Source organism: Cryptomeria japonica, chromosome 7 (assembly GCF_030272615.1).
Source record: "Cryptomeria japonica chromosome 7, Sugi_1.0, whole genome shotgun sequence".
In the NCBI taxonomy this organism is placed as follows: Eukaryota; Viridiplantae; Streptophyta; class Pinopsida; order Cupressales; family Cupressaceae; genus Cryptomeria; species Cryptomeria japonica.
The window spans coordinates 122,238,824-122,310,912 of NC_081411.1; the positions used below are offsets into that span (position 1 = coordinate 122,238,824).

At 33.4% G+C, this 72,089-nt stretch overlaps 2 protein-coding genes across 6 annotated transcripts; both read left to right on the plus strand.

Annotated features, from left to right (window-relative positions):
• The first annotated feature begins 11,168 nt into the window (after nt 1-11,168).
• On the plus strand, nt 11,169-11,655 carry LOC131856503 (toll/interleukin-1 receptor-like protein). Its single transcript, XM_059208313.1, has 2 exons — nt 11,169-11,446; nt 11,571-11,655. The coding sequence occupies exons 1-2, from the start codon at nt 11,169-11,171 to the stop codon at nt 11,653-11,655; spliced, it is 363 nt and encodes a 120-aa protein (XP_059064296.1).
• Nucleotides 11,656-30,401: 18,746 nt separating this feature from the next.
• LOC131056433 (disease resistance protein RPV1) lies at nt 30,402-46,638 on the plus strand. Of its 5 annotated transcripts, none has more exons than XM_057990795.2 (9): nt 30,402-31,003; nt 31,143-32,232; nt 32,331-32,633; nt 32,727-34,010; nt 34,104-34,566; nt 34,717-34,793; nt 35,247-35,458; nt 35,646-46,333; nt 46,438-46,638. In XM_057990795.2, the coding sequence occupies exons 1-5, from the start codon at nt 30,477-30,479 to the stop codon at nt 34,467-34,469; spliced, it is 3,570 nt and encodes a 1,189-aa protein (XP_057846778.1). In that variant the 5' UTR covers nt 30,402-30,476; the 3' UTR covers nt 34,470-34,566; nt 34,717-34,793; nt 35,247-35,458; nt 35,646-46,333; nt 46,438-46,638. The 5 variants fall into 5 exon arrangements, with proteins under 5 accessions (XP_057846778.1, XP_057846783.1, XP_057846771.1 ...); XM_057990800.2 differs by having other exon boundaries at nt 35,646-46,325; XM_057990788.2 differs by having other exon boundaries at nt 35,646-35,953; nt 45,990-46,638.
• The last annotated feature ends 25,451 nt before the right edge of the window (nt 46,639-72,089 follow it).

Here is a 72,089-nt window from a genome sequence, read left to right on the forward strand (position 1 = left end):
AAGGTACCACTAGAAGGAGATTGTAGTGCTTTGAAAGAGGCCACTTCATTGAAAATGAATCAGATAACTCACAAAATTTGAGGTTCTTGAAGTACGAAAGCTGCTTTGTTAAGAACCAAAAGTCAAAGAGTTGCTACTATAAGGATCGCCCGATTGTAAGACAAAATTTCTCAAAATAAAATATTTTACAAAAAGAAGGTAAATTCACTACAAAAAGAGGAATCTAAGGAAGAGTCACTGTTTGTTAAAATCGCAACATAAAGGAGATGAATCACAGATGGAGTAAAAGCGTAAGGTAAATGGCTGCTGTTTGAAAACAAATGGAGTCAAATTACAATTTTTGAGAAGTGTGTAAAAGTTTGCAGAAATCAAGAAATCATAGTTGTTTGTAAGTTTATCAGTCACTGTGAGAAGATGAGCTTTGGGATCCTCCAACATAGTACAAAAGGAGATCACAACTATTAAAAAGGTGCTTATTCAATTGTAAAGGAGAAGTAACATATCAAAGGAATCCAAAGTCAAGAAAGCGGCTAGATACAGAAGGCACAATGAATATTGGGATTAAGGTGTCTCAATCTTAGAGTTCAAACATGCTTATCAATTATTTATTTTGTTGCACCCACTTTGGAAGCACAAAAATCAAGGGACTAGTGTCATAGGTTTCTATGTTGACACTATGATAAATTTCTATTATGACTGTGACAGTTACTAGTTTGGTGGAAGAGTCATGGAGAGTAATTATTTGGAAATTGATATTTAAGGTGGAGTTTACGTTTAAAAAGTAGTGAGAGGTAGACATTGCATATAGAAAGGTGACCGTTATTGATGAGTTATGAATTATTTCATTGGAAGTTGCTATGTGTAGTGTGTCATAATTTTTAGCAAGTTGTTTATGACACCACATACCTCTTTGGTGTTGGAGTTGTTAGACAATTTACGTAACCGGAAGACAACTGAGAGGGGAGGGGGGGGGGGGTGGGTGAATCAATTGTCACAAATTACCATAAGCATTATCAATTTAAACTTTAATACCGAAACCCAAAACAATCATACTGGAATAGCAGTTAATCAATTAAGAATAAACAATAGTCACAGAATAAAAACCATCCACACAACACCAAGATTTGTATGTGGAAAACCCGATAAAGGAAAAAAACCATGGTGGGAAGCCTACCCATAGTCAGATAATACTTCTGCATTAAGTATGTAAATTACAATGAAGGGGCCTGCACTTGTAGGAAGGCCAACAACCTAGAGCACATTGTTCATCACAAAAGTAGCCTCACTAACTACATATAAATCCAGACTACAATTCAGAGAAGTGTTGAACTACAAAAGATAGCATCTCCTATGCCTGAGTATAGTTCCGGTTAAGCTCAATACCAGAGGACTAAATCCTCTTACATAAACCCAATTCGATCTCCAATGATCGACCAACTCCTCTACCTGAATGATATAACACTATTCGCACATTACATTCCTTGACCATGACCTCTTTCATTAACCATGATGATCTACAATGAGATCTTACATCTATTTATACAAACCCTTGACCATAAACAATTAGGTTGGCCACCAGACAATAAACCAATTACATAATTACAAACCATGTGGGCCTTAGACCAAACAAACAAATAATATCAACTCATAAGACATCCCAGAAATACATCAATGGGTCCTATCCACACGTTACATTAAAGTCGGTCCATAACCTAGATCAGCTGGGACCAAGTATAGGTCCACACGCTTCAACAATGATCTCGAACCACCAAGTCTCGAACATCATCACCAACAACATCTCAAAGCTCCATCAGAAGTTGCGCCAACACCAATTATGCAATTCATCAAGGATCTCCATCAAAAGCTCTGCAAGAGAAACCCTTGCCGGAACCAAAAACCAATCTTCTAAGCAAGCAGGATAGCATCCCATCTTCAGACCAAAACCAATTGACCAAATATGAGTATAAGTATCATGAACAAGCCAATTCCATCACTAGACTATACCGAAGCCTTCCGAATCATGCCAGATCCAAGTTAACCAGAAACCACGCATCCTACCGGGACCAAAAGGGTGCCGATAAAGCATCCAAATAGCTAGTGTTAATATCAATGACAAAACATCAATGCAACACATAATCAATTCCACCAAATGGCCAATAGGAGTTGGTTTTAGAAACCATGGGCGCTTTCCAATTGTTTTGAGCTCTATAAATATGTGTCTTCTTTGTGTATTTTGTATGATAGGTTGGATATCTTCTAAGAATATTTTATGTGCCAGACATTCTCTAGTATTCTCTACAACTATAAATGTACTCCTGAAGAGCATTGACTCTAATAATTGTATTGTAACTATTGGTGTTGCTGAAAATATAATTGATTCTATCTTTTATAGTGATTTTTTTCTCAAAAGGATTTTCCTCATATATTTGGTGTTATGGTTTTATTTTTTAAATCTGATTTTACGTGTTTATCTAATCTGCAATAGGTTAAAGTCTATAAGAAATTTTCTGCATCATCTCTCCTATAAGATTTAGCATTTGGAATCTTTTTTATAGACTTTGGCTTCCTGTCAATTAGTATCAAAGTCGGGTCAGATTTGTTATTGATGTTGGGTCGATGGTTTTTTTGTGCTGATCTAGTTTCAGTGGGAGTTTTGCAAAGGAAGGTTTTATAACTTTGTTGTACAACTTTGATATGGCAAGCACATATAGTAGAATAGGGATGGATAAATTTAGTGGTAGCCATTTTGAGTTGTGGAAGCTCAAAATGGAGAAATGTTTGTGGATAGAGATCTATGAGCTATTGTTTCTTTGATAAAAACCCAAAATACACTACAGGATGATTATCACTTGAGCAAGGATGATGAAGCTCCATAAGTTGATTAGACTCACCATAGGTCTATGATTGGTAGACTTTTATACTTGACTGCTTCTAGACTTGATATTATGAATGTGGTATGTATGGTTTCCAGATATCAAGCTCATCCTAAGAAATCTCATGATAAAGTTGTCAAAAGGATATCCACATGCTCGAAAGCAACTCTAAATTATGGCGTCTGATACAAAAAAGAAGTGATTTCTCTCTAAAAGCTTTAAGTGATGTTGATTGTGTTGGTTGTTCTGATGTCAAAAGAAGTGCTTGTGGAAGTGCATTTTTATTGGGAGCACGATTGGTCTCCTAGTTCAATAACAAGCAAGATTTAGTTTCCTTATCCATTGCAAAAGAAAAATACATTGTTGCAAGATCTTGCAACACTCAAGTGATGTGGATGAAGTAGACATTGAAAGATGTTAAGGTGATTTATGATGAACCTATCCATACCATGTGTGATAATACCAACACAATTAACATTTCAAAGAATTTGGTGATACATTCAAGGACAAAGAATGGTAGCAAAGAAGGAAGTCAAATTGGAGCATGTACTTGCTAAGGATCGTATTGTGGACATATTCACTAAGGCACTATCAATAGATACTTTTGAGTATCTTGAACAAAATTCAGGGGTTATTGATCCTCCTTCTTCCAACTAAGATGCATATATGGGTGCATCTATCTAGGGGTAAATATTAAGATATATCCCTTGTTCTAGATTGATGTTGGTTGTTACTCTTAGGGAGAGAAGATGATTAGTTAGTTGTTGTTGAAAAGGAATAATGTAAATAAGAGAAAGTATAGATGGATTTGAGTAAAAAATTAGTTGAAGGTATGTGCCCTTTGTCCTTGATGTCAAAGAGGGAGAGATATTGTGGAAGAGATACTTTTGAAAAGGGGATAGAATGAAAACATGGAAGGAGAGAACATTCCATTATGAATACATCTATAAGTGTTGCCATCAATGAAAAAGGGTAGATTGTTGGCAATATATGTTGTCATTGATGTAAACCTAATGTTTGACAATATATGTTGTCTTTGGTTTTTTTTGTCAGTGATGGAATGGAAATAAGTAGGATAGAGAGCTACTATAGTTGTTGAGAAAATAATTATGGAGTTGTATGCTTGTATTTGTCAGTGTATAAAAAGATTGTTGGCAACTGATTGTCAGTTGTTATCATTTTGGTTTCCATGACTAATATGAAGATATTGATGTAAAGAATAGATGAATATTGGTTGTAGATGATTTTTGTATTTCCACCTTCTTGGTGTGTGATGTCTACAAGTATACTATGTTGATATAGTTGATGATGTTGGCAACGTTGCAAATGGAAATGATAGCATGATGAGGTTTAAATAACTTGAGATATTAAGATGAGGATTAGATGCATGAAAAAAAAAAAAGATATTGTACTAAGTGAGAAGGTGATATTTTTGAGACATTTTGGTCCTTGGAACTTTGCTAAAGTAAGTTAGTACAAAATTATGTATTGTTGTGTGTCCATAAGAATTCTTTGGATTCCTTTGTATTTGTTGATATGGTCTTGCAGAATTGGATATGATTTTTATGCTCTATCAATATTGCACTCCTATTATTTCAGTTCCTTGGCATTGCATTTGATATGCTTTGTGATTGCAGTTTGATGACAATTTGGTTGTCAGTGAGAATTGGTTTATCAAATGCTCCACATTTCTCCATATTGACCTTTTCGGTGCTACAAATTCAAGGAAATATTTATAATGTTTTTACTATCTCTTAGTTCAATTTTTCAGAAGCTAGAGTTCTTTGCAAACACTAATAATATTTTTTTATGTTTGACTGGCACTCCAAAATAAAGTGTTTAGTTTCAGTTGTGCTGTGCTATAATGATCTTGAAATGGAAATATGAAATAAGGATTTGAGAATGTTTTTAGATGTTCAAGGAATGTTCTTATGTGATCACCATGGTGCTAAAAGGTCCAATTGATGGTGCATTATGATTGGAATTTGTGGTTCAAGGTAACTACTTTGGTTCGATTGAAAAAAGGTGGTCTTGTACTAGCAGTAAATCCTTGGATGCCTCCACTTGCTTTGAATATTGTGTTGCATTTATTTTGCATCCTACCTTGGCGTTTGGGGATTTTTTTAGGCTTTTTTCATCTAGAAGATATGTTTTGTGACGAATAGTGACTCATTTCTTGGTGTATCTACATGTGAATTGTTTCTAAATGCTTAGAAAGAAGTGATATGATTCTTTTAGGTCATCTCTATCTCTTAGATTGAACTGTATTCACCACATTTATGTTTTGGTGATTGACTTGATAGCACCTATGTTTGTCTTGTGGTCTAGCTAACCTCAATGATGTGCAATAAAGAAGATGATATATATAGAAGATATAATTGATATTGATGGTGTGAATGTGTGTGTGGATTAAGGTGTGTGCACTACACTTACATCATCATGTCATTTACATAGCTAGTGATGCAAAATTTTGACATAAGAAGTGAGTGGTGATTGTAGTGAAGTTGGTTGCTTGAGATAGAGATTCAACGATAGCTTGGTAATTGCAATGTTGCTAAAGGCCTATTCATTTTTTATTTATATCCTTATGTGCCCTTTCCTAGAGGTAATGAGTTTTCTCTGTAAGTTTTGTATCTTGTTGTGAGGCAGTGCGTCTTAGCCTACAAGTCCTTTGTATCTTGCCCTGGGATAGTGCACCTTAGCTTGCAAGTCCTTCAAGGAGTAGTGTGCTTCCTTGGTAGCGAGCCTAAAACAATATTGTAATCATTTCATATATTGTGCATCGACTCTCATTAGGATTTTGCCCTATTTGGGTTTTCCGTGTAAATCTGGTGTTTTGCTGTGCATGGTGATTTATTGTTTCATCTTTGATTACTACTAATAAGAATAAAATAAAATTGACTATGGATTATGAAATGAAGTTGAAGTATTTGGTCTGGACTAATTCAATCCCCCCCTCTCAATCCTAAAAAATGCTCAACAATAGTAGCACACTACAACACCCGAGGAGACCACTCTAGAAGTAGGGGCCAACCCAACTCTGAGAATAGAATATCCATGTACTCTACCAAAATTAGGGTCAAGAATAAGAAGAGAAAATGAAAATCCTTCCAAAAGAGCCTACTGCAAAATAGGATACTAGATCCCACACTCCCTCCATGCACAAAAAATGGTACAATCTCCTTCCATCAACAACGTTAGGGGGAAAAGAATGAAATAGGGCAACATGATCCCCAACACATCCTGTCCATAGATCAACAATTATGTTGACCACCAAGGAAGGCCTTAAAAGAAAAATCTTCACAACCCTTCCAAACACGATAGGAGTAAAAACACCCAAAGAACCACAAAGCAAGGTACATCTCACAAGCAGTTACCATCGGCACTACACCTCTAGAAAAAGCTAGACAAGAAACCCAAAAATGGGTTCCAATAAAGCCAACATGAAGAAGAAAGAAAACATAACAAACACCCAAGTTATGAGCAAGAGAAACAATGGAGGAGCCAAAATGCCACTATCTTCTCTCCTCATAGAGGCTCCTAGTCAAAGAAAAGCATCGACAACACTCTAGACTCCTTCAATAACTCCAACCAACATATGACCCCATCCAAACATGGGCTAAAAGACATGGTCTTCACTTTCATCATCAAATATCCATCTTTCTTTGCACATTTCTCTACAACTCCCTCTCCTTCCAAAAACCTATCTCCACACCCAGTTTCGCTCATCATATTAGCCTTACTTGATGTTAAAGTTGATTTGTCTAATGATGACTTGAATTATAGAAATAATTAAATAAATTTAGAATGCATTGACATATATGAAAACAATATTCTTACACATTTCCTTCCAATAATCATAAATCTTGTCTTGTTATTTTAAATTAAATTATATTTTCAAAATTTAAATACAAATACATCATTTAAAATTGCTAAGAATAGTTTAAAATACTAATAATACTAAAAAATATTTATTTTATTTTCAAATTATTTAAAAACCATTTTAGAAAGGTAAAAGTTTCCATTACAAATTTCAATAAAATATAAAACTAAAATATCGTTAAAGCCAAGATATACATAGTTTCCAACTCCAAAACAGAGCTACTTTACTATTTTAAGGACGATAAAAAATCATCTCATCTCAGTTTTTTTCTAATCTGTTTTCTTTTTATTTCTTAATTAATTGATTTCATGATTATATATATTTCCTGAATCGTGATTTACGCATAAGGGACAATTCGCGATCTACACAAACAGGACACTACAGGTTGGGAAAGATTTTAAAAATCTTATTAAAGTGGTGGTAACCGTGAATTCCGAGTAAGTTCTCTAGAACAAATCGCCAACAAACAAGTGTGTGCCTTTCTTCGAATTATATTCGAAGCATTCTTGTCTTTTCTTGGCTTATTCGAATGGTTTTAGCTGATTCTTGGTTATAAGGAGGATTTCAGATTGAATTGAAGTCATAATGTCTGTGTTGATTCATCTTTATCGGCTATGTATAAGTCATGGCGGGACACCCTCTTTTTGCTCTCTGTAATATCAGCAAAATAGGAGCAAGAATGCGAAATGCTTTGCTTCATATAGCTTTCATTTATTCTCGAAACTGGCACCCAAATTGTTCCAATCTACTATGTTGTTCAGGCCCATATGCATTATGATGTCCAATATGAATCGGGAGTCTATGTTGATTCATCTTGCAGTCATGACATGAAGAAAAGCTTCGGGAGTGGAGGAATGCCTATCATATATGAAAGAAAATTTTCTTTTATTTACAAATCATCTCTTATGAAAGATTAAGAGTCACAACCTACAATTCTATTTTAGATGTCTCTATGAAAAATTGAAATTGAGTCTCCACAATGAAAACCCAACATTTTAACTAATTAAACTCAACCCTTTGAACTTCACCTTAGCTTTTAACTTCTTTTCATCATTTTACTATTTCATATTCTCCTTTTAATTCTTCTCGTGTCTTTTCTTTCATTGTCTTTACTTAATTCTCTACTTTCTTCCCTATTATATATTTTGTGTTATAATTATTTTGTTAATAATCAATTTTAAGTAGTTTGAATTATATTATTGTTTGAATAATGAAATTATAAAATAATTTTTTAGTAAATAATTTTTATTTTTTTTCATAAATATAAATAGATCTTAAGTTAAATAATATTATAAATTAAAATTATTTTTAAATAAAAAACTAGATAAATTTTTATTTCATATTAGGTAAATATATTTAAGATATTTATATAAATAAATATTTATAATCATGTTTTTGAATCATCTTCTCACTTTGATTATTGTATACGATAATTGTAATTCATAGTCATTATTATTAAAACATTACTTTTCACTTTTAATTAATATAATTATTTTAATTATTTAATAATTTTATTTGATTATATAACTCTATCCATATTTTTTTTCCAACCTATCAATGCCAATCTTGTTACTAATCTATATTCATTTATTTTCTCTCATCATTTAAACCATAATATCAATTTTATTACTATAATTATTAAGAACTATTCTTTCCTACCTTTGTTCTTCTTTATCAACCTTCCCTATATATTGCTTTCTTAATTATATTATATTAAATATTAATATAATTTTTTATTGATTTATTCTTTATCAATTGAAATACCAATTATGATATTTTTTTTTGTGTCTACATAAATGTAACATAAAATCACTCACAAATAAATAATATCACTTCACTTTGATCCTAACCTGTAATCCTCGATCCCTCTTTTTAATGTTTTTTATCTTCTCATTCTTGGTTCATAGTTTTCTTCTTTTCTTTTTAAACAATTAGATTTATAATCTAGTTAAATTATTTCATATTTCAAAAGGAGTTTACAAGGTGTGATTTGAAAGAATATATTTAAAAAATAATTTAATTTAAGAAAAAGAATTTAACTTATTAGTAATGAATTGTGAAAAGGAAAACTTATAGATGATAAAAGAATGTAAATACTAATTTTAAATATAAGAATATAGTAATAAATTATTTACATTTAAGTTAAAATGTTGCTAATATTGTTCTTAAAGTCATGAAAATTAACTCAACATTAAAAATAATAGATTTGATGAATACATAATTTAGATGAACATATCAAAATGCATTTGTATATAAATAAACTAAAAATATGTAGAAAAGTATGCCAGTCTATGGAAGAAACAACTTCATTTTAGATGATAGTATGTCATTTATCAATATAATCACTATTATCTTTATTAACTTATTGAAATATCAATTATGCTATATTTTTTGTTTATCTATATGTATATATCTATAATAATTAAAATATTTTAAAAGTACAATTAAATAAATATAAATTTATATATGATTCTTATTTTAAAATATATATTTTAAATTTATATATAAATTAATTATAAGAATTAAATATTATGTGATCTCACCCTTTTTATTCTTTGTCCCTTCATTCACTTCCAACTTTTATTTTTAATATTTGATTATTTTTAAATTGATTTTGAATTTATATTCTATTCTAATTTTTGAAAAATTATCTTCTTATTGATGAAATACAAAGCATGTTCAAATTTCAATTTAAATTGGGTCCACATATAGCTTATTAAAAATAGATTATCAAAATATAATGTCTCTAGATAATCATGAAAACTTTGCAAAACATTAAAATTAATAGGTATCATGAGTACAACATTTATTTTTATATAAATAAATGAGATAAATTGGTAAGAAATTATGTATTTGAAAATGGTATGAGAGAAGGAGCCTTACTTCACATGAGATTACATCATCTGTAAATTTATGAATTTATTAAGACATACTATAGTATAGACACAAAAATATTTAAGAAATTGAATACACATTATAATAAATAACTAGTCTATGTTATTCTTGGTATTTTTATGTGTATTTTATAATTCTTGTCAACAAGATTTCTCAAAAATATATAAAAATTGATTGTCATTACCTTAAAATTACTTTAAATAAATATTTTAAGATATATTTTAATCATTTTAAATAAATAATTATTAATTATTTGATTTCTATAAATGTATTCTAATATAAAAAATTCATTCTTTATATTATACTATTTACAATAATACTTTATAGTAAAACTGTTTTTTATCTTAAGTGAAAATTTAATATAAAATTGTGCTTAATTAGTATAATGGAAGTTATATAGTGAATGACTACACACTTACGAATAGAATCACATGAGATGATTATTTAGAAAGAATATTTTTAGTGTATGTTAGTTATTGCATAATATTGGTGTCCAATTTGTTGGTAGAAGTTGAATAGAGTATTTAATAGGATGTATATTATAAGTTCTTTGATCATCAAAATTGTGGTTGTGAAATTTTATAAATATATCAAGTGTGTCATGGAAGATTAATAGTCTTTTTTTTTTTTTCATTTTTATTGTTATGGAAGATGATTTAACACATATCTTCAAACATTATTTTTTAATACGGATAAGTCACAAGATCTAATATCTTTGAGAATAGAAGAACCAATCTCATTGCAGAGTAAATTATAATTAAAACAAGGAAAATAAAAAAAACATTTATTATAGTCTCTATCTCTAAATGGGCCATCAAATATATATATACATATTTGTGATTGCTTATAAAAAATAAAAATGGTATTGTTAAAATAATACAACATTCTTCATACTTATCCAGAAAAAAAATCAGAATACTATGCACATTTTTAATAATATGATACTATGCTCGTCAAAGTAATTATACTATAACTTGTTAATATGCATTGTTATAAGGTAAGATTATACCATTGATGAATTTTCATGTTATTATAATACATATAATGTATGTATTTTGAATGTTTCCATTAACATTTCTATAAAAAAATTGGGTATCAATATAATAATAAATTCTTGTGATATTAAACATTCAACTACATTTAAAGAAACATACATATTTTAATTAATCTTATATATCTTTTAAAATAATCATCAAACATTGATATATATAATAACTGGTTTTTTCAATTGTGTTGTTTTTGATTGTTTGATTTAACTATAGGATTGTTGTCCTCCAAGTTGATTGTAATGCTGTTTTGATCCTCTTTTGTTTTTTTGCTGTTGCTGATTATCCTTTGGTAACCTCCTAGTTTTATTCTAAAGTTTAGACGCTGACAAAAACCAACCTTATATTAATAAAAAAACATTGATACATATAATTTATATTTGATATCACAATATTTTTAAATTTCTTATACCCATAAAATCAAAAGAGCTTGAATTAGGGAAGTTCTTGCCTACAGCACTAGAAGCCGCGATGAGCAGTGCTAAGCTTCATATAGCTATCTTCTCACCGAAATACGCACAATCGCCCTGGTGTTTGGAAGAGCTTTCTTTTATGCTCACAACTGGCACCCAAATTGTTCCTGTTTTCTACCATGTTCAACCTAGAGATGTTCGGTATGGTAAAGGAGCTTTCGCAGACGCATTTTCTAGGCATGAAAAGAAGGGAAGATACACCAGACAAAAGCTTCAGGAGTGGAAGAATGCGCTCAGCATTGATTCACTTGTTAAGGGCGAAACCATTGATATTGAGTGAGTATAAAATACAGTTCAGAATAATTGTCTCCTGCATGTTTTTTCTTTAATTTTGTGCTTATATGTCATTTTAAGCAACGCTTCTTTTGTTTTGTTTCGTTTGTGTTATTGTGTATATTAGTGACGAGGAGATGGTGCTGAAGAGTATTGTTAATTTTGTTTTGAAAGTAAAATCGCAGGAATCTTCTTCCATCACAGTTTCGTGACAGAGGTACATTTGGATAGTTAAATCGTAGCATATTTCTTTTGATTTTTTTTTGTTGCTACCATTTTTCTTAATATAGGGAAACATGGAAATAAAAAGGAGGATATATTATTAAAGCGTAGGAGTTAATCTTGAATGGTTAGATTTTGAATTTTTAAATTTTTTTTTTATAGAACTAAAATCTAATATGATATCTGACTGGAATTGCTACACGATAAATTACCTAGCAATGACAAATCTGCAATATCTATTGACTTAACCACAAATTATAGTTTGTAGAATATCGAACATGTGAATATATGAATTATTCGTTAATTCTATCACTCTTTATTGAACAATTGAATTTTCTCAAACCCAAAACATACCTTTAGATTGTACAAACTTTATCCTATATGAAGGCTTAGTAAATACATCAGCCATACCTAGCCTTTGTGTGGAAATACAACAATTATATCTCTTGCAATTAAATCTTTTTTAATACAAATTATATTGAATTTTAATATATTTTGGTCTAGTATATTAAGATTTTTAATAAATTTGATTGAACTTTGATCGTTACATATTTGATTGAATTTGTCCATCTTGGTTCCATCTCATATATTCAAGAAGACACTTTAGTCAACCAATTTTATAGGTAGTACTATATAATTATTTGTACTTAGCTTTAGTAGAGGACAAGGAAACAATGAGTAACTTCTTGTTGCTCCAAGACATAATCTTATATTTATATATAACTAGTGGTAGATTTTCTATCATATGAATCTCTAGCTCATTTGAAATCTAAATAAACCCTCAACTTAATATTCAAATAATTGATATATTTAACAAGATATTAGTGGTTTCCCATAAGTATTAGATGAATCTCTTTATTATTTGTTACTAAGAATTAAAAATTTTAACCAATAATTTGATAAGTATGTTAAATGGATATATAATATCAAGTCCTATTTTGGCTAAGTAGTTCAAACTACCCGATCAATTCTCTACAAATTTCTATTTTCTTCATTTTGTTTCATCATCAATGAAAAATATAACAAATATTCTAATGAAGCATATAGTAACTTGTAGTTATGCATATCGAACCTCTAGACTAGTTTCTTTCCATACATATTTGATTAACCAAATTCATACAATCTTTCTTCCATACTATAATTCTTAAATGATAAATTTGCTTCTATCTAAGATCCCTTGTTTTAAATTCCTATGCAAATCTCTTTCAATCTCACCAATCAGCCCTATACTAGTTTATGATATTATGAAATAACAAAAATACAACAACATCAAAGAAACTTTTCCACACTCATATATTTTTATGTAAAAATTTGGATAACTCTTAGCTTCATTAAATCATTATTGAAAAAATACTAGAGAATTTTATCCATAATTTACAAAACCTTTAAATTGAATAAGAATATTAGTATTTTGATTTTCTTCCCACTAGAGTTCTAAATTCTTTGAAATAATTAAGAAATATACTTATTCATTAAGGAGTAGAACTCTTTGAAATAATTAAGAAATATACTTATTCATTAAGGAGCTAACCAATGTGTATTCTATCATCAACAAATTTAAGAAAGTAATAATCTCCCCTAGAGTGATTTTATTTCCATAAGATTAAACACATTTATATGCATTAATTCAAGAATATTTATTTATCTTTTACTTTATTTTATATAGTAAATTACTTCTTATATTTCTTTCATAGTGTAAATCGTTGCAAAATATGATAATTCTTAAAAACTATAAGACCTTGCATCATTTCTTGTATGTGGAGAAATAGGATCACTAAAATTCAAGTGGTCATACCTCATAAATGATGTGTCTTCTATTTACACATGTAGTTGTTATAGCTTGATAGATTTCTACAATCAAATCCAATTTATATAAGTCCCTTGTTTTGGTTCTTTTAACTATCATTTAGTACTGATATTGCCATTGAAAACTTGTCTTTAAGAATTCAAATTCTATGTATTGATTTATAAATGCTAAAGAATCCATTAAATTCTTTTAAATTTTTAGAACATACATTACATTCGGTAGTAGTCTTACACATCTATTAGGTAACATAAAACTTATATCATTATAACCTTTTATATCATGAGACCTATCATTACTTTTGTCATGGAGAAAGTTAAACAAATATGTATTGCATGACATGACAATAGATGACCCTAACTATATTAACAAAGGATTTCATTATCTCTTTTAGTATAAAAGATAGCATATGATATATATAAATTAATATTATTGATGTCAACACATATACTATCCTCACCATTATTAAACATACCTTCATTTTTATTTTATTTGAATTCATCAATTTTTTTCAACATTTATATGCAAAGTGTCAAAATATACCATATTGATTAGAATTTCTATTTTATTGACATTGAGATTTGGTTGATGCCACATCATTATGCCCTTTGTTGTCATGTTTACCTAATTCGCATTTTTCCATTACTTTTCTTTGGATGGCATCTAGTCCTTGGTCACCAATGTTTAATAAAAAAATTGAATCATACTATCTACATGCTTCTTTTTTTTTTCCTTGTAGCAAAACTAGTAATGGAAACTTAATATTTATTCAAATTTCATACAATGTAACAATAAATAAATCACTACTACAATTTTTTTTACTAATATCATAAAGTTTATTCCTTAACTCTTTAAAAAATTTCACAAAAGGGGTAAAAATTTATTGACCACATAAGAAAAATACAAAATAAAAATTTCAAGTGACCCAACAATGAACAACAAACTATAAATCCATGCTATCTTCCACAAACTTTCTCAGACAAATGTGATAAATCTAAAGGAAAATATCATTAATTTGTAACATTCTAACCATATAGTTGTTCAGATGCCTATTTGGACAGATAATCTGCTACTCTATTCCACTTTAAGGGAGTGTGATCAAAGGCAACAAAGTCAAAAGACCTACTCAAGCTTAGAATCTACCTAATAGCCAAAGTCAAATTCCAGTTAGTAGCATCCAATTGCTTCTCATTTAACTTATTCATTATGAATTTGTTCATATGAAACCCTTTATAAATAGAAAAGAAAAATAGAACATCACTAGACTCGATCTCTATCAATACCACCAGGACCTTCATGGCTAGGTTTCCTCCTTGAAGAACCAATAGTATTTATTATCAAAACTCCTTGAGGAGGAGGAAGCCATTGGTCCAAACAATCAATATTCCATGAGTAGAGAAGGTCAATCTTCTAGAAATATCTACATCACTAGGATCCACCACACGAGAAAGATCACACTTACCCAAAAAAATCTCTTGAAGTTTGTGAACAATTTTTCACCACAATTGTTGGACAATGAACTTCTAATCCAAAAATATCCTACTATTACCTTCAAACCAAATATTCCATAAAATTAAATTAGGCTTGATAATCAAGGCTACTTGAAGAAAAGAGGTCTTAATAGAAGATTGGCATAGCCAACCCCAAAAGTTAGCCAATTACAAGACATGCAAACAAGCCTAATTCCAAAATCCCCACAAATGATGCCAAATTCCTAAGAGAAAGTAAATTGAAAGAAAAGATGAGGAACGCTTTATTCAATTTTAAGAGAGATTACAAAAATGGATGGTCCTTGGAAGCGACGCTCGGGTAAATTATCCCAAGTAAGACATTGATTTTAAACAACCAACCATAAGAAAAAATTGAAATTGGGCCAAGAATTTTATTTCACAAATGTTTACACCATGGAACCCATACTCTATCATACATTTGTCTAACAAGCTCCAAGTAATCAACAACCATTGAGTACTTATCAACCGATCATTACCCCATGATCATTCCCTGTAAAGGAATTATGCTCCCTACTAATGAAAATCTAAGCTAACTCTTTCCAATATCCCTCAATCCCTCCAAGTGGCCATTCTTGAGGATCCTTCCATCTGTAAACCTCCACATGTCCCAAATGATGAATATTCTTATAATCTACCACTTTGTGCCACCCAAATTCAGTAAATCTATCACAAAGGGACTCTAATTGTTGATACATTCAAAGCATTTCAGGGAGACCATTCCTGGAGTCCAACCAAAACAAAGTTGTTGAGCCCCTATGACAAATTGAAGAAAGACCCTATTTTTACGATTTGTGCCCTTGTCCTCAAAGCATTCCAAATTGAAGATTCTTTACCCTCTAGGAAACAACAGGGAACATCTAAAGTATCAACCACTTTAGATACTTATTAGTAATAATTATAGCTTAAAGTTATCCTATCTTGTGCACGGTTGCCAATATAATTTAATAGTTAGAACTTGCCTATACAAAGCCGCTAAATGAAGACCAAGCCCACCCTCTTTATTTGATTGACACATAGACTCCCACTTAACTAAACTCTATTTACAAGTTACCTCTCCAAAGAAATTGTCGAGAAAGAGAATCAAATTCCTTAATGAAATGTGCAAGGGCCACTTGAACAAAGCTACTATAAATAGGGAGAACTTGTAACACTAACTACAAAAGTGTCACCCTACTAGCAGTGGAGAGCTATCTATGAGTCCATTGATGTACTCTTAGACACAACTTATCCAACAATTCTTTCCAATACCCCTTAAGTTGGGTGGCCACTATAATAGGAACACCAAGATAAACTAAAGTGAGGGATCTAGCTTAAAATATCAAAATATTGGCAATCCTTATCTGAATAAGCTTAGGTGTATTAAAAAAGTAGATAGAAAATTTAAGCTCATTGACCTTTTTTTCCTGAAGAAGCCAAATAAAGATCCAAATTTCTTATGAAATTCTCAAGTTCATGAATTCAAATGACACCCATTAAAATAGTATCATCCACAAACTGTAAGTGGGATTGAGTTTGCAATCCATTATCCCAATTTCAACCTTTAATCAAACCTTGGAAAACTTGGGACTTAATGAATCTCCCTAAGTTCGCTGCCATAATAATAAACAAGCAAGGAGATAGAGGATCCCCTTTCCGGAGACCCCTAGAAGCCCCAAATAAGTGAGATGGCTCACTATTAATAATGATGGAGAAAGAAGTAGAAGTAACAAAGCTCATAGTTAGTTTCACCCAATCATTACTAAACTTAAAGGCTATAAGAATTTTATTCAAGAAATGTCACTTAATACTATCATAGCCTTTAGCCATGTCTAGTTTATTGAACATTGCATTTTCCTTAGACATTGCCATATAGTGAATGGCTTCAATAACAATCACCAGTCTATCCAAAATTTGTCTTCCTATAATAAATCCTGCCTTCTCTTATGAAATTAAATAATCAAGCCAAGACTTAAGCTACTCTACTATATATTTAGTAATAATTTTATAAACCACATTACAAAGAACAATAGATCTAAAGTGGTCTAAACTCTAAATCCCTTTGTACCTCATATTTAGTAATAATTTTATAAACCACATTACAAAGAAAAATAGATATAAAGTGGTCTAAACTCTAAATCCCTTCGTACAAACCTCTTAGAGTTGTAAGTGTTCCTATGAAGACACTCATTTTCTCTACATGAGAGATGGTTAAACCTTGACAAACATTTGCAAAAGTATCATTGCTTCCATTCTCATTTGTCCAAATCTCTAATGGTGGTTTGAGAAATAATTGGTTTAACATCAATACCATTTAGAATAGACTAATTATTATACCTTCCATTAAGATCTGTATCTTAAGCTTCAAGGTAACATAATTTACACCATCAAACTTATATCACTCAATAAGATATAACCCCATCAGATTTACCGCTTTCAAGAGACGAATAAAAAATAAACAACTTCTACATGTCTCTTTTTTATTCTCAGCATACGCTTAACAACACAATTTCTACCCGTGCATGCACTGGCAATTACAAAGTTCAGACAATATCAAAATCCCCATTTTTTTAATGTGATTTTATCAACAAAAAAGGTGTTACCAGCAATTACAGGTTTTAAATCAATCACCACATCAATATACGTTTCAATTTTCCTCCATTGCTCAAAAGAATATGGATTTCTGCAGCAGCCATCGCTACAACCGCAAAAAATACGCTCAGCAGTGGAATGCAATTAAAAGCCCTATATATTTATTAATATAGGCCGTGAAAACCATTCCTTAAAACAATAATAGTAGGCAACCAGATAGCCTACCTGCCTATGCAAATTAAATAAGCTCTTCTATTTAACTCTCATTTCTTTTGGCAGAAAATGAGAATTTATAAATCTATAAATCTCGTTCCAGAAATGCAATGGCAGAGGATGGAATAAATCAATCACTGTGGCAATAAATACATTGTAGAACTATTTACTAAATATAAAAAAAATATTATTGTAACATGAAATGCTTCATACTATTGACTCTCCTCTAGTGTATAGGTCATTGGCATGAAGGAGAACAGGTCCATGCAATCCTTTCTTTCTTTACTCCACTATTGAATCTCAATTGTGTGCCCCATAGTCAATCGTTCGAGTCTCCAGATTTGGTTAGACCTTTCAGTCAACTTATTAGGACCTTACTGCATGTATGTCAATTTGTTAAAGTGTTTTCAATAATCCAAGATCAAAGAGAGATTCAGAAGGATCCAGAACATGAGCAAACGCTCTGGTACCAAATTGAAATAAAATAAGCATCAGAGACCCACTATTCATTCATCAAAATGGATAATAAATTTATAGTTGGAAAGTAGTTAAAAAACCGCTCAATAATCCCCTATAAATTTGGAATTTAACATGACATCTAACTGGAATATTGACAATCTAACATGAATCTAATTAGGATTACTTCATAACTAATTATTTAATAATGATACATTTTTGGCATGTATGGGCTCATCTAGACAACATATAAGACTTCTATATACTGAAGTTATGGATAGATTAATTATTCATTCATTCTAACACTCTTATCAATCCGATTATTTTGTGTTTTGATGTAGGCTTTGTTACAGAGAGCATGTACTTGGGGATTGCAGACCCAAGATTAAAATACACAAGAAAGTATTTTAGATGCAGATCGTCGTAATGATAGATAATCAAGTCGCAGCATCTCTGAACACAGACGTCCACTTTGTACACAAGGGAGAACAAAATGCACACATCCTGTTTAAGGCATAGGTGTAATGTAGAAATGATTTCTTGTGATGGGCGAAGGGCAAAGAGTTGTGGCAACTTTCCGCTGCTTCTTGGAGCTTTGACAAATTCATGTTGTTATAGATTTTCCTTGATGTAAATGTGACACAAATCTTGTAAAGTAATTATTTCAAATGTTGTTTGTTTTGTGATTGCTCCATTTTAAAATATTTCCACTGCAATCAGTAAATTCATTTTTCCTTCGGATTGGATATTTTAAGATGAAAAGAATAAGTGAACCGCATGAATAGACACTTAATTCATGGAGTAAAGGATAATAATAATATTATCATTTTATGGAATATAGCACTGTTCTTTCATTAGTTAGTCAATTGTCTTGGTTATACAGTAATAAAGATTTAAAAATTTAGGGTAGTAATATAATAAATTGAAATTTATAAACTGAATTGTGATTTACAAGACACGAATATAGCAATCTTTCTATGTAGTAGTCAAATGATCTTAAAAAAATGGAAATGGTTTGATGAAGAAAAACAATTCTGTACAGAGTTTATCTTATTTTAAATTCTTTCAAAAACTTTTGATAATTTGAACAACATCTTAGCCATTCCATTACATCTAAGAGTCTAAAGAAAGTGAATTATAATATCTATTTCTTTCAAAATATAAATGGAGAAGACATTTTAAACTAGAGGATTTATATATGGGCATTCATAAGTAGCTAATCTTTAAGGTATCTCGTGCCAACTAAATAGTGTCATGCATCAAGAAGGCATTAAAACCTTGTGATTCTATATAATTCACCAATTTCAAAGCTAGGTTTATTTAGAGCAACTTTTTAGTAGAATATAGATGCATATGTCATATAAGTTTACACAATTTTAAAATAATCTAACAAATATAACTAGCATTTGTATCAAAATAGGGTTCAAAGGTTAAGTCGATAGTAAGATATAAATGAACTATTTGAGATGAAGAGATGCCACAATCATTATTAGAGAAATAAATAGAAAAGTAAATAGATTTGGTTGATTGATTTCTAGCTCTTTCTTCTCCAATTAAATTTTTAAAAAAGTAAAAAAATCATAAAAAAAGGATTAATGTTTATAGGAATTAAAAAAACACAATTTTTTTCTATTTCTATTTATTAAAATTTATTTATAAATTATTACTAAATAAGATAATACATTATTTTTTATATTATATTATATTAGTCTCACATCCATTAAGTTAGACCAAGATTTGCTAGATCTACTACTTTGTAGATTGGCCTAGAAAGGTCAATTTTTTGTTATTTGTTTCTTCTAAGAAGCTATAATTATTGAGTTCTTAGAAAGGTCATTTTTTTGTTATCTTGTTTCTTTTAAGCAACTTTAATTACTGAGTTCTTAAAAGCAGGTAGTAGAGTTTCAAGGACACTTAAAAGAAAAGAATGGCAATATGAAAATGATAATTTAGTGACAAAATAAGTGAATAAAGATATTGCTAAGGACAATATATGATTTTCACGCAAGGTCTTGATGACAATGATCAAGTAGGTAATGACCCAATGACAAATGCTAAGGGCAAGGTTCATAATAATGAATGAGGCAACACTATGGGAGGTCTTCAACCCAGTGACCTATGAAAAGACCTCGTAGGTCTTTTAAGGGGATAGGTGTAATAAATACAATGTGTATTGTCTTTTATGGATTTTGTACTTGTACTACTCAATGTAGGATTAATTATTATTAACTCTTTAAAACTTGTGCTATGGTGAATACTACATGCAAGGTAATATTTAGTACCTACAAGAATAAGATAAGTTATTTAGCGTTATACTAATTCAAATAGAGATATCAATGAGTCAATTTTAGCAGTCCTAATAGATGCCTAGAGCCTACAAGAGTAAAGCCTTAAACAACTTTAGCATCTTTATAATGGGCCAAACTCATTTGGCCAATTAATTGGATATGTGCATGATCATGGTGGGCCAAATAGGCCCTTAAGTGGCAATGAAAATAAGAAAAACAAAGTTAGGCAACTTGATGTAAAAATTTGAATAAGTTACCAACATTATTTCAAAAATATGTAAGAATAGAATTTGTAGAAAATTTAATGTAGTTTCTAAGATACTATTTTTTTTCTAAAAAAAAAAATTTATTTGACAAAAAAATTGAAATTTCAATGTAGTAGTATTAAAATTTCAAGAAAAAGATAAGGAGTAGGTGTCTATTTGACCACTTTAACCACAATCAAATCATAATATTTTTTTATAAGATTTTAGATATAAGTAGAAGGCTCTTGTTTGGATTTGACACATATTGTTTTGTATTTTTTTTAAAATAAATAATTAATTATGAATTTTTTACTACTTTTTAAAAATATAAAAAATCATATGTCTGACCACCATAACTTGGTCAAAACTTTATGAAATTTGATCTTTCTTTTTTTAATCCTATAGTATATTGAGCAAATAATGTGACGCATGTTTTAGATTCAAGAAATGTGATATCATTTGAAAGTGATAGATATTTTTCAATCAACTTATCAATCAATACTTTAGTCAGAATATCACCATTTTTCGCCCCTCATGATCCTGCAAATATCCAATTATTAATAACTTTTCAGAATCTTAAAAATTATCTACTCAATAGCTTCACTCAATAAAATGAAAAGACAATCAAATCGAAATAACATTACAAATAGTTGCAGAGGCCTTTAGTGACAGAGATCAAATTTGGCCAACACAAACAGATTCATGATCTGATTAGTAGTAGGTTAAAATATACTTCATACCTCCTACTATCTAATTCATTTTTCTCTTTATACATTTTGTGATCTAGAATTGTCTATTCTCATAGAAAAGAAAAGTGATAGTAATGAAATATCATATTCAGTAAAAACTGCAATACTTAGCTACTAATTGGTCACATTCTTCTCACAACCAAGATAGTCATGTCAGGAATAAAAATATAGATATATCATCTTCCTTTGTTTATACTTGTTAACTATAATTCTTTGGTTTGGCCACTAATAGATGTCATTCTCCACTTCATTTTCTAATTTTAATAAAAATGTGAGATCTCCTACACTATAAATGACTATGATTTTTATGCATATATGTACATTTTTTCTAATCCTCCTTTAAAGATCAGTATTGAGAGACCTAGTTAGAAAATAAAAGAATTTAATTCATAGAAGTTATGTTCTAGACAATTTAAAATGGAGGGGTGGAGAATGTCAACCAACCTCCTCATTACCAAATCAGGATAGGAAACATACCCAGATCTGTTAGGGATCATTTTAGAATGCATTAAAATTGTTTTATTTCCCATTTATGTCACCTATCCCTAAAAAGATCCTATTTAAGGTTCTTTTTTTTGTCCTCTACTAAAGTTATGTACAAAGAACCAGCTCAAGCAAGAAGGACCAACTCAAGCATGTCACAATCAAAATTCAATCAAATTGGTGAACATTATTGTCATGGTAGATCATTCCAAGTATTAATAAATACCTAAATAGGGTAAATTTATTAAGAAAATCAGGCCTGATTTTGGTGACTCCCTCGAGCTAGGGCATTCTGGTTTGAACATCATTTGATCATATCACAATGCTACTCCTTAGATCAATGATGATGATGAATGTTACTCAGATAGACAAACTCCTTCAAATCAAGTCTTGCTTCACCATGACAACAACTACACAAGACTGATACAATTTCCTAAGGAAAATGGAAGATTTTCATATTGCAAATACATCACTCAAATACTCAATGCTGGCACAACTTGAACAAGTATCCACAATCGAACTTAGCACAATGACGAGGTTCAAGCTAACTTTACACTGTGACTTACAATTAGGAAACCACAACAAGTATATTCAGATTTGATATAATTTTGTATGAAAAAAGATACAATCTCAAGAGATAGAGTTGTTGTATTGTCACACATAGGCTAGTATGATTGATGTATTTACTAACCTTGAGGAAAGATTAAATTTGTACATTTTAGAGGTATGCTATGAATCCAAGGAAATTCAATTATTCAATGAGGAATGTTAGAAAATATGATTTATTACTATATCCACATGTTCAATATTTGTTAATTATATTTTGTAGAAAAGTCAATAAATATTAAAGATGTGTCAATGTTAGATAATTTATTGTCAAGCAATTCCATTGGGACATCATATTAGATTTCACTTCTTAAAAAACATTAAAATTAAAACCTAACCATTGATGATTAACTCCTAATCTTTAATAATATCATAATCCTTTTTATTTTTATACAAAAAAAAAACACAAAAAAAAAAACTCTAAATAATTTCAAAACATACACAATAACACATATAGATGATTCAAAACAAACGTTGCTTAAAATAACATATATTCACAAAATTAAAGAAAAAACATGCAGGAGACAATTATTCTGGACTGTATTTTATACTCACTCTTACTATCAATGGTTTCACCCACAAGAAGTGAAACAATGCTGAGCGCATTCTTCCACTCCTGAAGCTTTTCTGTAGTGCATCTTCCCTTCTTTTCATGCATGGAAAATGTGTCTGCAAAGGCTCCTTTATCATACCGAACATCGTCAGGCTTAACATTATAGAAAATAGGAACAAATGGGTGTTAGTTGTGAGCATAAATGAAAGCTCTTCCAAACACCAGGGCGATTATGCGTAATTCGGTGAGAAGATGGCTATATGAAGCTTAGCACTACTCATCGCGGCTTCTAGTGCTGTAGGCAAGAACTCCCTTAATTCAAGCTCTTTTGAATCCAGAAAAACCCTAATTCCCATGCCAATCAGAGTATTATAGAGAGGATTGGCGAGGGTTTCTTTAACATCGATGCCACAAAGATTAATAAATAAACCACACAATTAGCAACAATACAATTAGAAAAATCAATAAAAAATGTATCAATGTTGATCATTATTTTCAAAAATATAAAAGATTAAAAATATATAAGCTTCTTTAATGTATTTGAATGTTTAATTGACAATAATTTATTACTATACAATTACAATGTATTACTATTGATACCAATTTTTTTTTTTTTTTTTTAAAATGTTAATCAAAACATTCAAATTATATGCATTTTATGTATTACAATAACTTGAAAATGCATGAATAGTATAGTATAATCTTACCTTATAGCAATTCATATTAACAAGTCATACTATAATTACTTTTGTGAGCATAGTATTATATTAATTAAATTGTGCATAGTATTGATAACACATGATTTTATTTCTCTATAAGTATAAAGAATATCCCATTATTTTAACAACATCATTTTAATTTTAATTTTTTTCAACCAATCATAAATAAAAAATATATATATTAGATGTTTAATTCATGTTCCATTTAGAGATAGAGACTATGATAGATGTTGTATTTTTCTTGTTTTAATCATAATGTACTAGTCAAATGAAGTTGGTTTTTCTATTCTAATGTATCCCATAACAACAAAAATATTATAGAATGTCTTAACAAATTTACTTACAAATTTATCTCAATTATTTATATAAAGATAGATTTTGTACTCATGATACCTATTAATTTTAATATTTCACAAAATTTTGACAACATAAAAAAATAGCAAAGAAATGAGAAATAGACCACGATCAGGGATAGAATAAAGAAAACAAAAATCAGCCAACAACCAAAGACACAAAAGGATAGTATATTGATCTATTGATTTTAATGTTTTGAAAAGTTTTCATGGCTATCTAGAGACATATTATAAGAAACGTATCAACTTTTATTCTCACACACACACACAAATGAGGTTCTTCTTTCTTTCACACATACCTACTTTTCTACATATTTATGCATTTTGATACATTCATTTAAATTATGTATTCATGAAATCTATTATTTTTAATGTTTAGAGAAATTTCATGACTTTAAAAACAATATTAACAAAATTTTAACTTAATTTTAACTTAAATTTAAATAAAATTTATTACTATATTCTTAAATTTACAAATTTTTATTTGTAGGTATTAGTCTTTTCACAATCCATTTATAATAAGTTTAATTCTTTCTTTGAATTAAAGTATTTTTAAAAGAAATTACAACATGTTTTAATTATTGTTTTAAATCACTTTTTTTTTTAAAAAAAAGGAATAATTTAACTAGATTATAAAGCTATTTGTTTAAAAGTAAACAAGAAAAATATAAACCAAGAATAAGAAAAAGGAAAAAAAAAAGGGGGGGTTGATGGAGGGACAAAAGATTAGGGTAAATGATCAACTAAAGTGAGATTACACCTAAATGAAATGAAAAGAAAAATATCAAGAACAAAACGTAAAGGGAAGATAAGTTCATGAACTAATAATACATTTATATTAATAATGGATCAAATAGTGTTTATATACTAATGATGATAACTGTAATATTAAATTTTATATTTATGGTTAAAGTATTTAATTATTAATTCAACATTTTATTGAAACAATCAATTTATATATATATAAAATAGATATGTCAAATTTTAATTATTTTATTTATTTACAAGTTATTTTATGTTACATTTATGGAAACACAAAAACATATCATAATCATTTTTCAATTGATATAGTTAAAATAAAATTGATTATATAAATAATAAATTCATAAAAAACATTATATTAATAGGCAATATTATTAGGAGAGCAATATATAGTGAAGATTGATAAAGAAGAGGAGAGGTAGAGAAGATTAGTTTCGATATTTTGAATACAATGATGTGAGACAATAAATGAATATAGGTTAGTAACAAGATTGGCATTGATTAATTAGTTTTCATAATAATGACTATGAATTATAATTATTATATACAGTAATCAAATTGATAAGAGATTAAAAATATATTTACAAGTATTTATTAATATAGATATTTTGCATATATCTATCTAACATGGAATATAAATTTAAAACTATTTTTATTTTAAAATAATTTTAATTTGTAATATTAGTTTAATTTAAGATCTATTTATGTTTGCTAAGATATTCTTTACTTACATAAAATTTATTTATTTTTATTTACTTTTAAATTTAATAAATAATAATATAGTTTCAAACTACTCAAAATTGTTTACTAACAAAATAATTATAAAAATGAAAAAAGTATTAATTAGTAAAAGAAAACACTAGAAGGAAGATATATATATATATATATATATAATATAGTTTCAAACTACTCAAAATTGTTTACTAACAAAATAATTATAAAAATGAAAAAAGTATTAATTAGTAAAAGAAAACACTAGAAGGAAGATATATATATATATATATATATATATATATATATATATATATATATATATATATATATATATATATATATATATATATATATATATATATATATATATATATATATATATATATATGGTTAAAAAATTAGGTTGAGTTTAATAGGTTAAAACATTGGGTTCTATTGTGGAGACCCACATTCAATTTTCTATAAGGAAGGGTAATTTAAAATTCTAAGTTGTGATTCTTAGTCTTCCATAAGAGGTTATTTGTAAATAAAAGTGGATTTCTAAGGAGTGACTCTTAGTTTTCCATAGGTGATTTCTACTGTGTTGGTTTTTGTAAGGAGCTTGTATTAATTTCATATTGATGCTTGTATGAACAAGAGATCTAAAATGAACCAAAGAGCGAGCAAAAAGTTATATAGAATAGAAAGGGCATGATGAAGAACAAAAATGTTTAGGAGAGAGAGAAGAGAGCCAAAAGTTATGCAACCAAAGAGTGAGCCAAAAGTTATAGAGAATAGAAGGGACATGAAGAAGAACAAAAAGAGTTAGGAGAGAGGGGGAAAAAAGATGATACTAAAGATGACCCTAAAATAATGATAAAAGGATTAGAAAGAGTGCCCTAAAGATTGTAGAGATTTTTACAAAATGTCCAATAAGACTCAAACTTGAAAAAGCTTAAATCACTATAAATTCTTAGTAAAAACGTGATATTATATATTTGCATGTATACGTTGATGAAGAAATTGATCTACAATAAGTAGGTTGTGAGCTAAGACAACATTGTAAACAACTAACACGTTAATCTATCTAAATGATACAATAGTTAGATTATATTTTGTTTAGTAAAAAGTCTATTGTAATGTCTTGATTAAAGAGCCAGTCAGTGTGATTTTTTGTTCAAATCAGAAATGGTTGTTTGGTGGTGGATATATATATATATATATATGACAATTTCTGCAGAAGTATCATAGGGTAAGAGAGACATGAACAATAAGTGCATCTCTGTATAGTCAACTTTGAAACACACCTGTGCATTGAAGAACTGAAGCAAGTGTATTCAGATATAAGGGGAAGAGCATCAGTAGTCGTGCACCCTAACTTCGTGTTTATCAAAAGTCAACATAACAATGTTGAAAACGTCTAAATTTTTTATAGCATCTTCTATGACGAGTTAACTACTTATAACTAAGGTTTCATATCATCATCATCATTTTTGATAAGTTTTTTAAATGCATTTATAAAAAGTGTTCAAAATGTCCATTTTTGAACCTCCTACCAATCATAGTGAATTAGCACACCCAATCTTTAGTTACCTTTGACCTAATGGTTGAACATATTGTCACCTAAAAAATTCACCCCCTAACACATATGCAAACATGATTGTACATTATGTTATTAATAATTAAATAAAATTAAATCATATTCATTTTTTACTCATCGAATAGTCAAACAATTTCTATTAAATAAGTGAATGAATAAAATCTAAAAACTAAATAAAACTAACCTAATACCTACTCAACCCTATTCTTTTCTATCCTCCACACCCTAATATTCCTCAAACGTTGTTGCCATTGTTTACGTTTCAAGAAACATGCATCCTCTGCCACCATAGGAGCTACTTTGTCACCATGTCTACGTGGCAACCACAACAACAAGGGCAGGGCCACGCAATGAGGTAAGTTATATTGTTTCGAAAGGGCATTCTTTTATGTTTGATAGATATCCTTCTCTGATTTTTATTTTGATTGCATTTTACATTTTGCAGGTTTCTCCTCGGCGTTTTAGATACAATGTCGATGACATCTGCAATTGTGTCTATTCACACAAGAAATAAAAGGGTTTGCAACCATTTCGAGCAGGTAAGGTCTTTACAGATCTTACGGGGCAATGACCCATGTTTGAATTCGAACATTTGTGCAATATTTTTCATCTTTACCTGTCATTTTCCTATGCATAAGGCTATTTACCTAGTAAAAAGCTTTGGCCAGGGTTACAAATTTATTTTTGTCTCCTTCTATACATTCTCTGCCAAAAATCTTTGGCTAGGGTTACAAATTTGTAACAGAGATTTAAACCCTAGCTTTATTTTCCCGAAGGGTTGCCTATTTTTCCAATTTAGTGGCGTATTCAATTTCATCGCTTCCCTAGAAGTTGCTTGGATCCTAATACTGAGCCTCCGAGTTCATGACCTTTAACTCACCTAAATCTTTCCCATGATGGGACTATTTTGCCTCACAAGTTGGTCAACCATATATTAGTGATTTGACACTTTGTCATGTAAAATTGTACAAATTTTAATATAATAATTTGCATGTCTTATAAAATCGTACAAATCTTAATATAATATTTTATAACTATTTTTTATATCACATCAAAAGTGTGTTGAGTTGTTAGGAATGTTATTTTATTTTGTTTAATATGTAACATGTATTGAATGCTTTTTGTTTAATAGTTGCATGAAATTTAGTAAATCAATGATATATGCCATGATAATTCAAAATGATTTGATGTATTGCAATTATTGATATATAAACAAACAAAAAATAATATTTATTTTCAAAGAATATTTTTTATTTGTACAATTATTGGATAAAAAATTATCAACAACCCTCACAACTATTCATACATGCTCAACTACGGGTGCTCTTCCCCTATATTGCATATGGAAATTTTAAAATCATTCGAATAGGCCAAGAAAAGACAAGAATGCTTTGAAGAAAAGGACACACTTGTTTGTCGATGATTTATTCTAGGGAAAATCACTTGGAATTCACAGTTACATCACTTTAATAAGATTTTTAAATCTTTCCTAACCTTGTAGTGTCCTGCTTGCGTAGATCGTGAAGAACTGTCCTTTATGCGTAAATCATGATGCATGATATATTTATATGATCATGAAATCAATTAATTAAGAAACAAAAACAAAACAAAAAAACAACAATAAACTAAGTATAGATGATTTTTTTAATCGTCCTTGAAATATTAAAATAGTTTTGTTTTGGAGTTGGAAACTATGTGTATCTTGGCTTTAACGATATTTTAGTTTTATATTTGATTGAAATTTGTAATGGAAATTTCTAAAGTAGTTTTAAAATAATCTAAAACTAAAATAAATATTATTTACTTTATTAGTATTTTAAAGTGTTTTTAGCAATTTTAGTTATTTAAAGTGTTTTTAGCAATTTTAGATGAAGTATTTGTAATTTAAATTTATAAACTATAATTTAATTTATATTAGAAGGAAAAATGTAAGAAAATTGTTTTTACATATGTCAATGGATTCATAATTTATTAAATCACTTTTATAATTAAGTCATGATTAGACAAATTAATATTAAATCACTTTTATAATTCAAGTCATGATTAGACAAATCAACTTTAACATCGAGTAATAATATTTAATATTCATTACAAATTGTCATGCCTTCATCTATATTATCAACACATTCACTAATGAAATTGAAATCAAATTCATTTATAAATTCTTTTGAATTATCTTCAATTGTAAGTTTATATTGTTTTCTCTTAAAGGTCTCAACAATAACACCTTCTCTATTGGAAACCTAACACACTTCACACTAGACAACGAATCAAAACATACTAAAGTGTAGACCATTATCATTTGGAAAAAATGATACTAAAGTGTAGACAATTATCATTTGGAAAAAATGATACGACTTCTATGAACTAAGTGTCCAAGAACAAATGTTTGAATTAAAAATATTTCTTTAAAACCTTAATATTTTCCTCAATGCATATTTTTGTACTATGTGTCTTCTTTAGACTTATAGATAGACATATAGACATAAAATTCTATTCCACATGTGGGATCACATCAAAATCATGTTCAAAGGAGTAAAAATGTTCAAAACCTTTGAATGAAGTTTTGGGATCCAGTGAAAACCCTCTATATTAAAGGCATGTGTTAGTATGCTACCTTTAAATAAAAGTTATTTAATAATTTAAATATAGTCAAAACCCTAATTTTTTTATCAAGCTTGAACAAACAAAAATTCTACTTCAGAAATATATTATCCCTTTATTTACAATTTTTTAACATTAGGATGCTTTCTAGAATGGTTTCATGTTTTCACATGTCAATACAATGTGTCTAGGAACTATAATAGAACTAACATATATTTGAAAATATTTAAAACTATGACTAGAAAAACCAACCTCATTTGACTAGTACGCTTCCCCTAGTCTGGCATATAAGCATGGGCGAGGGCTCTTTTGGCAAGCGCATCCTTCATTAATATACATGTTATGCCGCAATGCACGGGTGCGCAGGTGGGCGGGAGAGACCGTTCAAAACCGCGCGCGAAAAACTAAAGGTTAACGGCAAAGAGAAACAATGAACGGAAACAGAACAGGTTACGACTGGGCCCCACATGAGTTGTCTAAGTGGTCAACGGTTACAGTATCCTCGTTATCCCTTTCTTCAAGGCTCAAACCCTCTTCTACTTGTTTGCTCTTCTGTTTTCCCTGAGTTTAAACCCTGAAATCTAGTTCTTCTCAATTCAATTCAATGGAGTGTGGAAATGCTTTTGATCAAATTACACCAAGCTATGCAACTGCATCTGCATCTTCATCATGTTCAGAGCTTCAAAGCTACATTTTTATCAATCATCGTGGAGTCGATGTGAAACACAAAATTGCCAGCACAATCTACCATACTCTTCATCTCTTGGGATTGCGGGCGTTTCTCGATATAGAAGTGCTTGAGGCCGGCGACGTCATTCCAGTGGAGATACAAGCAGCAATAAGTCGTGCATCCCTTCATATAGCCATTTTTTCTCCTAACTATGCCCAATCCCCCTGGTGTTTGGCTGAGCTATCCTTCATGCTCAAAACTGGCACAAAAATTATTCCCATTTTCTATCATGTTGATCCCTTTGACCTCAGATGGATTGCTCAAGGGAAAGGAAGCTATGTAGATGCATTCTCCAAGCATGAAAAGAAGGGTAGGTACACGCCACAGAAGCTTCAAGAGTGGATGAAAGCTCTGCAGGACGTTTCATTTCTCTCGGGATATTTGATTAATGATGATAGCGTGTAAGTATAAAGTACTCTGTTTCCTCTCTGATCAAATCTTACGTCGCAAGACATCCTAGTATTCCTTGAATCATTAATACAGTTTAGTAAGCAACGTTTATTCTCTTTGAGCATTTATTTTTCTTCTGCAAATGTTTAGGAATGAGGGGAGGCTGTTGAAGAATGTCGTGGATTGTATAGTGAGAGCCATGAAAAGAGTTCCACTAGAGGTCGCCAAACATCCCGTTGGAATGGATGAGGCTGTAATAAACTTTGAGAGAAATGCAGTCCAATCCGCGCAAAACTACCCCAATGTAAAAATTGAAGGGATCGTGGGCATGGGAGGAAGTGGCAAAACCACATTGGCGAAAGAGTTATTCAATAGGAAATGCTCGTTTTTTGAAAGAAGCAGCTTTATTTTTGATGTCTGGTCAGCAGCCCAAAATGATTTGCACAAGAAGCAGAAAAAACTTCTCCAGGACCTTGGTGTCTCTTATTCGACATTCGACAATGTAGAGGATGGGAAAAGAATTTTGTCAAATTGTTTGAGATATGTTCGTGCTTTCATTGTTTTAGATGATGTAGATCACATAGACCAGCTAGATGCTCTACTGCCAAATCTCAACAACCTTGGATCTAATAGTCTTGTGATTGTCACAACCAGGGATTCGGGAGTCCTTACCTCGTGGGATATCTATTCCATATATAAAATGCCTGGATTGAATGACTTGCAAGCAATGGAGCTTTTCTGTAAGCACGCATTCATGCAACCCTTTCCACTCCCTGGATATGAAATTTTAGCTGAAGGTTTCTTAAAAGCTTGCAATGGATTGCCCCTGTCTCTTAAGGTTCTAGGTGGACAGTTACATGGAAGAAAATCTGAAGATTTCTGGCAATCTCAACTAAATAAAATATTAAGAATATTGCCTCCCGATATCATAAAAAGGCTACAACTAAGCTTCGATACGCTGGACAAGGAAGAGCAAGAGATGTTCCTGGATGCGGCTTGTTTTCTTATTGGAGAAGAGAAAAGTGTGGCCATTGCAGTTTGGGACGGATCTGGTTGGAGTGGTGTGCATGGTTTGGAATCACTTGTGAATAAGTGTCTTGTGGAGCTGATCTACGACGACGACAAGCACAGAGAGACAATATGGATGCACAATCATCTTCGTTATATGGGGAGAGAGATTGCAACTACACACTGCCCATATCGTTATTGGTCTCCGCAGCAGATTAAGAAATTTTTCAAGGTGAGATGCAAATAATTAATAATTGATTTAAGGATCGAGTTTAGTATTTTAGTATCAAATGGATGTAAGAAACTTACATTGTTGGTTTTTCCATTCAGGAAAGAACACCGGTCAGGGGTATAAGTTTCGAAACTTTGAAATCCCAAATTGTTTTGAAGACGTCCGTGGGAACCTCGAGGAGAGGGTTTAAACAGCTTGGATTTTCCCTTAACTCAGAGATTCTTCTTGTTAGTGGAAATGAACTTACAAAAGGAATTCTCTCATCATCAGAAGGCCTCCTGTGGCTTCGTTGGAAAAGTTTTCCTCACACGAATCTTCCTTCATGGCTTCCGTTGACAAGTTTAACTGTATTACAGATTTCTTCCACAGAATTAGTAGAGCTATGGGGAGCTAGGGTGGAGGTAAGTATATTGCTTTGTACTTGTCTTAAAATAAGAATTCTAAATTTAATGTTCCACGCTTTATAATTAAAAATATAAAAAAATTGCCTGCAGCCTCCGTTAAAGTTGATAGAGCTGAATATTACTTCAAGCAGTAGGCTGCAAAAGTTTCCCCCTTCAATAGGGTGTCTTAAGCATTTGAAAAAAATAATATTCCGCAATGGCCAGTTTGAAAGCTTTCATTTCAGAAGTCTGCCAGAAGAGCTTTGTGATCTCCAATCTCTGGAGCACCTGGAATTAGATTTTTTCGATCACCTATCTTCACTACCGGTTCGCTTTGGAGAGCTGACAAATCTGCGTTACATAAAGTTGAATTATTGCGCAGAGTTGAAGGAACTGCCACTTTCTTTTAAGCATCTGATACATTTGGAATTTCTGGGTTTATCATTTTGCAAGAAGCTCAAGCTTAGGTTAGACATGCTGGAAAACATAACAAAGCTGGAAATTTTAGACCTCTATTGTTGCGAGGAAGTACAAGAGTTGCCTTCACAAATTACAAATCAGGTGTCTTTGAAAACACTCAATGCAGATAAAACCAGCTTAAGGTATTTACCAAATGACATCGGTCTACTTCGCAAGTTGAATAGCCTATCAATTAGTAGCAGCCTGTTGACAAGCTTGCCAACTTCTCTTGGAAACCTCTCCTGCTTGACATATATTTTCATTAGTTGCCCGCTGTTGACAAGCTTGCCACATTCTCTTTCAAACTTGTCTTGCTTGACATTTTTCAATATTGTTAGTTGCGAGAAATTAGAATATATACCTCACAGCCTCTGCCGCCATCAACTTCTACGGAAAGTAACCATAAGATATGCAGGGGTCAGAGAGTTGCCTTTTGGAGCAGGGGATTTTGCACTTCACAAACTGGAATTTATAGACTTATCTGAGACAGGTTTGTCCGAAATATCCATATCTCAAGATTGTTGTCCCAACCTTAAGGATCTGACTATATCTGGGAATACCCAATTGATGGAAATCAAAAGCTTGCCGAAATCAATTAACTACCTATTATTGTCGGACTGTGAAGTGCTGAAGAACACTAGGTGCATTGGAGGTGTGGTAAACCTTCGTCAACTTTATATATCTGCCTGTGGGGAGTTAGATGAGCTCCCAAATTTTACACTTCTGACTCTCCTGAATGAATTTACAATGATCAAGTGCCCCAAAGTTTCCAGAATAGAAGGTTTGCAACATTGCACATCATTGGAGAAGTTAGAAATAGAAACCAGTTGGAAGTTGCCAGGAATACAGAGTTTGGAGAAGATAGATAGATTGAAAGAATTGAGTATAAAATGTCACAACATGTCAGCCTCAAAGCCTTCTGTTCAGTCTATTAAGGTAATTGAATGTGACTACACTTCCCAAATTGTTATTATAATGAACTTTTCATGTCTACTGGCATATCGTTCTCCAACAAACACTTTTTTGCAGGAATGTCCCTGGCGGATGGAGTTAGAAGGGAGGGTGTTTGGTTTTGTCCAAGACTGTTTGGAGTTTCCCGAGCTTAGTGTAAAGCAATGGAAGGAGGTGTTTGATCCCAACAAGGAATTATTTTACTCTCCGAATTTCTTGTGTTATATGGAGCGGGATTATATTGAAGATGAAAGTTATTTGGAGAAAAGGAAATACATACATATAGCGGTGTTCAGGCAAGCTCCAGATGATGAGGTCGCTAGCTATTTCCAATCGAGATCTCAACAGTATCTATGTTCTTCTGATAGCAGGGCAATTGTAGTGGCAGGCGAAGAAGCAAAAGTTGTGGAGGCCTTCTACAAAATATTATCACTCCTGGAATAATTAACTGGCATTTATTGGGATCAAGTTGGTGTAGGTGTGTATGTCGATGCTGCTACACTAACACTGATGTTGTTGAGGCATATATGTCATCTTCCAGGTATTTAGTTTACCATGGTCATCATAATGTAACTATAGAGGAATAATAAGGTTCTGTATATATAATTGAAAGTCTATTTCAAACAACTTAATTTTATTTATAGACATTTATCTAGTATATAATTGTAATTACGTGTGTTTATGTGGATAGGGATCATCAAATCACATGTCCTCTCAAAATGGCACTACAAGTTGTGCTTTTGACCAGCCAAACGATCAAGATACCAAGTACTTTCTTACGTGTAACTAATAAATTTAATGTAACGATTTATTATTTATTCATATTCTTATGCACATAGTCACAAAGTTTATTGTACCATTCATATGATTCTAGTCTAGATTCTAAGCCTCACTCTACTCAAGATGAACGAAATTGTAATAAATTATCTTTATGACCAACTGAATTTCAACAAATTATCTTAATATATTAAATCATTTAAATACATGCTTATCTAATAACACATAAACATGATATTTTGAAATTCATTTAATATATACTTGATATATTTGATATTCATACATTATGTATCATATTTTTTATAATTATATTGTAAACTTTAACTATTAATAATAACTAGTTATTAAGCTACCGATAAAAAATAAAAAAAACTAGTTATTAAGTTTACTTTAGAAGTCATTGCATGATTTGAAAACACTTTTGAATATGTGTGGCCATAGCAGTATGGGATGGATCCAGCTGGAGAGGTCTGCATGGTTTGGAAACGCTTGTGGATAAGTGTCTTGTGGAGCTGATCTATGACGAGTACGAGCACATGGTGAAAATATGGGTGCACAATCATCTTCGTGATATGGGGAGAGAGATTGCAACTACATGGTCGCCATGTCATTATGGGTCTCCAAAGCAGATTGTCAACATTCACAACCATTCTGAGGTGAGCTTAATAGATATAAGACAAAAGATGCAAATGATTAATTGTCCTGACAGAAGACACCTTTATCGCATTGGCTGCAGATTTAATATCAATGGATGTAGGAAACATAGTAGGTCTGTCTAGGAACCTTTTATAAATGACTTCAAGTTTATTTTCAACATTTTTATATTGTTATTTTTATATACAGGAAAGCACACCGCCTAGGGGGATAACTTCTGATGCTTCCAGTTTTGAAATTTTTTTGAAGACATTCGTGGAAACCTCAAAGAGAGGGTTTAAACGGCTTCAATCTTCCCTCAGCTCAGATATTCTTTGTTAGTGGAAATGAACACACAAAAGGAATTGCCTCACTATCAGAAGACCTTGTGTGGCTTCGTTGGAAGAGTTTTCCCCATAGAACTCTTCCTTAGTGAGTTCCAGAATCCATTCACAAGTTTGACAGTATTACAGAATTATTTTAGAGACACAGAAGAGCTGTGGGGAGACAATGTGGACGTAAGTATCTTGCTTTGTGTTAGCTTTTAAAGAACACTTCTAAATTGAATGTTTAATTCTTATAATAAAAGAAAACAATATGTTGCCTGCAACCTCCTTTTAAGTTAATACTGAGTTACCGGGTTCAGCCCCCTAGACCCCTGGTACTGGTCCGGTACAGTTCTGGTTCAGGGTTTGGGTCCGGTTCACCTATGGTTCGGACAGGGTTCATGGTTCACAGACCTGGTTCAAACCAGGGCGAACCCAAGAGGACCTAAGGTTGAACCCAAGAAGACCCAGGTCGAACCCAAGAGAACCCAAGTAGAACCCAGGGGTCTGACAGTCAAAAAATGGATTTTTTTTGTTGCAAAATTTAATTTTTTTTTAATTCCACCACATAAAAAATTAAAATGACCCTAAAAGTGAGTTTTAAAACATTAACTTGGCTCATTTCACACAAGCAACATGACTACAAGCAAGGGGAAACGAAGATGTGGGATATGGAGCCAAAACATATTGATTTGGATAAATTCACTTCTTAGCTTGTTGCATTTGATGACTCAGATAGCGAGCAAACTTAAAGTGCAAGTGCAAGTGTCATTGGCATTGGCATTGATTCATCTAATGTCAATGTCAATGATGAGGAATTAGAGAATCCATTTGATGATCAAACTTTAAATTGTTGAAAGTTGAAACAATGATACTTGAATATTTTATCATTTTGATATTAAACTTGATGTATATGATGCTGTTATGGTATGATCATGATGCTATGATTACAAGTTTATGTTGGTTTTGTTGTTTATATGATGCTATGTGACATGCTAATCTTAATTCATGCTTATAAGCTGAATATATATATATAATTTACATGTTTTTGTACTAACGAACCCAAATGAACCCAAACCCCTTTTCAAAATTTTGTCGTACTGGCGTACCGGTTCTTCGAACCTAAACCGGTGCCTGAACCCGAACTGACAACCTAGAGTTAATAGAGCTGAAAATTACTTCAAGCAGGAAGCAATTTGAAAAGATTAATATTTTGCAATGGCTTTCACTATAGCAGCCTGCCAGAAGAGTATTGTGATCTTCAATATCTGGAACACTCGAAGTTAAGGTTTTCTTGTTTTGGAGAGTTAACAATTTTGCGCCATATAGACTTGCATAGCTGCCAAGAGTTGAAAATACTGCTAGTTTCTTTTAAGCATCTGATACATTTGGAATACCTGAATTTATTATTTTGGGTGAAGCTCAAAAAGCTTAGGTCAAACATACTGGAAAATGTATACCTCCATTCTTGGAAGGAATTAGACAAGTTGCCTTCTCAAATTACAAATCAGGTGTTTAAGGTATTTGGCTAATGACATCGGCCTACTTCCCAAGTTAAAAAGCCTATTAACTGGTAGCAACCTATTGGCAATGATGCAAGAGCGAAAGAAATTCTCCAACCTGCAACAGCAAACCCAGATGCAAAACTAACTGCAGAGATTCTCTGCTTTCAAATTTAGATTGCAACTATGAAATTAAAGTTTCATTCACAACAAAACAAGATACGCATTATTTACAGTATGGCCTTTCATTGGCCTTCCCCACTTTCTCTCTCTACATTCAAAACAACTCTCCTCTCTCTCTATGTGCAGCCACACTTTACCCACACTCACACCATAATGGGCCGATTTCTCCTTGGTCGCAGCTCTATTCTTCTCTTCAACCTGTGCAGGCCCTCTGTTTGTCGCAGCTACCACACCTAATGGACCGATTCCCCCTTATATTTCATCTTCTACAATTAGATGCCTCTTCATGTTCTGAATTCCAATGGCCTTTCATCCCACAGCATGGAAGCTGAATCGAATAACTAAATGCAGTTTGGTTTCAACTTCTGCCAAACACCAAGGAAATTTGGCTTTTCGCCTGTCCAGAGCCTCTTTGGCGAATCTAACTTGTATATATGTATCCTATTAAATTGATATACACATGTCTTGCCACGTTTTGCAAATACGTCTACCTGGGCAATCGCAATTACAAATCTAATTTTATTTATTTTTTTGATGTCCATGTGCTGTTTCGATGCTCCCATTTCTACACGGGTTGGGTGGATATTTGTGGAATGTTGAGTTATGTCTGTCGAGTGCATTTGCTTGGAAGTGTTTAAAGCCTTGTCGTCAAATCCAATTTGTGTATATACTGCAATCATTTTAGTTCAAGAGACAATGTCTCTTTCAGGCATTTTGTCAGACAATTCGCATACCCTGTCTGTGCTTACACATTTGCATACATGTTCACCAGGGTAATTGAAGCTTCAACATCTGGCAAAATTTAATATCTTTAAAACTCTGATGGATATCCACACTGGTTTCCAAAGCCATCATGTGCTTTTCATGACTACATCACTGAGCAATTTATGTGCCCTGTTCCAAGCTACCAAAGAGAAAAGGTTATTTTTTAACTAGTGAGATGCAAAGCAAACAAAGCCAAAACCAGAAACCAAAACAAACGGAAATTTTTTTTTTTTTGTTGGTGCTGATTGCGAATGCACTCGAGTGCTCCTTCACCAGACAAGCTTGCCAACTTCTCTTGAAAACTTGCCCTCCTTAACCCGTCTTTTTATTAAGAGCTCGTTGTTGACAAGCTTGCCAATTTCTCTTGGAAACTTGTCCTGCTTGACCTATCTTTCTATTGATTGACCGCTGTTGACAAGCTTGCCAGCTTCTCTTGGAAACTGGTCCTGCTTGAAATCTTTCACTATTTCTAACTGCGAGAAATTAGAATGTATATACCTCATAGCATTTGGGGTCTTAGAAATTCATTGTTCAGGGGTTAGAGAGTTGCCTTTTGGATCAGGGGATTTTGCACTTCACAAAGTAGAATTTCTAGACTTATCTGAGACAGGTTTGTCCAAAATATGGATATCTTAAGATTGTTGTCTCAACCTTAAGGATCCGACTATTTCTGGGAATACCCAATTGATGGAAATCAGAAGCTTGCCTACATCAATTAACTACCCATTATTGTCGGACTGTGAAGTGATGAAGAACATTAGATGTATGGGAGGTGTGGTAAACCTTCGTAAACTGCCTATATATGAGTGTTAGGAGTTAGATGGGCTCTTAACTTTTATAGATCTGACTCTCCTGAATAACATTGAAATGTTCAATTGTCCCACGGTTTCCAGAATACGAGAAATCCAATATTGCAGATCATTTGAGAAGTTATAAGCAAGGAGCTGCTAGGATTGCAGTGTTTGGAGAAGCTGGATAGATTGAAAGAAATGAATGTCGGATGTTACAACATGTCAAGTCATAAAGCCTTGTGTTCGTGGCCTGTCCCCATTTGTCCCTAATTCGAAAATTGAATGAGTGGGACACTTCTCTCTCTCTCTCTATATATTTATAGGCTGATCTATTCAGGTTTCGGCATCAATAAATAATATGTTTTTGGGTCAATCTATTTGGGTTTTGGCATCAATAAATAATATGTTTCTAGGCCGACCTGCCTGCAAGTTGGTTTCTTGGCGCCCTCTGAGGTATAAAGGCCAGTGCAATCGCACTCTTGTGGGTATGAAATAATTTTTGGGACGAATGCCTAGTGACACTACACCAGGACGAAAACCCTGTTGTCCGTGCAAGGAGGTTGGGACGAAACCCCTAACCCTCTTTAACTCTTCTCGCATTCTCTTCCTTCAGTTCCATTGCAGGTCTGTGAATTACATGCATCTGGCGAATTCAAGGAAAAGGAAATCCGAGATTAAACTCACCTAGGTGTGATTGCTTTAACTTACCTAGGCGTGATTACAAATCTCCTCAATTCTCTATAGATTTGGACTTCCCTTTTGTCAGCAAGGTGTTGGGCGATCTAACTTGGGTTCTTTGTGGAGAAACTTTGCTCATACCATCACTGTAGTTGAACTAACTCAGATCATGATACAAAAGGACAGAGAACTAAGAGATCTTATTCTAGGTTATGTGGCTCAATTCATACTTTGTAGAGTTTACTCATTCAGGCGACTATTTGCAGCTCTCTTCAAAATTGTTGCAGATCAAAAATTATCTATCATTCATTCTATATCTCCCCTTAGAGCCCTAAGCAGATCACACATTCTTGACCATGTTCTGGGCTAACTCTGACGATATTAAATTGTAGACAAAACGAAGTCTTTGGAGCCATAATTCTTTTATTTCTTGAGGCGTGCAACTAGTATTTATTTTATGCTTGTCTTATGGAATGAAGGTTCAAAATTCTGATTTCTGTTATCAGTCTTAATTTTCATAAGTTGTTATCAAGATCTGATTTAAATTTGAACTAGAAACCCTAGGTATCTTATATTGGTATCAGAGCCATTGTTCCTGTCAGCCTATGGGAACTGCTGTAATACTAACTTAAGGATAGGAATGAAGGAAGTGTGCAAAAAGTTATTAGGGAAAACATAGAATTTCAATACTCAAATAGAGATTCTATGGCAGAGATGGTTCGCATCGTAAGAGGGATTAATCAGCAATGGAATGTCGGTAGATCCAATCACCATTTTGCAGAAGGTTGTAGCTCGGCCAATGGTAGGGTTTCAATTAACCCACTCAAGAAGATATTCAAAGCCAAATTTTTCTGAATAGAAGAAGCAGGCTTCTTTGAGGGAGAACAACCTATACACCAACAACAAGAGGATGAAGTGGCATGATACCATGCTGAATATATTGTCCTGGATCCTGCCATCCATTATGACATATCTTTGAGGAGTACTACGATATGAAAATAAGAAATGGACAGACGAGGAGAATGTGCAGAGAGCAAGATCCATTCTTGAAAGAAGTGCCCAAGATGATGGATAATGAAATAGTGAGGGATACATTGAAACCATTATCACAAGAGGAGGTCGAGAAAGAAGCAGTGATAACAGAGTAGGAAGAAAAACCAAAGCTAGAAGACACCACAAAGGACGAACAAGAGGAACCAAATAAGCAAGTTGAAGGTAGAGATATTTCGATGATGGAAGATGTTTTATTTACTTCAAATGACTACATGTGTCAGCAAAGCAGTGAGGAAGTTAAGGAGGAAAAGGCGCCAAACTGGAAGATGTTTTATTGACTTCAAATGATTGCATGTGTCAGCAAAGTAGTGAGGAAGTAAAGGAGGAAAAGGCATCAGTTGTTCGATGTGAAGAGTCCAAGATGGAAGAGGATGCAGCCAACGATGCACCATTTTTTGAATTTCCACACACTGAATCATTTATTTATTTACAAAAGAGAATAGAGGATGGATATGCCATTGAGAAGAACCCTTTGGTTAGCCCCAAGTTGGGAGTTTTGAATCACAGAAATGGATGTGTTGAGGACATTCCGAACAAATTCTCTTTTGGTGACAGTGGTTGAGCATGTGCTTCGCAACCTAAGGTATGACAATTTGTTTCTTCCCGTGTTATTGCAAAATTTTTGTTACCATGGAGCTAGCACACGAAAGAGAGTGATAAAATCCAAATGGTTTTTGGGTCATAGATGATAGAGCCAATGTTGTTACCTTTGAATCCTCCATCTATTGTGTTAGAAATGAGTTGAAGTTTGTGAGGAATCACTTAGGTTATGTCGTACATTCTAATCGCGTTGTGAAAGATCCACTATCTATAAATCACTCAGGGGAGCCAAGTATAATTGAGGACAAGATCATGGGTGAGGGCGAAATGGAGATAGTCACCTTGGAGTGTTTGATGCTGGATGATGATGATAAGATGGAGATCATTTCGATATTCCAGATTTATAACTAAGCATGGTGTGGTGTTTGTTGATTCGAGCTACAATTTATATCATGGACGAACCCTATGACATTCCACGATGGCCTCACTACTCCTTGCATCTCGAAGAGAACTGACTACTATTATATTCAAAGGACACAATATATGTACGGATTTTATATCATCGATCTAGAGAGAATTGAAACAATTTTGGGTTTGTAATGGTTACGTCCATTTAAGAGTTAATTATGGAGTTCAAGAAGTTATGCTTAGGAAAGATGCTTCATTATGATAATGCTTGGTTTGATAATGTTGTGTTTGTCTTGGATTTATTCAATATCACTCTCTTATTATTTCTTCCCATGTTATTGCAAAATTTTTGTTACCATGGAGCTAGCACACGAAAGAGAGTGATAGAATCCAAATGGTTTTTGGGTCATAGAGGATAGAGCCAATGTTGTTACCTTTGAATCCTCCATCTATTGTGTTAGAAATGAGTTGAAGTTTGTGAGGAATCACTTAGGTTATGTCGTACGTTCTAATCGCGTTGTGAAAGATCCACTATCTATAAATCACTCAGGGGAGCCAAGTACAATTGAGGACAAGATCAAGTACAATTGAGGACAAGATCATGGGTGAGGGCGAAATGGAGATAGTCACCTTGGAGTGTTTGATGCTGGATGATGATGATAAGATGGAGATCATTTCGATGTTTCAGATTTATAACTAAGCATGGTGTGGTGTTTGTTGATTCGAGCTACAATTTATATCATGGATGAACCCTGTGACATTCCATGATGGCCTCACTACTCCTTGCATCTCGAAGAGAACTGACTACTGTTATATTCAAAGGACACAAGATATGTACGGATTTTATATCATCGATCTAGAGAGAATTGAAACAATTTTGGGTTTGTAATGGTTACGTCGATTTAAGAGTTAATTATGGAGTTCAAGAAGTTATCCTTAGGAAAGATGCTTCATTATGATAATGCTTGGTTTGATAATGTTGTGTTTGTCTTGGATTTATTCAATATCACTCTCTTATTATTTCTTCCCATGTTATTGCAAAATTTTTGTTACCATGGAGCTTGTTAATTTCAAGCAATCAGATGTTAATCTAACCAATTAATTATAATCAGACTGTGAATAATCAGTAATAGTAAAAACACAAGACAAAAGACGCCAATACCCTGTGAAAACCTCCCTCTTGGAGGTGAAAAAACCCAGCCTTAAATATGATATGTATTATCTCAATTGTAGGCAATTACAATATAGCAAACTTATCTCAGATTGCTGTCCAGATTGCTGTCCAAACAGCAAGTTGACAAGGTAATGAAGGATGCAGCCCTAATCAACAGTAGATGACCAAAAGAGAGGATCAGCAGTAGATGACAACAATAGGCTGGAGCAGAATTGCAGAAGATCTTGACAACTTCGCCCAACAATATCCTTGACTGAATTTGCACAAATGAAGAGTTCACTAAAATGTAGGAGAGCAGATTGCATTTGCTAAGAATGATTGTATAATTGACTTCATCTTCACGTGGATTATATACCATCCTTTTTGGCACTAAACATCCTCAAGTCGGCTTTCAAGATAATTAATATTATACATTTTCCCACGTTAGGTATTGGGTCCAGCCCAATAGCCACCACGTTACAATTGAGCCCAGCCCAAAACATAGTTAATTGTTACATTTGGGTCTACCCTATCTACAAGTTACATTCAATATAGGACCACAAGTTACATCGTCCAATTAGGGTCAGACCAAATTGCAAGTTACATTTATAGGGCCTATCTTATCCACAAGTTACATTATTTGGGCCCAGCCCTAAGTTCAATTTACATAATAGATAATACATGTGTATTTTAATTGTCATTGACAACATTAAAATACAATAAATAGGTATCCGAGCTAGCTACTATTTCAACAGCTAGCACACGAAAGAGAGTGATAGAATCCAAATGGTTTTTGGGTCATAGAGGATAGAGCCAATGTTGTTACCTTTGAATCTTCCAGCTATTGTGTTAGAAATGAGTTGAAGTTTGTGAGGAATCACTTAGGTTATGCCGTACATTCTAATTTCGTTGTGAAAGATCCACTATCTATAAATCACTCAGGGGAGCCAAGTACTATTGAGGACAAGATCATGGGTGAGGGCGAAATGGAGATAGTCACCTTGGAGTGTTTGATGCTGGATGATGATGATAAGATGGAGATCATTTCGATATTCCAGATTTATAACTAAGCATGGTGTGGTGTTTCTTGATTCGAGCTACAATTTATATCATGGATGAACCCTATGACATTCCACGATGGCCTCACTACTCCTTGTATCTCGAAGAGAACTGACTACTATTATATTCAAAGTACACAAGATATGTACGGATTTTATATCATCGATCTAGAGAGAATTGAAACAATTTTGGGTTTGTAATGGTTACGTCCATTTAAGAGTTAATTATGGAGTTCAAGAAGTTATGCTTAGGAAAGATGCTTCATTATGATAATGCTTGGTTTGATAATTTTGTGTTTGTCTTGGATTTATTCAATATCACTCTCTTATTATTTCTTCCCATGTTATTGCAAAATTTTTGTTACCATGGAGCTAGCACACGAAAGAGAGTGATAGAATCCAAATGGTTTTTGGGTCATAGAGGATAGAGCCAATGTTGTTACCTTTGAATCCTCCATCTATTGTGTTAGAAATGAGTTGAAGTTTGTGAGGAATCACTTAGGTTGTGCCGTACATTCTAATCGTGTTGTGAAAGATCCACTATGTATAAATCACTCAGGGGAGCCAAGTACAATTGAGGACAAGATCATGGGTGAGGGCGAAATGGAGATAGTCACCTTGGAGTGTTTGATGCTGGATGATGATGATAAGATGGAGATCATTTCGATATTCCAGATTTATAACTAAGCATGGTGTGGTGTTTGATGATTCGAGCTACAATTTATATCATGGATGAACCTTGTGACATTCCACGATGGCCTCACTACTCCTTATTCAAAGGACACAAGATATGTATGGATTTTATATCATCGATCTAGAGAGAATTGAAACAATTTTGGCTTTGTAATGGTTACGTCCATTTAAGAGTTAATTATGGAGTTCAAGAAGTTATCCTTAGGAAAGATGCTTCATTATGATAATGCTTGGTTTGATAATGTTGTGTTTGTCTTGGATTTATTCAATATCACTCTCTTAAGGTAGTGAGCAAATGAGATATTTCTAAATGAGATTTTTGCAAAATGGGAATTTCTTGTTGAAGGTCACCAACTAAATATGTCAAGGATAAGCGTGGGCTACAAGATGCATGAACCAAAAGCTACCAAGGAAACGGTATCAGAATTTATATTTTGTGATTCCAACAATTCCGGCTACTACAATTCATTGTTAGCATATGAACAAGTGTTTTGTGTCACAAGGTTGCTAATTTTGAAAGGCTCTAGGAGTATGCAGTTTTTTGTTTGTGGATTTTCTGCTGTTGAAATTTCGATCGAGCTTCCAAATTATGGATAGTGCTGATTAATGACTATTGTATCAATTTTATATTGCTAATGATTATATTTCAGACTTGATATTAGTTACAACTACATGGCCTTGTAATATGTTGGTGCATCGCTCTTTTAGAAATAGTCAAAAGAAGAAGGTTGTTTCAACAATCAAGCACTTGAAGTAAACATCTCAAGAAGTACTGCCAGCAGATGTAGTTGGTTTTGGGAAGGATTTAGTTTACCTGAGGAAGAATGATAGACTGACGAAAGTGTGTGGTAGAACTCTGAAATCGAATAAGGAAGGTGGAATTGTCAGTTGTTGACCCCAAGCCAGATCTCATAGTGGCATTGAATGGTTTTTCACATAACAAGAGTGTAGATCGGAATTTTAAGGAATGCAGAAAGAGGACAGAATTGAATCCTTCTGCACCCTGAATCCTTTGATGAAGAAAGGATTGAATGTGACTGGAGGTGGATTAATTCAGATCAGGATACAAGAGGACAGAAAATTAAGAGATCTTATTGAAGGCTGCACGCTTCAATTCATACTTTGTGAAGTTTACTCATTCAGGCGGTTATTTTCAGCCCCTTCCTAATTGTTGCAGATCAGAAATTATCTGTCATTCATCGTAAATCTGTCTTTAGAGCCCTGAGCAGATCACACATTCTTAATTTTGAGAAGTTGTTAGCAAGATCTGATTTACATTTGAACTAGAAACCCTAAGTATCTTAGGGTTCAGTCTATGGAGGTAATTAAATCTGATTACACTTCCAAAATTATTATTATTTTGAACTTTTCATGTTTACTGACAGATTGTTCTGCACCAAACAGTATTTGCAGGAATGTCCCTGCTGGATGCAGCTAGGAGGAAGGCTGACTGCTTTCGTACAACCAATTTTAAACTTTTTGGAGTTTCCTGCTCTTAGAGTACGGAAATTCAAGGAGGTGTTTCATCCGGACAAGCTTATATTGTTCTTTCCAAATTTCTTGTGTTATTTGGAACCGGATTACTTTGAGGAGGAAGTAAAGGGGAAATGCATACATGTAGCGTTGTTCAGACAAGCTCCAAATGAAGTGGTTACTTCGAACTTCCGATGGACAATTCCATTTAATCTAATTTTTTTGCTGATAGCGAAGCAATGGTAACTGCAAGCGACGAAGAAAAAGGTGCTGAGGTATTTTACAAATATTTGGATTCCAATAGTTTTTTCATTTTTATTGAACAAAGTAATTAAAATTTATAGTTCATGATGTCAGCAATCTGTATATGGGTTTACAGATATGGGACTACCTTGTATTTCTTGAGCGAGGCACCTAACTGTACTACAAACGATATCTATACCCCACCTCTTTGTGAGATGAAAGCTACGAAAGTGGTTGGAAAGAACAATTGAACATAAAAAATCTGAGTCATAAAGCTGCAAGAAAGAAACAAAATTACATGTTCTAGAGAATACATAAAATAGTTTATTGGCATTCATTATCTTTTTTTTAACAAATAATCAAATTTACCATAAAATTGAAATCTTACCTGTTTCCATTTTTTGATAGATAAAATTTCTTCATAAGACAAAAAATTTTGTATAACACAATGAATTTGAATATAATGACTTGTTAAAAAATAAAGTTCGATTATATCTTAAAAAAAAAGTTAGCATTTCAAAACTTAATTATAAATTTTAATGAAATTTAAAATGACTTGAACATAAAATAAATTACACTCAAACTAAAATGTTTTGTATTAATCTTAACTTATTAAGACATTTCAATCTAGTTATATAAAACATGTTACATCTAAGTATTCTTTAGAGTCAATGTTGATACGAACATTCATTGGTTGGAACCTTGACATGTGATCAAATATCCTCAAGTTATGATAAAATATCCTCAAGTGAAGAACTAAGCATGGTTAGATCATTGTCTGTTGCCTAATACGTCAAATATGGCACCTACCAATATATCAATAGAAGAGAGTATAACCACATCAATAATATCAAGCGCATTGCCACCACAAATGTATCATGTGCCAGTGGGTCATCATTTATTGTATAATACAATTTTTTTATTAAGAAACTTTAAGCAATCATGATAAAACATGCGGGACTCATATTTGACATCAATTAGATGACATGTGAAAGTAAGAAATTTGTCTAGCATACACCAAATTCATTTAATCTATTATGAATGCATCTACAATCAAACAAGAGAGTTTTATGGTTGAGAGAAGTACTACCTATATTATGAGTTGGAATGGTTGCTAACAAAGAGACAAGTAGTGAATAATTTTGGAGGATATATGCATGGGGAGGGTCCAATGGAATGTGTATAGTAGACAAAGTGAAGTTGAAATAACAATATTTAGCCATTGTGAATTATCTATGGTAGTCACGAGGCAATCGAGAGCTTCTGGAAATAATCCCAACTACCCCATCTAATTTGCCATGTATCTGAGAATGTCGATCTGTGATCATATATCTGAGAATGTCGCATGATAGAAAAGCGAACTTTGTGAAATTCGTTCATTCTAGAATATTAGATGTGAATGATTATTGCTTCGACTATGAATTTTTTTGATAATGAACTAACCATTGCAATCTAGTGTGTGTGTTATTCATTGGCCAGCGGAATTGAAATGGCATAGAGTTTTCTTTAACAGAAACCACAACTTCTGATTGCAACTAACTTGAAGAAATAATCATGTCAAACATGCATAATGAAACAACAATGTAATGAACGATCGGGGAACTGAAAAGTAATTTCTAAATTTAGATCTTACAGCATATCCATTGATATAAGGTGACAAATATAAGTTCTGAAAACATCTGGCAATTTCTTCTTACAACTCACACCTATTTGAAACAAAGTCATTCGCTTGTAGAAGTGTATGACGGGGTCTCCAAAAGTCTTCACCTCAAGTATTGATTTTTTTTAACTCTTCCTAACCCACTTGTAGCTCAGATCTTTTTTATTATTGTTGATGGCAGTCGTTGGATCTTCTTCCGTCCAATGAGAAGTGCATGCGAACTCACATAATCTCCTTCAGCCGAGCTTCAGGCGTTAAACCCTCACTTGCCTATGGCGATAACCTTAATCCTCAGTGGTTGAATGTCCTCATATAAATTTGTTGATTAGCTAGTTGTTGTGCATGATGGAAGAGGTCTGTGATATGTCCACTTCAATTATCCTAAAAACATGCCTCTAATTTGGACTGCGAAACTTGATTTGCCGAATTGTTCTTGTTGCTAACAATGCTATGAAAATGCAGGTGCGAAACTATAGAAACTGATTCAGATCTGATTTGCCTCACTTGTGTAGTGATTAGGATTAGAATCAGCGACTACTGATTTTAATAAGAAGATGAAAAATCAGAAATTATGCTAAAGATCTGAACCAGAGGGGCAGGTGTTGCGTCCTGATCTTTGGGCACTGGATAGTGGGTTTCATTCATGCTAGGGCTAACAACAAATAAAAATCGTCGAAAAAAGTGTTCCAAATTTGATAATCCAAAATGAGACTTGTCCTTCCTTTAATACCCCATTGCCTAATTTAAACCAACCAATTCAACCTCATTAAAAAATCATATTTCAGATGCCCAAATTTTGAATTGTCAAAATTATATTTATTTTGAATCTGTCTACATCATCATTTTATAGAATCAAAATGTTAGTATATCTATCACCCAAACCTTTTCAATAAGTGTAATATTGGTACTATTATGAACTTTAACCTAGGAGAACAACCACCCTTTTGATTTCTAAATAATGCTACTCTTTAGTTATTAGAGGAAGATGGATAATATAGAACAATATAAAAAAGATGAACATATATAATTGTATCATTTTTTTGGTTTCCAGGTCATATTCATGCCCACTCAATTAACCTAGATCTAGGAATTTAATATTCAAAGAATTTAATATATTATTCTAATTTTAGAGATAGAGTTGTGTCGATCCTTTTGCATTAACCTAGTGATTCTCACAAATAACAATACAATATTGAGAAATATTTTTTACTATTAAAACTATAAGGTATAGGATATGTACATCCCAAAAATTCCATGCTAAGTAAAAACCATGGTAAGAGGAAAAGTGTTCATAAGATTAGAAGAACTTATATGAGAAAAAACTGTGAGATATGTTACTAGTAGTTATAGGGATGGAAGGATGAGAGATGATTAATATTATAACTAAGAGAAAAAGTAATGGAAACAGTAAAGGTAGAAATAAAAGATAAAAGAGTTAGACTAGAGGTGATGATATCGATAGTTGAGGCCATGTAAGTGGCAACTATGGAAGTAGAAGAAGAATCATAAAAAAAGAAGGTTTGATGGATGGATTGGAGGATACACTAGTAGAAGAATCAATAAAAGTGTCTATATCATTAAAAATGTTTATACTACAAGGATCCCTAGCTAATTATTGTTTTAAAATAACAATCAATTATCAATTAGGTCTAACTTGAGTAAGTGTCGTAATAGTTCATTGTCACATACATGAGATCTTTCTAATATGAACTTTATAAGAGAAGTGAGGATGTTGAAGATATATTGTAATATAATTATATATATTAAAAAAAAAGGTAAATCATATAAAAAGGAAGTAATATCTAAAAAATTAATCAACTATTATATCTTGAAATAAAATAACACATTGGAGGTTAGAGGAAAAAGGGGCAGACCAAAATAAGGTGATGCAAACAAAATAATAAAAAAAGTAACCAAATTTAAAGGTGAAATCCTAGATTTTTCAAAAATGTTAGCTTAACCAAAACATAGATGAGAAATACCTTTTTACTAAATATCTACCTCATGCAATGATTAACATAGATAAATGAAATTAAATTCCTAATTAAATTTCTTAAAATCAAATGTAAGTAAAAAAAAAAGAAAAAAAAAAAGAACAAAAATATACTTAGCTCAAATTTCAATTTGAAAATATTTTGAGAAATGTTAGATACTAACATTTTAGGTCTTGAATAGATGGAGAATTATGATTATGTAAACCATCTTTTACTCAAGTTCATTTGCATTTCAAAACGACACAATGTGAACTATTGGAGTTCATCTATATTTGTTGGTTATATTTAAATTCTTGTTAAAAAAATTGTTGAAATTTGAAGATTATTTTTTTCATAGTTAGACACCTAGTGGGATCAATCTAGAGTCTTGAATAAAGATTAAAGATAATAAAAAAATATACAATAAATTTGAGAGGATGTCGGATAATATAATGTTTTGATAATACCATTAGAAAGCTCTCAACAATATAGCACATATGTATTTATTCTCCAAAATAGTTTGCTAAGTTTTTAAATGAGTGAATGAATGTCTTTAAATACAAAAGAGCACTCAAATAACACAAATGTGTACTAGGTTGACTCACAATATTGATTAAAGTGATTGTCAATAACTAGATATATATTTTGCACTTAGATAAACCATTATGCTAAGGCAAATGCGGCCTACATTGGGCTTAAAATAGCTATTCATGGAGGATTCAAGAAAGTCTGGTTGGAAAGTGGTTCGTTAAACATAATCAACTATTTGATTAAAAAGACTACCCCCACCGAATGATTAATCATTTAATGTAGGAGTGCTTTGATATGATTGCCAAACTTGAAACAATTCAAATTTGGCATGTTTTGAGTGAGGGAATAGGCCTACAGACCACGTGGAAAATCTCGACGTTGGTAGAGATGATGAAAAGTGGTGGTGGGAAGGGGATTCCTTTCCATTTCACTTATGTGAACTGGCACAGGAGGACACCAGAAATCTCTCTCTAATAGAGCATTGATTATGATAGCGTTTCACATGTGTAAAGCTATTCATAGAAAGAAGTGGTGGCGACATTCCAGATTTTACTGTGGGTCTTGTTTGTTATTGTTTGCCTAAAGCCTGGTTTTAGTGTAAGTAGAAAAAATTAGAGGCATCAATCTTATGGTGGGAGACAAGAATAGAATGGAACTGTCATTGTGCGAGCTATGGGAGAAAAATGAAGTGGTATGGAGGGAAGTCGTCGATGGGGGTCTGGAACCATTTATTAGAAAATTCCATGGCCAGAATCACAAGCTCACGGATTTATTTGTTATAAATTAGAATAATAGGGTGCTAAGCGTGTGTGGGGCGAGTTCGGGGTTGATGAACCCTTAATTGCTGAGATTAATACACTTAGTATGGAGGGTAAAAAGTTCTATAAGGAGAGGAAAAATTTGGAAGAAGTCCTCTCGATTTTCTACAACAAAAAGAGCGAGATAAGAAAAGTCAAGAAGAACCCAGATGGAGGCTACAACCAAAAGGATCTTCTCAAGCTTTGGGCAGACATGGTGTAGTTTATTATAAGGTACATAACTCTGGACAACCGCTATGCTAGTATTTTTACCTATCATTTCTGGTGGAGGAGCACTTGAGGTTTCTTGGTGAATTTTCAAATTTTGGAGTGCATGATCCTCATTGGGTCAAAGATTGAATAAAGGACTATTGGAGAGTCCAAGAATGTGCTTGAGTTTGTTTTATAGTCTGCTGGTCATTAATCTTATCTTCTTTACTCCTTATAAGGCCTCATAAAGCTTTTGGAAATGTTTATTTGATGTTAGGGAACCATCCTAGGGGGTCAAGAGTGTGCAGAAATGTAAAAATTGTAAAAATGCATTGTGGAGGAAAAGTTGTCATGTTTGCTTGACAATATTTTGCAACAATGTGAGCAATTTTTGAAAAATGCTCAAATCGGTAGTTAGAGGACCAATTGGTGGTTGTTATTGGTTGAGTAGGCATATATAAGGCCTCTCAAAACATTGTAGAAGAGTTGGAAGATCAAAAGATTTAATTCTTCAATAAACAACTTCAAGCAATTTCCTGTTTTCCACAAAAATTGTCAATTTTCTTGTTGCAGTCCGTACTAGATGGATTAGATTTTGTACTGTACCTTCATGGGTGTGTAGTGTTTGTTATTGTGGTTCTTAGAAAGTACTTGTGATATTGTTTTGTGTAGATCTAACTGGTGTTTTGAAATTCTTTCTGGTTTTACTACTCTCAGCCTAAGTAAAGGGTTAAGGCCCAAAAGAATGACTCCAACTTGAATTCCGTTTGTGGTTTCTCTATACCCTTTGGGATTCGAGTAATGAAGTCTGTACATAGTGTAAATATTCCATTTTGTGTCCTGGAAGTTGCTTTGGATCAATTTACCTTCATGCCCTAGGTGAGCTTTGCCATAGCCCGGTTAGGAGCATGAATGCTATTTTCATTATTTCTTGCAGGGGTGATCTAATATGTTAGTGCCAAGTAATTGGCATTATATTTGTATGGAGTGTGGAGGTTTGATAGAGTGTGGAGAGAAGCAAACCCCATTGTTAAAAGCACATAAACCTTAAACCCTTGAAAAGTGCCATTTTGGGGGCCATACTTGTATGGACACATCAAACCACCTCATCCCCTAAATCCTGAAGAGTGTCCAAATGAGTATCTGAATCACCAAAGCTTCTAGAGTGTCATTTGGAAGTTTTTAGTGAAAAAGAGCAAAAACCATGGAAGGAGGGCTAAAAACGGCTCTTAGGGCTATTGGGCCCTGAAAATAGGAATCTATGAAAGCGATAGAGAAATGAAGGGAAGAAAACTTCAAAACCACATGGTGGAAGTTGACAAACCAAATCAGACCCCTCCTAGTCCCCTACAAGTGAAGGATAAAGAATTAGACATGTTGGAGGCTCGACTTACTCTTGTGAGTCCTAACCTTGATTGAGTAATTGGAGCAAACAAATTAGTAGAGAGTTCTCCAAAGGCATTTGGGAGTTGGTGTTGATTCAAACAAGGAGAGAAGGGCATAAGACAAACAAGGAAGCCCACAATGAGACCTATTCTTAGTGTATAAGCCAAATTGCACTTCTTTGTCAGAATCTCCCTATCAAAGTGGTATCAGAGCAAGTTAAGACTTGGGAAGAACTAGTTGATCTCAGAGACTCAGTCAGTGGGTGAAAATAGTTTCAGAATGGTGACTAATGTAGAGTTAGCTAAAAGGGTAGAAGATAAAGAGGAAGAGAATAGGCTGCTCAAGGAAAAGTTGCAATGATTGGAGAACAAACTAGGTGAAGTAGAAGACAAAACTGAGAAGGTGACTATCAAAGTCAATGAAGAAAAGGGTAAAGAAGTGGTAGAAGAGGATGACACACTTGAACCAGATCCTATTTTGCTAGAAGAACCTTTCCTTAGAGCCATCAAAGCTTTAGGGGGTAAGTCCCTAGAAGGAGTGCCATTTTTTAGTGGAAAAATGGAACCAAAAGTGGTTATGAAGTGGATTGAAGGGTTAGAGAATCACTTTGAGTGTGGTGGAGTTAGTGAAGCCCAAAAGGTGAAGGTAGCCAAATATATATTGAGAGGAGAAGCCTTGACTTGGTGGAAGTTCATCCAAGAGGAGAGACAAAAGGAGGGAAAGAACCCAATTGCCACTTGGAAAGGAATGTTAGCCAAGGTGAGAGAAGCCTATATGCCTGAAGACTATGAGATCCAACTACATAAGAGGAGACAAAGCTTGAGACAAAGAGAACTAGATGTGAGCAGCTACACTGAAGGATTTCAGAAGTTGTGTTTGAGATCCAAGGTGGTAGAAGATGAAAGTATCAAGGTTCCCAGGTACTTGAATGGTTTGTGGTGGAATATCCAAGAAGAGTTAAGCTTGTTGTGTCCTAGTACTATCCACAAGTGCTATCAATTAGCACTCAAGGTGGAAGAGAAGAGTAAGAAGAAACAAGAGCAAAGTAATAGAGGCAGAGGTAGGGGAAGAGATGGTAGATGTCATAGAGGTAGCTATGGTGGAAGAGGTGTAGATCAAAGATCCCAAGGGGAATCCAAGTTGGTAGAGAAAAGTGAGGATTCCAATAGCAAGAGAAGCTATAGAGGAAGGGTATCTAGCAACTCTAGTAGAGGAAGGTCTAGTGGATTAGGAAGAGGGCCCTATTTCTCCACAATGAAGTGCTACAACTGTCATCAACTTGGACACCCAACCTATAGATGTCCTGAGAAGTATTCTTTATCCCAAGGAGGTGAAAGGAGAGTGATTTATATCCAAGAGGATTCAACAAATGTGAAGACACCATAAGTGAGCTTAGATTCCGAAGTTGGAGAGAACCTCATGATAAGAAGAGTTTTGATCAAAGAACTGGTAAAGGAGAAACCTAGTCAAAGAAGATCCTTGTTTAGGATAAAGTGCAAGATCATGGGTAAAGTGTATAGAGAGGTGGTCGATTCAAGATCCATTGATAACATAGTGCCAGAAGAAGCAGTAAGTAAACTCAAACTACAAAGAATCCCACATAGTGATCCTTATAGGGTTACTTGGCTCAACAAGGGACAACATGTTTTGGTGAATGAACAAACTTGGGTGGAGTTCACCATAGGAGGTTACAAAGACAATATTTTGTGTGATAGCTTACCAATGGATACATGCCACCTACTCCTAGGTAGGCCTTGGTAGTTTGATAGAAAATCAATACACCATGGAGAAAAGAATTCCTACACCTTTCAAAAAGATGGAGTTACTTACAAAATTCAGTCCATAGTAGATGAAGAAGAGAGTAGATCTAAAGGTTCAAATGTGTTACTAGTTGGTGAGAAGGAATTCTTGAACACTCTCAAAGAAGGAGGATTGGGGTTTGCACTTGTTGTGAAGCCAAAAGATGAAAAGAAGGACAAGAAAGTTTGTACTTCTGATGAAGTGCAACAAATACTCAATTAGTTTAAAAAGATCATAAGTGATGGAACACCTGTTACCTTGCCTCCTCACCAAGATATAAGCCATTAGATTGGCTTTATACCCAGAGCCTCATTGCATAATAAAGCAAATTGGAAGATGACATCGTAGCAGAACATGGAAGTAGCTAAGCAAATCCAAGAAATTTTGGATAATGGTCTAATAAGAAAGAGAATCATCCCAGGTGGAGTTCCCACTGTTTTGGCACCAAAGAAGGGAGGTACTTGGAGACTTTGTATTGACTCAAGAGCTATCAATTGGATTACAATCAGATATAGATTTCCTATTCCTAGAATTGAATATTTGATGGATTGTTTAGGGGGTGCTAAGTATTTCACCAAGATAGACCTCAAGAGTGGCTTCCACGAAATTAGAATCAAGGAGGGAGATGAGTGGAAGACAACATTCAAAACCACAAAAGGTCTTTATGAATGGCTTGTTATGCCATTTGGACTCACAAATGCCCCCAACACTTTCATGAGGCTCATGAATGAAGTGATCAAAGATTACATTGGTAAATTTATTGTTGTTTATCTAGATGACATCTTGATTTTTAGTAAATGTAAAGAATAACATATTAGGCATATAGAGATTCTATTGAAGACATTATATGATAAACAACTAACTATCAATTTGGAGAAATGTGAGTTCATGAATCAAGAGTTGGTATATCTTGGGTTTGTCATCTTAAGAGGCGATTTGAAGATGGATACCTCAAAGGTGGAAGAAATAATCAGTTGGACTACACCTAAAACAACAAGTGAAGTGAGGATTTTTCATGGTTTGGCTAAGTTTTATAGGAAGTTCATCAGAGGGTTCAATGAGATATGTGCACCTATGCTTGATATAATCAAAGAAGGTGTAAAGACTAAGTTTCAATGGACAAAAGAGGAAGCACATAAAGGATTTGAACTCTTGAAGAAAAAGGTGGCTACTCAACTTGTCCTTGTTCTCCCAAGCTTTGACAAACTCTTCACCATTGAATGTGATGCAAGCAACATAGCAATTGGAGCAGTCTTGAGCCAAGACAATAGACTGGTTGCATTTTTCAGTGAAAAGCTTAATGAAGCCAAGAAAAGGTATTCTTCTTATGATTTGGAATTATATTTACTTTTTCAATCCCTTTATAAAATGGAGGCATTACTTATTTCCTAAGGAATTTGTGGTTTATACTAATAACCAAGCTCTTAGTTTCCTCAACTTCCAAGAAAAGTTGAATCATAGGCATATCAAATGGGTAGAGTACTTGTAATCTTATACTTTTACCATTAAACATAAGAAAGGTCAATGTAATAAGGCTGCTGATGTATTAATTAGAAGGTTACTAACAATTCAAGAAGTGCAGATCAAGAGCATCGGGGTTGATAGTTTCAAGGGGCTATATCAAGATGATGAAGATTTTGCTAACGCGTACAAGGTTTGCCAAGAGTTTAGAAATTATTTTCATAGTGAATATGCAGATTTTACTTTGCAAGATGGTCTTTTATTTAAAGGAGGACAAATTTGTATACGAAGAGGGTCTATGAGAGAGAATTTGATGCAAGAGGAGCACAATGGTTGCTTAAGTGGTCATTTTGTGTTCAATAAAACCTTGCAACTTGTTCAAAGATTCTATTATTGACCAAAGATGTAAAGGGATATCAGAAAGTATGTTGAGCAATGTGTTGTTTGTCAAAGGGAAAATGGAACCTCTTCCAATGCTGGACTCTATCAACCATTACCCATCCCAAACCGACCATGGGAATGTGTAAGTATGGATTTTGTTGTTGGTTTACCTAAGACCAAAATTGGATTTGATAGCATCTATGTTGTAGTAGATAGATTCAGTTAAATGGCCCATTTTATTCCATGTAAGGTGACTAATGATGCTAGTCATATTGTTCATTTGTTTTTCAAAGAGGTCATTAGGATTCATGGTTTGCCAATCAGCACAGTGTCAGATAGAGATACCAAATTTATTGGTCATTTTTGGAAAATTTTATTGTATAGATTGGGTAATAACTTGTATTTTAGCTTAGCCTAGCACCCTCAAATGGATGGCCAAATAGAGGTGGTAAATATGACACTTGGGAACCTTCTCAGATGTTTGACAAAGGAGTATGAGCAAGCTTGGGATAAGATCATCCATCAAGCTAATTTTTCTTATATTGACAGTGTGAATAGATCAATCGGTAAGAGTCCTTTTGATGTAGTTTATGGGATTAATCCAAGAGGTGTGTTGGAGTTTAGAGACCTTGGCAATATGGAGCAGGTGAGTGGAAATTTTGTTGACATGGCTCAATCCATGAAAGAGATTCAAGAGCAAGTTAGGCAGGGTTTACAAGAAAATTCTCAAAGGATCAAGGATAAAGTGGATGAAAAGAGGAAGAATTTACAATTTGGTTTTGGTGATTTGGTAATGGTTCAGTTGAAAAAAGAAAGGCTTCAAAAATGTGTCCCTAGAAAGCTTCAAATGAGAAGGATGGACCTTGTAAGGTCTTAGGTAAGTATGGACAAAATGCTTACAAAATTGATCTACCCGGGGACATAGCTATGTCTCCTATTTTCAATATTGCAGACTTGGTGTAGTACAAAGGCACCATTCCAGAGGAGTAGAATAGAGTTTTAGATGTCTCTTAGTCACTTTCAGACTTGCCTTTGCCACCTCCATCCATGCTACAAGCGGAGAAGGTGTTGGATTCAATGATTCTCAAGAATACTAGGCATACCGCCTATATGGAGCATTTAGTTAAATGGCAGCATATTCGAGAATATGAGGCCACTTGGGTACCTAAAGAAGACTCTCCAAAGGTTGGAATTGACCTCTCTTTGTTTCCTCAAGGAGTCCCTTGACTTCTTTCTCATTGGGAGAGTATTGTGCAGTTTAAATTTTGGAGTGCATGATCCTCATTGGGTCAAAGATTGAATAAAGGACTATTGGAGAGTCCAAGAATGTGATTGAGTTTTTTTAATAGTGTTTTGGTCATTAATCTTAGCTTGTTTATTCAGTTTTGGCCTATGTGCCTTTGTAAGCCTAAAATGGCATCATATAGAAAAATTGCATAAAACTCCTTATAAGGCCTAATAAGGCTTTTGGAAATGTTTATTTGATGTTAGGGAACCATCCTAGGGGGTCAAGAGTGTGTAGATATGCAAAAATTATAAAAATGTATTGTGGAGGAAAAGTTGTCATGTTTGCTTGACAACATTTTGCAACAATGTGAGCAATTTTTGAAAAATGCTCAAATCGGTAGTTAGAGGACCGATTGATGGTTGGTATTGGTTGAGTAGGCATATATAAGGCCTCTCAAAAGTTTGTAGAAGAGTTGGAAGATCAAAATATTGAATTCTTCAATAAACAACTTCAAGCAATTTCCTGTTTTCCACAAAAAATGTCAATTTGCTTGTTGCAGCCTGTACTAGATAGATTAGATTTCGTACTGTACCTTCATGGGTGTTTAGTCTATGTTATTGGGGTGCTTAGAAAGTACTTGTGACATTTATTTGTGCATATCTAACTGGTGTTTTGAAATTCTTTTTGGTTTTACTGCTCTCGGCCTGAGTAAAGGGTTAAGGCCCAAAAGAATGACTTTGTTAGCCCCATTTTACACTAGTCAAAATTTGAACTTTTGAACTAAATTTATCACTTGACTAGTCAAATACTTATGTTTCTTAAGAAATTTCAATATTTCTTGTCATATGGTTTGGCTCAAAAAGTCTTTATTGAGTCCAAGTTGATGGTCGTCATATGTTAACAGGTTAGTGCATAATGCTTAATTGTCAATGCGATGAGATTCTCCGAATACTATTGGCACCAAAAGTGTAATCAGTTAGTTTGTGTGTTTTTAAATGTTGTCAAAATAAGGAGAAGTTGTTCACTTTAATTGCCATTCAAATATAATCAAGAAGTTGGCCAAGTTTGCCAAGACATCGATGAATCTATTGAAAATTCTAGCAATTGGTTATTTTGGCTAATTCATCAAAGTCATCACAGCACTGAATATTGGCAAGTTGTGGATCTTTCACAAATCACCAATGGACCGGAGATGCACTTGGTTCATTATTTATTCAAATTTTGGCAAGTTGGCCAACTTTCACAAGTTATCGATAAAGGAGTTTCTTGTTTGTTTTTGAATGGTTAAAGCGGAGTTAGTTATGATACCTACTTAAAGATAACTAATTCATCGAATGCAATGATGGTCGAATTCTCTGAACAAAAGTAATTAGCAGAAGCAAAGTAAAATTCCTCAACCGCTGCTGGCATTCTTCCTGCCTGTGCAAAATGAGAGCTCTCAAATGGGTTTCACTCATGCATCCAAATATATTGAGGCATGGACATCCAAAAAAGTATCATGTGAAAGTCTTGACAGAATGCCTCCAAAAGACGTCATCTCAAGGTTTGCAGTAAGGCGACTGCAGACCAAGAACAAAATGGAGCCGTTGAAGATGCTTTAGAAACTTTTAAGCAATGCAAAAAGAAAGTGTAAAACCGTAAAAAACAGTCACGTTGTCATCTTCCTTGCCCACGAATTAGAATGAGTGCTCTTGAACGTGTTTTAGAAATCTATCAAAGCATATTAATCATTATCCAATGTTGTGGTTTCAATTTCGACAAGTTAACATGCATGCAGAATATAGAAGAGAGAGGTGTTGTAATGGACTGCGGTGATTGTAAAAAGCACAAGATGTTTTTGTTGAAAAAGATTAGAAAGTCTTTTGAGGCAATATAATTGATAGAAGTAAAGCCAAATGACATATTTTCCAACACCTTTTCTCCATGCATCGAAGTGAGAGTTTTCGAAGAGCCCACAAACATCCATTAATATTCGATGGGAGGAAGATTTATGTCAGATATTATAGTTGGAAATGCTCTGGTCGACATGCATGTAAAATGTGGAAGCATAGCCGAGGCATGTGAGATATTCGGCATGATGTATCAAAGAAATGCGGTCTCATCATAGCATATACAAAGGTTGAATTTGTTAAAAAGGCTTTTAAAAGTTTCAATAAATGCACTTGCGGGTATAAAGCCAGATTCCAACGTCTTTGCCAACATCCTTCATCTTGTGTCGAGGTGGAAACTTTCAAATAAATGAATTTCATAGTTGTAGACACACATGCAATATATGGAATTGTGAACAAATCAAAAGAAATGTTCAATGCAGTGCAATAATTGTGATTTCACACAAACAGATTGGTTGAAAAGGTTTCATAAACTCCAAATCAAATGCAATTGGCATGTTTGGAGCCATGTTTAATAACCTTTGTTTGCATCTTCTCAAAGGCAACATACCCAAAGCGATTTTCAAAGAAATCTAGAAGCAAAGATAATGCAAGTAAAGTCGAGAAGAAGGAAGAAGCATGTGTTGCAAATGCACACCACTTTTTAACCAACTTGCCATTGGGATATGATACCTATGTTTGCATGAAATGTGTTAATCTCTCTTGGTTAAAAGATCTAGTTTTTCCATTGAGAAGACAGGTTTAGAGAATACTTTGTGCCAAGATACCAATATTCTTCAAAATATGATTGATAGAATATACAATGGATGAATGCAAAAGAACTCAATCATGCTACCATACAAGTCTTCCCATTATGAAAAGAAATGTTCATGAAATAAAAGAATGCTTGATAAATGTAGATACAATTGGATCATATGTCCTTGGAGTCAAAAAGATGCAAATTTGTGTTCTCAAATGGCTTGATGATGGGGAGTTGTTGGTGCAAACTAAGAGACCAAGATAGGTGTTTTTTAATGTCAAGAGCGTCTTTAGAAAGTGTCAGAGAAGAAACTAACAAAGATAGAAAGCTATGTCAACAAGATCAATGATTTGGTTTTTCCTCAAATTTTCCTCAAAATTAACATTTGTTAGTTACACTGTAAAAAGATTTGTGTCACTTATTTGTAACTACAAGTTAGAATTTGGGCATGATTTTTGTAAAAGTTAGGTAAATCCTAACTTGTCTTCAAAAGGTAGTTATTCTAAGTGTTGATTTAGGTAGTTTTCCCAAGTTAGTTATCCTGACTTGTCTTTGTAAAGGGTAGTTATCCCAAGTAATTAACTTAGGTAGTTATTTTAAGTGTTTCTCCTAGGAAGTTATCCTAAGGTGGTTATCCTAAATGGTTAGATTAAGTGGTTACCAAAGGTAGTTATGAGTTGGTTATTAAGTAGTTATTGCACGACACTCATAAATACAAGGCCAATTCATTTATAAAGGAGACAGGGATAGAGGGGAGACTATGGAGAAAGTCTTAGAGAAATAGTTTAATGAATTTTGTGTTTGCACTTGTATAGAAGAGTTCTTGAGATTATATAATTTCATGAAGATAATAAAGGATGCATTTAGTTTGTATGTGCTAGATGTGCTTCTTAAGTTATTATTACTAATCTTTCATATGTCAAATTAGTGATATCTTTTGTCCATGTGTAAATCATCTATCATATATTGGAATGCTTACAGTTCATGCAATTAATGTAATGAAACACAATCAAGCTTTGGTATCTTGGTTTGGATGTGCTAGAGTTACCCATCTCTTCATATGCTGAGATATTTGTGAGTTAAACTTATATTGTGCTTAAATTCCCCTTTGTAATCGTTATCTATTGTGAAATCTCAATCGGTATTTGTATGTCTATTGTTGGGGTTTCTATTTTTTATATTTCTTAGTTCTATGTTTTCTCCTTTATGTACTTTCAGGTTAAATGTACATAAAAATCCTAAAAACCCATCATACGAGGGAGCTTCCCCTCTCAAATGCAGAGGAAGATTGAAGATTGATTGCAATCTCTCCAACTATTGGAATGGTTGTCACTTCTCTTCTGGTGAACAGGGTAAATTTAAAGGAGAATTCACAGTGACAAATCTGTTTACCAACAAACTCCAACTTGAATTCCCTTTGTGGTTTCTCTATGCCCTTTGGTAATCAATTAATGGAGTCTGTACATAGTGTAAATATTCCATTTTATGTCCTGGAAATTGCTTTGGATCAATTTACCTTCATGCCCTAGGTGAGCTCTGCCATAGCTCGGTTAGGAGCATGAATGCTATTTTCATTATTTCTTGCAGGGGTTATCTAATTTGTTAGTGCCAAGTGATTGGTATTGTATTTGGATGTTGGATATTGCTTCAATGTGAGTGTGGAGGTCTGACAGAGTGTAGAGGGTAGAAAACCCCATTGTTAAAAATACATAAACCTTAAACCCTAGAAAAGTGCCATTTTGGGGGCCGTACCTGTACAAACACATAGAACTACCTCATCCCCTATATCATGAAGAGTGTCCAAATGGGTATCCGAATCACCAAAGATTCTATAGTATCATTTGGAAGTTTTTAGTGAAAAAGAGTGAAAACGGTGGAAGGAGGGCTAAAAAGGGCTGTTAGGGCTACTAGCCACTGAAAATAGGAATCTATGAAAGCGATAGAGAAATGAAGGGAAGAAAAATTCTAAACCACATGGTGGAAGTTGAAAAACCAACACAGACCCCTCCTAGTCCCCTGCAAGTGAAGGATTAAGAATTAGACATGTTGGAGGTTGGACTTACTCCTGTGAGTCCTAACCTTGATTGAGTAATTGGAGCAAACAAATTGGTAGAGAGTTCTCCAAAGGAGTTTGTGAGTTGGTGTTGATTAAAAGAAGGAGAGAAGGGCATAAGACAAACAAGGAAGCCCACAATGAGACCCATTCTTAGTGTATAAGCCAAATTGCACTTCTTTGTCAGAATCTCCCTATCAATTTCATGATTCTGAATCACTTTAGGCATGATAAAAGAATTTCAATTATGTTTTATTTTCTATCATCTCTCGAGAATTCCATTCATAATTATTTTGAGAACAAGGAAAACTTGGTTTCATATGAGGTGTTAAGCTTTATGATTATGAAGTATGCTAGGGCTGATGAGGTTAAACACTCCCCTATTATGAGAAACTAGAAATCCTTAGCCAGCTAGGAAGTGCATGATGTTTTAGATATAAAGTTTGGTGAGGAGGGTAGAATTTCTATGGACTGAAATGACATCCATGTTTCAGATGATTCAAAATATAAGCCTTCAGAGGATGAGGGTCCCTTGCGGAAGGCCACACCTAGCACAAATAGTAGAAGGAAAAATCCACCTAGAAGGGCTGAGAAAAAAATGAAAACTCCTATTTCTCATCCCCAAATTTGGGCTGACAAAATCTTAAAAAGTAGAAGACTAGAAAAAAGGTGGAGATTCAAGGAAAAGGGGAAAATAAAATTAAATGTGATATTCCCCTTAATATTGTTAATGCATGATAGCCTCGGTAAGATAAATGATTGAATGAGAGATAAATGAAGTCTCTCATTCAATCATCTATCTTATCGATAGACTATGATAAAGACTTCAAGTTATCATTCCTTCATTTGATGATTACTCTTCAAATTATATATATTCAACCTTACTTGCAAATTTCAATCAATATCAGATTCTTAATCAATGCTTAACTACCGATAATTATCGGTTGTAAATCATACAACATAGAATACCGATTGGTATCGGTTTACATTGTAAATCATATGCACACCGATTAGTATTGGTCAAACATATTAATTGTGTGAACACCGATTGTTATCAGGTTTAGTTTATAACTGCATACATACCGATTAGTATCAGTTGACTTTCTTATGATATACACACCGATTAGTATCGGGTGATTTGTTAAGTTTTATATACCGATTGGTAAATGCAATGATAATTGAAAAAGTGCGATCAAGTGATATCTTGATCGATCATGTCTAATGGACATGACTGGTCAAGGTATTGCTTGATCCTCCTTGAATACATATATCAATCGACATTTGTGAGAAGGACATTGAAATCGATAAATGCTCCTTTCATCTGCAACGTACCAGACAATAATTAGATTTATTATATTAAGATATAACACATACTTGAAAGAAAAGATAACCTTGAATATAACTTGCATGTTGAATTGAAAATTGAATAACATTTACATGGTGTCAGAGCCACTTTAAATCGAACTTGAGGCTATTCAATTTTGTGGAAAATTCAAAAACACCATATATTCAACATCACATTTCTTCTAATGGATAGTGCTATCAGATTCGAAGATAGACTTAGAGGAGGTGATGAATTCTTAGCATGGAAGTTCAGAATTCAGATGATTCTAAAAGAAAATACAATCAAATCATTTGTAAAAATTGAAATTGCAGAACCTGAGACTGAACTTGACAAAACAACTTGGAGAGAGGGAAATGAAAAAGCCATCAAAATCATAGTTGATGGGGTAAGAAATAAGATTATGCCCATCATAAGGAAACATGAAATGACCCATAACATGTTCAAAGCACTTGAAGATGCATTTAAGATATCCAATGCTAGTAGAACCTTGGCTTTAAAAAGAGGAATGAATCATATAGCTATGATCAAAGGAGAGTTAGTCAATGCCTACTTCATGCGGATATCAACCCTAAGGGATTAACTAGAAATCCTTGGATATGAGATCCAAAGCAAAGAATTAACACTAATTGCTCTAGATGGGTTGCCTAGTATATAAGAAAAATTCGTCCAAGGCATCAGTGCAAGGGATGAATTTCCAAAGTTTGATAGGCTAAAGGCATATTGTCTCCAAGAAGAATCAAGGTTAAATAAGAAAGGGATCAAACAAAAGAATATAGATGTAGACCTTCAAGTCCTAAATATAAAATCAAACAAGAAAAGCAAGCAGAAACAATTTAGGAAGAGAAAAGGTCATCATGGTAAGAACACCTTCAAGAAGGACCTTTCATAGATTCAATGTTACAGATGTGACAAATTTGGGCACTATGTTGCCAAATGTCCAGAAAGAGCCAAACAACAAGCCACATTTGCCAAAGCTGGAAAATATAAAAGGGAAGATGACTCCGAGAAGTATGTACTCTATTCAACACTTACAAACCAAGCATCGAACAAGGTTAACTCCTGGGTTATCGACAGTGGCTCATCCAGACACATTACAGGGTTTCGAGAAGTGCTAGACTCCATAATAGAGGAGAATGATGAGAAAGTGACTATGAGAGATGACTCCACACATCTAGTCAGAGGAGTTGGAACCTGCACCATCAAACTAAAGTCAGGTGTATCATTACAACTTAAAGGAGTACTATATGTCCCAGGCGTCAAGAGAAACCTAGTCTCCATATTAGCACTAGAGGATAATATATACAGAGTGACCTTCATCGACAATAGAGTGTTGGCTTAGCCAAAGAATTCATCTATCAAGAAAAATAAAACCATTGGTCAAAGACAAGGCTACTTGTATGAGCTATGCACAGAGCCCAACCTAGCCCTAATCCATGAAACTACAGATGATAATGAAGTTTGGCATAGAAGACTAGGTCACCTGAATTTTAAAGCTTTATCATCAATGGGAAACCTTGTCACAGGCCTACCTAAGTTAAAGCAATATCATTCAGGGGCATGCAAAGGATGTGCCCTAGGTAAAAATGCTAAGGATGCTTTTCAAAATAGTACTAGGAAAACAAGCAAAATTTTAGAGTTAGTTCATTTTGATGTATGTGGACCTATGTCCTTACCTTCTTTAAGGGGATTTTGGTATTATCTAATATTTGTTGATGACTACTCTAGGAAAACTTTGATCTACTTTCTGAAATGTAAAGAATCAGAAGAGATCCTTAATAGGTTTAAGGAATTTAAATCACTAATAGAAAACTATTCCGGGAATAAAATTAAAACCTTAAGAATTGACAATGGGGGGGAATACACCTCAGATTTGTTTAAAGACTTTTGTAAAAATGTTGGGATTAAGAGGGAGCTTACTATACCTTATAATCCTCAACAAAATGGGGTAGATGAGAGGAAAAATAGGACAATTGTAGAAGCTGCCAAAGCCATGATTCTTGATCAGAATCTAAATACTAATCTTTGGGCATAAGCAACCAGAACTGCCATATATATACAAAATAGATGTCCTCACTCTCATCTTGAAGATAAAACCCCTCAGGAAGTTTTTACTAAAACAAAACCAAATATTAGCCACCTCAAGATATTTGGGTGCCCTGTTTATATTCAAGTACCTAAGGAGAAAAGATTAAAATTAGAGCCTTCTGGAAAAAGGGGAATACTTGTAGGATATAGTGAAATCTCCAAGGCCTACAAAATCTATTACAAAATCTATATATCTAGTTAGAGGAATATTGAACTGAGTAGGGATGTAATCTTTGAAGAAGATTTAGCCTTCAAAAGAGCCCAAAGCTCAATAGAACCTGAAGTCTATATCCCTACCCCTAGCATAGATGAAGACCCTACTCCTGAGATTCAGAGGGAGAGTCTTGAGGAAAATGAAGGTGAAACTCAGAAGCCACCTAGAGAAAATTTCAAGAAAAGACCACTATGGGCCACCAAAACTATAGAAGAAGCTCAGAAGTATGTTGCCCCTTCAGGAACTTTCCGAGAAAGCAAAAGGCCTAACAAACTTACCAACTATGTCGCTCTCCTGAATGATCTCTTAAAAGAAGAACCTACTAATGTATCAGATGCACTTAAACATCAAGTATGGAAAGAATGCCATGTTTGAGGAATACCAATCCATTATGAAACATGATGTTTGGGAGATTGTCCCTAGGCCAGCTAGGAAATCTGTTGTCACCTCCAAATGGCTCTTCAAAATCAAACATGCTGCAGATGGCAGCATTGAGAAACACAAGGCTAGATTTGTAGTTAGAGGGTTCTCTCAAAAGGAAGGAATTTATTATGAGGAAAAATTTGCACCTGTAGCCAGATACACCTCTATAAGAACAGTCTTAGGCATTGCAACATCAAAGGGATGGAAAGTTCATCGGATGGATGTTAAGACAACATTCCTTAATGGTGAGATCTTAGAAGAAGTATACCTAGATAAACCTGAAGGGTTTGAGATTCATGATGTAGAGTCTCATGTGTGTAGACTCAAGAAATCTCTCTATGGGCTTAAACAGGCTCCAAGGGCTTGGTATGAAAGAATTGATACCTATCTCTCAAAACGAGGCTTCTCCAAGAATGATGTAGATCCTAATCTCTACTATAAGCAAAACAAAGGTGATATGATAATATTGATTTTATGTGTTGATGATTTGTTAATCACAGGAAAAGATCACCTCATAGATCAGTGTAAGAAAGACCTTGCTAAATAATTTGATATGAAGGACTTGGGACTACTTCAGTACTTCCTAGGTTTGGAAGTATGGTAGAATTTTGATGGCATTATACTAAACCAAGGTAAATATACCTTGGATATTTTGAAGATATTTGGAATGCTAAACTGTAGACCCATGACCTCTCCAATGGAAATAAACATTCTTAAACTTAAGGAAGCAACAACAAAATCACAACCCTCAGATCCTACTCTATATGGGCAAATGATTGGGTCCCTAATGTATCTTGTAAATATGAGACCAGATATCTGTTATGCAGTTAATGCCTTGAGTCAGTTTATGTGTGAACCAAAGGAAATACACCTAGTAGCAGTAAAACATATCATGAGATATCTACAAGGTACCCTAAAACTTGGTCTCAAATATGAGATAGTTGAACTAGATCTACATGGATTCACAGATTCAGATTGGGTTGGAAGTGTAATTGACAGGAAAAGAACCTCAAGGTGCTATTTCAGTTTAGGTTCAGCCATGATATCCTAGATTAGCAGAAAATAATCATTAGTAGCACAGAGTTCCACTGAGGTTGAATACATTGCACCCTCCATGGTTGCTTGAGAGGCAGTATGGCTTAGAAAGCTAATTGTGGGGTTATTCAGTGAACCAATAAAGCCTATAGTTATTCATTGCAACAACCAAAGTTGTGTAAAATTTTTAGTGAATCCGGTATTTCATGACAGATCCAAACATATTGAGATTCTATATCATTATGTACGAGACATGGTAGATAGGAATGTGATCCAGTTGGAATACATTTGTACAGGAGATTAGACAACAGATATTCTTACCAAACCACTTTCAAGGGTGAAAGTTGAGCACTTTAGAAAAGGTCTTTGTATGATTGAAATGTAATTTTCTTTGTACTCCTATGCTTATTAAGAATGTTTATGTGTAAACTTCTTTGTCATGTTAGGACTTTTATGGGTTTAAACCCCCTGTGTTCATGTCTAAGAGGTGACGATCTCTTAAATAATGGACACTTGTATGTAGACATTATATGGTGACGATCTTATGATGTTCAAACTAGTTATCATGTTGGATCTCTCGTATGTCATGGATGTGCCATGATTGTGTTGTGGTAAATTTTTTTCAATAAAATATTAGTGCACATACCACAACTTGAATAAATAGAGAATTTAACTATTTTCTTATACTCATTTCGAAAGTATTGCATGTTTAGGAAATACTAATATCATGTGTTCAGGTGATATCCTATCATCACAAGTTGATGTGATGAACGTTTGTAGCACGTGTTTAGGTGATACTTCATATCATGTGATTAGGTGATATGATTTTCTGGAGAGTCGGATTATGTAAGGAATACTGACCATCATTAGAATTGTGATGCTTGATATGTTGTCTTTCATTTATCTTACCTAGCTAAGAGGGAGTGTTAATGCATGATAGCCTCTGTAAGATAAATGATTGAATGGGAGATAAATGAAGTCTCTCATTCAATCATCTATCTTATCGATAGACTATGATAAATACTTCAAGTTATCGTTCCTTCATTTGATGATTACTCTTCAACTTATATATATTCAACCTTACTTGCAAATTCTGATCAATATCGGATTCTTAGTCAATGCTTAACTACCAATAATTATCGATTGTAAATCATATAGCACAGAATACCGATTGGTATCAGTTTAAATTGTAAATCGTATGCACACCGATTAGTATCAATCAAACATATTAACTGTGTGAACACCGATTAGTATCGGTCAAACATATTAACTGTGTGAACACCGATTGTTATCGGGTTTAGTTTATAACTACATACATATCGATTAGTATCGGTTGAATTGCTTATGAAATACATGCTGATTAGTATTGGGTGATTTGTTAAGTTTTATATACCGATTGGTAAATACGATGATAATTGAAAAGGTGCGATCAAGTAATATCTTGATTGGTCATGTCTAATAGACATGACCGGTCAAGGTATTGTTTGATCCTCCGTGCATGCATATATATATATATCAATCAGCATTTGTGAGAAGGACATTGAAATCGATAAATTCTCTTTTCATCTGCAACATACCAGACAATAATCAGATTTATTATATTAAGAGATAACAAATACTTGAAAGAAAAGATAACCTTGAATATAACTTGCATCTTGAATTGAAAATTGAATAACATATACAAATATGGCCCCCAATGAGCTTGAATGAGACAAAATGGATGTTGAAAAGCTCTTGGTAAATCTGTTCTCTAATCAGGATACATGCATGCGATGGGTTTTTGGTGAAATTAATTTTCTGAAATAGGGGATCAAGGATATTATTGATTCTTTCACTGAGAATCTGACACCTGATAAAATAGATAAACTCCTGAAGCTATCCTAGAAAATTATGGAAGATATTAAGGTCATGAAGATAGAGCATGAGGATAGGATTGATAGGTTGGAGAATGAAATCAAGGATTTAAAGGGTAAACTCAAGGGCTTGGTGGAGGTTAGTAAGGAGGCAATGTATATGGTGCAGGAGCACCTAGGACTTAGGCTAATAGTCTTTTCTCAATTTTAGCTTGTACTGACCCTAGCCAAGTCAGATAGTGAATAAGGACTCCAGGAGGGTCCAAAAGTTAGTGTTTTGAGTCAATGTAGGCCTAGGTTGAGTTCATTCTTCTTAGGTTTGCATTTTTGTGTAAATAGTGGTTTGAGTAGGTAGTTGACTTTCTTGATGGTCAAAAGTGTCAAAACTTGGTATAGGAATTAGGGAGGGTTAAATTAGGATTGGAAATGTTTTAAAAGTCATATGTGATGACTTAGAATAGGTCTCATAGGTTGGTAAGACCAAAACGTGAAAAAGTGCAAAGTTGCAAAAAGTTGCATGACAACTTTTGTCCTAAATTGGTTAGCGATGGAGTTAGGGATTGTCAAACACCCTAGGATGAATCCACATGTGAGAAATTATATAAGTACCCTCTCTTTCATGGTTACGAAGGTTGGAGAATTCATTTTGTGAATTCAACAATCTGAAACTACTCATTTCCAGACTAGTTGGCAGCATTTTTGTTTGTTTTTACTCATTTTTAAATTGAAAATGGATTGAATACATTAATCCATAAATGGATTGATTTTTTTTAGTGTTTTATAGTGTTTTTGGTTCCATTTCAAGTTTTTTAGTTAGTTTACATTAGTGTTTTCTTGCTTTTGTTTACAAACAACCAGTTTTGCCTTGTATATAACAGTTTTATGTAAAATGGTTGCCCCATGAATTCCACATGTATCATCATGGAATGTTGGGACATAAAGGGAAGCAACTTGTATAGTGTACATATCCAGGGAAAATTTCTGGAGATAAGTTTCAATATGACTGTCACCTTGTTCTAGGTGAGTCCAGGAGCAACCCGACTAGAGGAGATAGGGTGAAATTGTTGTGCAAAGTGCAGGGGTGAATTTGAAACCACCATTTAATATTTTGAAGGGGTCAATGAAGTTGGGACAAAGTTTACAATTCAAGGAGGAGCCTTGACAAAGACATTTGATGCCCAAACACCAACTTGACCAGTCACTGTTGGCTAGAAGGCCTAGAAACCCTTCAAAACCCTCATTTTGGGGTTATCACATTGTACGGTGGAGTAAGGAGCCAAAACAAAAAAAATCACTTGGGTTTAGATGAACCATTTAAGGAAATCCAAAATTTTTAGGGTATCTTTTGGACCATTTTCAATCAAGCCCTAAAAAACCGTATTTTGGAGGCCTAATTGGGGCTCATTCCTTGAAGCCCTTTTCTAGGCAAGATGGTGAAATCGGTAAGAAAGCTAATGGTTTCAAACCTCAAATGGACCCTAAATGAATTCAAAACATATTAGAAGACACCGTGACACCCTTGCATCATCTTACAATAGTAGGAGGTCAGTTTGACAAGTTGAAGCCAAGAAAGCCATAGTTGAGCACATGGGAAACACTATGAATTGGTAGGTATCCTAGCCAAAACACTTGAAGAAAAAACCTTGGAGTGGTCAAGAAGAAATCCCTAGAAGAGAATGAGAAGGAGTTGGAGGTCTAGATTGCAACTAGGCCTGGTGAGTTGGTGGAATTGAGCAACACCAACTAGGTGAAGTGTTGAGCAAACTAGGTGTACCCCATCAAATTGGTATCAGAGCCTATAAGATTTGGGCTAGAAGAGTTGATGTCCTCAGTGGAATATATAGGAGACAATAGTATGGTGACCAATGTAGAGTTGGCAAGGAATGTGGATGATTAGGAGGAAGAGAATAGACTCCTGAAAGAAAAGTTGGTTGAATTGGAGAGTAAGCTTGGTGCAATTGAAACCAAGGCAGATGAAGTGTTGGTAAAGGTTGAAGGAGTAGAAGGGAAGGGTAAAGAAGTGTTAGGGATAGACAAAGTGTCTGAACCTGATCCTGTCCTAGAGCAAGAACCTTTCTTGAAGGCGTTGAAAGCCTTGAGTGGTAAATCACTAGAAGGGTTGCCATTGTTCACTGGTAAGATGGAGGCAGAAGTGGTCCTAGAATGGATAGAAGGCATGGAGAACCATTTTGAATGTGAAGGAATAACTGAAGCCCAGAGAGTAAAATTAGCCAAGTCTAAGATGAGAGGAGCTTCTCTTACATGGTGGCAATTTGTGCAAGATGAGAGGAAGAAAATGGGCAAAGCACCCATCTCTTCTTGGAAAGGGATGTTAGTCAAAATCAAAGAAGTCTATCTCCCTAATGACTATGAAGTGGAAATTCATAGGAAGAGGCAAAACTTAAGACAAAAAGACCTTGATGTCAGTAGCTATACGAAGGAGTTTCACAAACTTAGCCTTAGATCTCATGCAGTGGAAGAAGAGAGTCTCAAAGTTGCTAGGTACCTAAATGGTCTACGGTGGAACATCCAAGAAGAAATCAGTCTAATGAGCCCCAAGACAGTTCATGAATCCTATCAACTTGCCCTTAAGGTGGAAGAAAAACTGAAAAGAAGACATGACTCAAGTAGCAATAGGGGCAGAGGTAGAGGAAAAGATAGTAGAGGCCATAGGGGAGGCTTTGGAGGAAGAAGTTCTGAACAAAGAACACAAGGAGAGTCTAAA

Excerpts from the sequence above, each read along its gene's own strand:
- LOC131856503 (XM_059208313.1), top strand. The coding sequence starts at position 11,169 with ATGAGCAGTGCTAAGCTTCATATAGCTATCTTCTCACCGAAATACGCA. Across the intron at positions 11,447-11,570 it reads GGCGAAACCATTGATATTGA|TGACGAGGAGATGGTGCTGA; the intron begins GTGAGTATAAAA and ends TGTGTATATTAG.
- LOC131056433 (XM_057990786.2), top strand. The coding sequence starts at position 30,477 with ATGGAGTGTGGAAATGCTTTTGATCAAATTACACCAAGCTATGCAACT. Across the intron at positions 31,004-31,142 it reads TTGATTAATGATGATAGCGT|GAATGAGGGGAGGCTGTTGA; the intron begins GTAAGTATAAAG and ends GCAAATGTTTAG. Across the intron at positions 34,011-34,103 it reads CTTCTGTTCAGTCTATTAAG|GAATGTCCCTGGCGGATGGA; the intron begins GTAATTGAATGT and ends ACTTTTTTGCAG.